Raw genomic sequence first — 72,089 nt, forward strand, 5'->3', positions numbered from 1 at the left:
AAAAGCAGAAGTAGGGGAGAGGAGGGGCAGCCTCGAAATTCTGTCCTACGCCTGGGGGCATGCAAACTTTTGGAATGTAAGCAAGGGACGACTATTTATTTTTTTAAATTTTTAGGTCCTCCCTTTAAACCCGTAGGTCTAACCCTTTAAACTCGTAGGATTAGCCGTTTCCGACCTTACATGAAGAAAGCCTGTGGGGCAAAGGTAAAAACTTGCCAAAATTGGAGCATAGCTTCGTGAGATAAAGCTCCTTAAAAAATAGCTATCTCACAGGAGGCGTTCTTTTTATGACTGGTATATCGAGCAGTTTTAGCACATAGTTCATGCTCGTTAAAAAATAAACGCAAGATCCGAGCAGTTTTTAGCACATAGTTCATGCTCGTTAAAAAATAAACATAAGTTTATGAGCAGGCTTTCCTTCAGAGTTCAAGCTCATTCAGAAAAAACGAACCGGTAAATAACCTTTTGAGATCGTAAATTCATCAGCCATAAAAGCCTTGGTCGTGTTTGTGCACCGTCACCTCCACTGTTCATTTGGCCGATCGTTCACCTCCATTTGTGTGTTTACCTCTTTTGAGAAACAGCTGCGAAGAGTGATTTCACCTAGCCATCCTTGTGACACTGCCGTGATTGGAAAATTCCAACCTGTACCTGGAATCTGCTGCTATCCCTGTTTATCACTCGTTCCTCAAAAGACGAGTCTTCTTTGAGCTCTTTTCACTGACTCGTAAAATATGAAAAGTTTGCCGAGTTTTGGCCTTCCAGCTCGTTAAAACGACCGGAACGCTATCCCTCCTCTAGATTTTAATCTTTTTGGACCTGAGGGATTATTGCACAAAAAGATCGAGCGCTTGTTTTGTTCGGCTCGTTAAAGCAATCGAAAACTCATCCCTTCTGTATTGTTTTATACTTTTTCGGACTTAAGGGATTAGATGACGAAAAAGGAATTATGGAGTTAACTTTCTGTACCTTTTCAGACTCTCTAAAAATGAAAAGGACCGAGTTTTCATTGTCGTTAGACTCGTTAAAATGATTAAATAGCGACAAACTTGTCTTTAGACGAGAACGAGTTTCCCTATCGCTAAGCTCGTTAAATCATAGCGATGGGCTTGCCCGAAGGGCAGGTTATAGAACAAGCATATGTTATCCTCCTCAAGCTTGACAAAAATAAAGAGGTACTGGTCAGAAATGACTGGGGAAAAATTGGGAGAACATCAAAGCTTAATGGTAGCAAGTCACTCTTGAACATGACACTTTTCCTCCGTTCCACATCGGGTTGGGTTGTTTCATTCACCGGTCTCATCACCATGGTCTTCGCCAAACCATCCACATTTGGGGTAATGCTACCGATCCATCGCATCAGTGTCGTTATATGTTCAAGAGGGGTCATTCTAAAAGTGTCAACCGTGTCCCATCCACTGCCATACATTATCCTTCATCCATTCATGATCGCCACCCTGAATCATATATCACAGTTTGTTTTCACCTCCACTAAAATCATTAGCTCCGTTCCGTGTCATTGATGTGGGATTCATTAAGGCCCTCCTTTGACGGATCGCTTCTTGTCGACTTCAGCTCATTATCCAAGAAGTTGATCTAGGAACACCCCCATCAGTACTTTGAAGCTTGCATGCCTCAATGGCAAGTTTCTCACTTCCGGCGACAGGTATACATCAATGACCTTCGACCAGAAGATTTTGCGTGGCGTTCGACGCCAAGTCCTTTATTCACGCCACGTGAATTGTACTGCAGTACCTTGAGGGTCATTATCATTATCGGTGATTCCTCTCGCGCTTGTTAACGGTTTTCATCATTGACCGGTAATCAAGCGATGTCTTTCCATGTTCGACTTCAGCGAAATTCTCACATGGATCGACTTGTACTTAGAGTGAAGATCGAACGAGTTTGAAGACCCCGGATCTAGTTTCATCCATCCGGGCTGCGATACATATTTAGGAAATATAAAAGCATTTGTCATGTACATCATTGCAGCAGATGATCATCCTACTCAAAGGATGATAATTTCAGCAGAAAATTATCAGTCTACCACCAGACGATCGTCTGTTCTATGTACCAAAATGTATTTATAAAGCTGAGCATGGGAATGCCCACCTCAGCTAGATCATGAAAACAGAATGAAAAATAATGTATTGTATTGTATTGTATTACAGGGCACCTCTCAGCACTTGAATGAACTTCGGACCCTCTAGATAAAGCATTTCACCCGATAAACGGCCTCATACTTTAGGGGGCAACTGTTATAGACATTTTTGTGCCTCGTAACATGGAGCATGAAATGTCGATAATTACAGGGATCCTCAGTCCCTAAACATGTTGTTCTTACCCCTAGAAGAACAAGGTCAGCAAACCACAGCACTTCCCATCAGTTCTCCACCTGAAAACACTCAAAAACAGGCTATTTTTGGATCATGTCAGCTGCTCCACTGAGCATCTACGCTGGAATGCAACTGCTCCTCCTTGTACCTGCGCTGAAAGTCAAATCTAATGAAGGCTACCTGCGTTGGGCGAGATTGGCCAAGTGGCACAGTCATTCTGCAAGGTGTCAATTGCCCAGGAAGCTTCCAAACTGACACTTGGTTCATGGGATTCGCCCTGTGATGAGTAAGAGGTACTTGATCTCCATGTGTAAGCAAGGATCTCCAAGTGGACTCAAGAACTGAAGTTTAACTGAAGAGGGAGAGGACACAAGGCAGCTTTATGTCAGTCTCAAGCTGACTCATCCTTTCTTCTTCTGTCCTATATATAGAGCTCTTCTATGAGGTCTAAGGAGTCTGGAATTTTGTGCAAAGTAAGGAAGTGCTGTTGGTTTACAGTTAGAGCTATTGGGTGATTGTTTTTCCAGAGGTGAAGAGGAGACTTCTTGCTGCTGGGGAGGTGCTGCTGGATTGGAGCCATTGATGATTGTAACCTTCTCAGAACCCTGTTACTTTTATCAATAAAGCTTTGAATGTTCTCCTATATACTTGTATTGCATTGATGTATTGTATTTACTTGTATATTTGATTCACTCTAATCCATGCATCAGTTATGAGTACATGTATCTTGTAGTTTTCTTCTCTCTGTTGTGCAGGATCTGTGTGTAGCTGGACCGGCAAAGGGAGCAAGGAGCTGGGAACAAGAGACAAAGAGAGAGGATAAGGATCGATAAAAGCGAAAGACACTGGTTGGTTAATCTTTTCTTCCTTCTCTCTGTACTTTCATAAAGGAAAACATTAAAGCTTTACTTTCAGTTGTTGCTAAAGACTGTCACCTTTAGAGTAGGGATAGGGTCATCCGAGTCGGATACTTTTCCCCACAACACCAGTGGAGTCGCCAATTTGTGGTGAAGTAAAACTATAAGTGTGGACAAGAACGAATTCCTCTAGCCTGATAATGGGTCTAACCACAACAGATACTTTCTATGGAAGAATTCCTTAGGTTAGAATCAATCAAGAGGTCCTACCTCTTGGTCACTTATCCTACTTGATGATGTCCTTGCTTGCTCACTCCAGCAATCTCTTGCTTCCTTCTTCAAGCTCCTAAAATAAGTAAACCACAAGAACACACAAACATAATAATAGACAAATTGCAATTCAACCTACTTAACAAGTCAAGAAGCACTAAGACATGGATATGTAATATTACAAAACATGTAGGAAATCAATCGATAGTTCCATATATTAATATCAAAGAGAGATTACAACCATTCATCTTGATGTTGCAGTCTTCCTCTGACAAGCCCAGGTTCCCACACACTTTTGCTAGCATTCCATGATGGCTTCAAACAACAATAGTTTAAAGGTTCTTCCTTTTAGGCTTCACTCCAAACCCAAAAAAACTTCTCCCTCACACAACTAGATGGCTACAACTAGTAATAGCTTGCTTTTCTACTCCAAAATAGTATCAACACTTTGCAACTATAGCACCCACACTCAGCCAAAACCGTAACTACGACTATAACATTCACACTAGTTTGTGCTTGGGAAGAAGAGAGGTTTATATAGGAAAAATGGATGGGAGATGGATCCTCTTCTCATGGGAGAAGTACTTATCCCTTGAGGTAGTTCCATCATTATAGGGGAAAGGAGCCCAAACTAACATCGTCGACCCCATCCAGCCAAACCATTTACCAGACTTCCATTACGGAGCTTCTAGAGTTGGAAGCTTTGGTTCTAATTTAAAAAACTTTCCATAACAGGACTAGTGCAACTGAGACACAACCCAGTCACTCCAGTCAGTGCGAGGAGTAGTGCTAATCTCTGCACATCGGCACGGGGGAGACAAAGGCCATTAGCGTCAGTCTTGTAAACTGGGAAAAATAGAAGTTTCAGGGGAATTGGTGCAAAAGGGAATTGATCTGCTCATGAAGAGGGACACAATGGTAGTTTCTTCATGAAGGAAAAGCATGTGGGGTTCACTGTAGAGGTCCTCTAGGATCAAGGAACGGGGAGTACAGGGATAGTGACAAAATTCTGTGTAAAACTCATCCTCAGGGGTCGAATCCATGAGGTGAGGAAGATATACACAAAAATATGAACTGATAGATAAATTGTAGGATGGTCCAAGTGACTCATTCCTATCTTAAGTGAATGGATTCATTATACCTCATATGCTTGATTTACCTAACGCATTTACCCTGGGTAATAGTAAAAACATGATAATTACATCCAATTTGATCATTTACATAAGTAAAATCATCATTTTCCAAGGTGAAAATCAAAACAGGAGAGAAACTCATAAAATTGGAGAAGACTATCAAACACGCCCTCTCTTTGTCAAACACACCCTCCCAGTTCAGGATTACTTTTGGGTGCCTTCCCAGTGTCAAAATTTTCTCCAAGATGGATTGTTTGAAATCCCTTCAAGTCTACTTTCTAGACATGTCTTCATTTTTCAAATTGGAGCTCATTTTCCCTGTCAAAAACTCAATCTCCCAAGACTGGTAAACGCACAGCGCCCAAGCCAGAAATGAGGTAGAAAGATGGTTTTTTGGTGGTTTTTGACCTTTTTGACTAACCCGTTTGTCTCCAAATGCCTAGAAAATGCACAAGGTTCATGTCCTCATCACTTTGAATCTAATTATGTTGACCTTTTTCTCATCATATGCCCCAAAAAGGAGCGCATCACCCTAGGTGTTGTGCGTTTGACCTTTTTACTGTGCTAAAAATGCCTCAAAAAATGCAGAAATTCACAACTTGCAAAATTTGCTCAAAACTTGTCAAAATTGGTAGGATGATGGTTGATCATATGTTTGAGGCATGGGGTGATGCCTTGGTAAGAATGTCTAGCCTCCTTTTCTCCTCTTGCTTGGTCAAGGCTTCAATCTTCTCCTTTGGAGCTTTGAGTTTTGCTCTGGAAATCCTTTCTCTATAGGTGTAATGTTTATCCATCTTCTTCTGAATTTCATTATCCCTTTTGGCCTTGACTGGGAGTTTCTAAAGATGATCGTTTACCCTCTTGAGCCAATACTCCCGATTCTCATTCATCATTTTGGAAAACTGTTCATTTAGGGTGAGTTGATTAGCTAGTTTAGCCTCTTTCTGTTCCTCTAAATTCAATGCTCTTTTTAGGCCTCTAGTCTGTGGCCTTTTTCTTGGCACCTGTTCATCAAGTTGTTCACCATATTCTCCATATGCTTCATCAAGTAAAATCTTATTCTTTTTGACCTCCCTCTTTTCCTTGATGAGCTGAATCTTCATGAGCTCTTGTTTGGTCTCAAACTACTTATTTTCCTGCTTATAGTATGAAATGATATATTTTTCCCTCTGCAAGTTGACCTGGAGCTCCCCTATGAGTGCATCCTTTTCTTTGATGACAATTCTTGTGCTTTCACTGTCATCATGCTCACTTAGGTCAACTAAGTCAAAATCCTGCTTTGTTTCATGGAGGTCTTCCTCCTGCTACTGGATCTTTGTCTCTGTCATCTTCTCCTTGCCCTTTTGTACCTACTTTGTTGATGAAGAAGGCAAGGCCCCTCCCACAATCTGTGGGGAAAACACCTGCCTATGGCCTCTATGATAAGTATGTGCCATTATGCCCAAATCAGCCCTCTTAGGCTTACTAATTTCACCCCTGCTAGGTGACCCAGTCTCAGTGTGAAATGGAGATGATGGTGGTGAGTTGGGTGAAAGAGACTGATTTGGTGATGATGTAGGAACTGCAGGCTGAGGTGGAGGAATGGATGTGGAAGGATGAGATGATGAAGGTGCTTCTTGGCCATGTTGAATAGGTGGGACGGTGAAAATCTCACTGGATAAAAAGGTTTCCCATGCAATGTTAAGCTGATCAAGGTAATGGAGGACTATCATCTTGATGAAGGAGTGGTGAAAGATACTTTTCATTTTATGATCATAATATTTCTTTTGGGCAATGAATGACATCTTTTCAATGCTGCGGTAAAGATAGTAGGGTATATTGAGCATTTTGACTCTTGTGAAATGCATGAGCAGTCAAATATGATAGGAATAAAGCCTAGAAAACCTACCCTCACAAGTGAAGTACTTCATGATGATTTTCATCATGCGAACATATCTGTCTAGGGGGTAAGAGAAAGGAAAAATACTCTTTCTCTCATTCTTGTACCTTGGTTTTAAGATATGGCTCATAATAGAAATGATCCAATTCTCCTTGTTTAAACCATTTTTCCCCAACATTTTGGATCCTAGAGGCAACTGATATGGTAGCAGTAGATACAATGAAGGTGATGCCAGCAAGGCTTACCTGGTTGTCATGGAGGCTGGTGATGAATAATCTGGTCAACACAGGATAATGTTGTATCCTTTATACTTTCTCACAAAACTCAAAACAACTCACATTCTTAAAGCTTGTCACAATGATGGGAGATGCCATGAGTTCTCTGGTATTGGTTGGCTCGTGTCTAATGATTCTACCTCCTCTCTTAGATAGCCTCCTCTCCTATCTTTCTTCCTCACTATGACTTTTGTTCTCTTCTTCTACCATGAGTTTTTGGATTCAAACCCTAGGGAGATGATGAAATGGAATGTAGGTGTAGAGAGTATGGAATTGTGTGAGGAAATTGAGGAGATGAAAATGGTGATGTGTGATATGAGGGAGGTGACAGGGGGTAGTTTAGAAATGTAGGAATGGTAGTGGGATGCTAGAAAATGAAATTTAGAAATGGGATTATGTTACTAGGGTTTTGAATTTAGTAGGACACCAAAACACAATGAAACACCATATAATTCAACTATGGAGGAGAGGAGTGATATGATTTCAACCTACTTGTTTGCTGGAGCATGTTGGTGACACATTTTGAAGCTTGGAGATGTTGTAGTGCTCTTTGGGCAATCTCTGGATGTTTTTGGGAAAACGCAAAGCAATCTGGTCAAACGCACAACACTCCTAAAAGATGCGCAGCAGCCTTAGGAAACGTGCAGCATTTTAAGGTAAACACGTAGCACCAGTTCAAAACACGCCCTTTGCCCCCGTTTTTCACAATTTCATTTAAAACTCGAAAATTCCCTTTTGCTAAGAATGCTTTGAGAGTGTAGGAGCGAAAATGAATGTTGGATTTATGTCTTTGAGGGATTTTATACTTCAATGGGTTTGATTTATGCTTTGAAAACCCATTTTCTAATGTTTCATGTCACTTTTCAAATTTTCACACTAATTCTCTTTGACTTCTGAATTTTTCCTTTGCAGGTGGATGATGTTGGCAATAGAGTTTGAGTGAACAGTTTAGGAAAAGTAACTTATTACATATAATGAACATAAAATTACATAAATAAATAAAAATATTACATTTCTTTCTTTGAAATAAAATTACAATCTGAAACCAAACCCATACTTTGGAATGAAAATTAGAGCTCAGGCAACCATAGTTACATGTTTGCAAATCCTGCTTGAATGAAAAAGGGATATTATTTCTTTCACTCGCATGATTTCGCTAGGCTTATGCAGTGAATGGTGTTTTATTAGACCTTAGAGGAATGAAACCCAGTGACCTAATGGGACCTTAAACAAGCAGACTTCAGGTGAACTTGACTGACATAAGACATGACGACATGAGCCTTTAAAATGAATGTATGCTCAGCAAGACACATGAAGGTGAGCCAGAAAATATTGATTTTTTGAGAGGGGCTTTGAAGTTTGAACTTGGGCTACCATCAGTGAGTAAATTTTTACATGATGAGCTAGGTGGAATGATAAAAATTTCAACATGGGACACTAATATGATGTAAAATAGGAATTTTGATCACTAATAGAAGTATGCAAATACTGACTCTAATACCACGGGTCCTAAGTTGTTTTGGTCCAAGGCATTGAGAAAGGCCTAAAACTATATAAGGAGGAGAAGATCATAAGGCCAAGGTGATACTTCTATCTGAGGTATATTTTATGTTGCAGGAGCTATGTTGGTGATTTGATCTAAAATATTTTATGCACCTTGAATTCAATGTTGGATCAGGATCATGAGACCTGAAATGACTTATCATTGAATGATCTGATATTGGTTGGGCCAGATATAATTGTGTACACCTGTTTTATTCTTTAAATGTCATGATTTGGGTTTGTCTGAAGTCCGAAATAGCAGTGGAGTTATGAGTTAATATTTGCATATCTATACGTTGGTTTGATTTGGTGAAGTTGTGTATACATGCCGGTTCATCTCTTCCAAGTAGCGTATGCAAAAGAAAAGTATGTTGTTCAGAGATGACAGATCTATTTGATCAATACTGTTGTTTTATTGTTGTCTGTCAATGAAGTCTTCTTAGATCTGAATGTAAAACAGAATGCATAAGGAGTTTGATATCTAATTGATTGATTGTATAGGTGAGAAGGATGATCTCTGCTATTGCTTGTGTAAGGCTCTATAAATTGACAGTAGATGTTCAGTATCTTGTTGGTTAATGCAGACTTGATTCAGAAGTTTTATGTTTCAGTAGTTTTGAAGGTATACACATGTTTGATTAAAGGAAGTAGCATATACACGCAGGTTGGGTTCAGTAAAGTAGCGTATACATTCTGATGCATGATTTTTGAGGTTGCAGCTGGTTCTGAATGATGATGCAGGTTTCTGGGTTCAGCACAGTGTTCTGGTGACAGTGATCTGATTGTTTAGATTAACTGATTGTTGGTTGATGCAGTTTTAGTTTCAAAGTTTCTGATGGGTCCAATATGAAAATTTGATGAAACAAGGCCTTCATGTGTATTGTTGTGTACCAGGAGCATCCAATCTGAAAATTTATGAAACGTGGTCCCTGGAGGAAGAGAGAAGGTCATAGCCTTCTATAGGTCGGCACCTACGTACTAGTAAACACATTGGCTAGTACAAGAGCTAGGGGATTGTAGCTCCCTTCCAATAGAAGATGGAAAACGAGAGAAGGTTGTAGCCTTCTGCAGGTGGGTGCCTGTGTACTGGTATGAGTCTACACCAGTACAAGATTGTAAACTTATTCTCTTATTATTAAAGAAGACAGAGACTCCAGCAGCAGGTGGTTTTCACCCATATTGGGTTTCCACCTTAAATATTGGTGTTCATGTGTGTTGCTTATGGGTGATGGTTTATTCTATTTTTACTGCACTGTTTAATAAGTTATTGATGCACTGGTTATATATCAACACATGATAAATTAACTAAATCACAAGTTCTCTGGGTATACAATGGTTTCACTAATCACAGTAGCGTGTACATGCTAGTTCACTTCACAGAAGTAGCGTATATAAATCTGTTTGGGAAATGAAAAATTATTGATCTGATAATACTGATTCACCCCCCCCCCCCCCCCCCTCTCTGTATTATTTCCAAAACACAGTGCAAACTCCTACCATGCAGGAGAAGACAACCAAGAGAAGTAGAGAGGAAGAGTCACCTTTAGGGATAGACATTTTCAGTGAGGGATTCAAGATAATGTACAAAAATAAGGCCAAGCTTAGTTCCAGACTAAGCCTTAGCAAGGACTTAGAGCAACAGACCATTATCACCACTAATGAGCCACTTGTTTCCTCATTAGTGGGTGAACAAACAACACATTCTCTCACCACCTCTACAAATTCACAAAAGAAGCCACAAATTATGCAGAGAGGTACATCTACTTTAGGGGAAACAGAGAAGATTATAATGGACATCTTCAAGGAGATAAAACTCAGAAATGAAGCCTTGAAGATTAACACCTACAACCAGTTTTGGAAGCAGACTTCTAGTGCTCAAAACAGGTTGTTGTCAGCCTTTGATTCAGAAAAAGGAAAGATACAAATGGCATTCCTCCAAGCACAAGTTCCCCAGCCCAAGGCAGCATTAGACTACAAGAAGACAACCTTTGATTTTAAAGTAAAGGATATACATCCCAATGACCAAATGGAGATGCATAAGCAGACTGGAGAAATGATATTTTCAACTGTCACTAACACTGCCATGACTTTGTCAAAAATGCAGGCTACCTTAGTAAATGTCCAATCACAGGTGAAGATGAAGAATTTCTCTGCTCTTTCCAAAGACACCGAGATTAAAAACCTGGAGGACATGGTAATCAAAATTTGTTATGATCCATCAAACATCAATGTTGCAGAGGAACTTGCGAAGTAAAATAATTTGTACATAGCAGCATTGAGGAAGCAGTTAAAACTGCTAGCTATAGAAGATCCTCTAGTCAAGGATATTGAAGAGACAAAGACTCAAAAGGCAGATATGATGAAGCTCATCATTGAGCAGACTGCATAGCTCAAGTAAATGGAGACAGAGATGGAGAAACTTATTAAAGAAAAGCTGCTAAAAAGACTGCCCCTTTGGAATCACTCCCTATCACAGTCATTCCTACAACCATATATGCTACAACAAGTACAAGAGATGCTGCAGACTAGTTGACCAATGCAGTGCAAAACATGTCTCTCCAGACAGGAGAAATCAAGAAGTTGTAGGATCAAGTGAAACTTTTAGAGGATCATCACCAGAAATCTGAGATTTTTCATGCAACAAAGCTTCAGAGAGCTCAAAATTAGATAGAAGTATGGAAGAAGTCGGCAATTGAGTCTTCTATTGGCCACACTCTAGGTCATGTTAAGGAAATCATATGGAACAACATCATTGAAGAGATAGATGAAATCTGGCCATGTATCCAGATTATTTTTTAGCAGAAGGAGTTGATGGAAAAGGAAAAGTAGACCATTGCCAATATAAATGCTCAATTGGGAGAGATGCCTGCTACAGCCAATAGCATTATAAAGTTCCTCAACTCCAAAAATAGATATGAGCTGGATGATCTAGGAGTGGATGACAAAATAGAAACCATCTTGGAGGTGAAGAAATTTCTGACCAAAAAGAACTTAGTTGTACAACTGACAGAGAAGTGTCACACTCTAGAGGTAGCAGTCAACAGGTTTTTCACAAGGATTGATGCATTGAACAAGAAGGGTTTGCCTTCACTATTTGTAATCAATGATAAATTAATGACCAGGGAAGACTATATGAAGAAGCTTTAGGACATTGCTAGGGATATAGCCATGTCCTCCAACATCAAAGGTTCCATGACTGGCAAAGCATTTTACGAAGCTATCAACAACATATGTTTTTTTCAACATGAGATAAAACATATTTTCAATATAAAACCCACTTTTGGTCGGTATACCCAGGTAGATGAAATCTACCGTAAGGTAACCAAGATAGCTATTTTAGATGAAGAATGGTGGGAAAATTTGTGCGAATTTCAATATTAAAGGATAGGTCAGCTTCACCAGCGCAACACCCAAATAGTGGCCAATCAGCAACAACTCTCCTTCATAACAGGGCTAGATGTTTACATTCATTCCTTTTGATCGAATTACTTCTATTTCTGTTAGTTTTAAGTAATAATAGAATGTCGTGTCACTCAGGCATTTATTGTAATATTTTGTAATTTTGTTTAAATACTTCGGTCTGTTGAAGTATTCGAGTTGAACCCTTAAACCAGTTATCACACAGATTTGTACTAAGCTGGAGCATTTTTTAGACAATAAAAGATTCTAGATTTGTCTCATATGGTCTATCTCTCAGTGAGTTGTTTTCATTTTAGTTTTTCATTATGTCTTCTTCATATAAACTAATTCTTTTACAGTCATCCAATTTAAAATTTAATTGAATATCAATTTCATTTTGAATCCGTTGTGAAGTTGTAATTTGAATAGGAGATTAATTTACAAAACTATATGTTATTGTAAATTCCTCTTTGAACTTAAATTGCACTAGATTTCTGTAATACTTTAATTATATTTTGTTGATCAAGGAAACACTGTTTTCTTGGTTTCTGCTTGTAAATGATTAAATACTCAGTTTGAATATTAAATCACTTATACATCTACACATTCTTCTCATTCATCCACCTAAAATCAAAATAACCATGTGTATGTACCTAAAATCAAAATAAACATGTGTATGTAAAGAAGACCTTTTGTTTTATTAAGAATCTTTCTAAGTTTTAAGAACTTCTTTATAAACAGTTCACTAGTCATCCAACCATTAAAATCAGCAAAACATTTTAGATGCTTTGGCATAGCCAATTAACCTTACGTTATCTCAAAGGACAACAATCTTCAAGCCCAGTTGTTCCATCACTGCTAATGGCATGAGGTTGTGTGAGGCTCCAGAATCCAACATGCAATTATGTAGTAAGAGGTCATGGATTTCCAGGGTCATGTAGAAGGGTCAAGTTCTTCCATATGTGGCCCAAAAAAAACCATTGGCCACTCCTCTTGGAGGTTTAAACTGTCATGGGTTGGTGAAGAGGTGGATGGATGCATGAATTCAGAGACTTGAGCTTTATAAGTAGGCTTCTTTAGAAGCTCAATTAGAGGAACACGAATTTTTACCTTTTCAAGCTCATTCTAAAGATTGAATGTGGGTTGGACTTTTTCTATAGCTCCTGGCTCTGCTCCTTCTTCCTTACCGCTGGCAATTTTTAGTAGAATAGGTGCCTCCTTTTCTGTGTGTCCCTCGGAACTATTGCTTTCCTTATTAGAGGAGACCTTTATCTTGGAAGGGTCGGGATTTATCTTCCCTTTCCCTTTATCTAGCACTGGGGGAACAACTTGGGGAGAAGTTCCCTCTTGTTGTTTTGGTTCTCTTGACCTCTTCTTTGAATATCTTAGATCATACTTACGATGTGGTTGTTCTTGCATGAAATCTTCAAACTGTTTACAATAATAATCTATATCCTCCCCATTTTTTGTTTCCTATCTATCATGACTGGTCTCCTGGTGAGCCATATTATCATGTTCTTCTTCAGAGAAAGCAAAATACAATTTTCCCTGCATCTATGTGTATCTAACAGTTGTTCATCAGGATCATATTCTAAATATAGAGAATGAGGGATCTGAACGAATTGTTCCTTTCTTTCCCTTGGAAGTATTTGTAATGTAGGCCTTCTATAATGTGGGTTATAACCTCGATTGTTGACTTGAGCATTCTCTTTGGAGAGATTCTTGTTCTCAAGCTCAAGCTTTCCAACCTTATGCGATATACTCCTGATGAGTTTATTCAATTCATCCCACTTCAGTTCTGGTGATTCTTTAGCTTGACTTGAGAAGGATGCTTCTTCTTTCCATCTTTTATTCTTAGTAGGTTCTTTCTTTCATCTTGACTTCCCTGCTGAGGTGAAATTGTCTTCCACCTCAAGTGCATCGATTTGGAGTTGATCTAGAGTGAGAGACTTCCTTTCCCTTAGAGTAAAGCCAAAGTCAGATTCAAAGGCTCCCAAAAACTCTACTCAAGCAGCAGTTGGAGGAGGATTTATTTCACCTGGTAGGTTATTATACTGTTTGTTGAACCTTTCTATAAATTCTGACATATATTCTTTTGGATTTTTCCTTATAGAGTTAAACTCTGTGAAGAGGTACTCATGGATTCTCTTTTCACCCCATTTTTGTGTGAAAGAGTTTTCAAGTTCCTCCTAGGTAGTGATGGAGGCATTGGGTAGGGCTTTAAACCATTTTCTGGCTTCTCCATCAAGGGATTGTACAAAAAGTCTCATGATCACATCTAGTTGTTCCACGTTTAGATTCTCAGCAAAGGCACAAAAGGTTTCAATGTTTCTATGTTTCGTGTTATCATCTTCCCCATTGAACCTAGGCAAAAGCTTAAGGTAGTCCTGGGGCATAGCACTTAGGGGCTGAGGCAAATTAAAAGGGGCATATTTATTTAGCAGAAAAACCAAAAGAACCATCTAGATTAATGTATGGGGATTGAGACTTGCCTAAGGAACTTGGGCCAAAAACCCAGTGGTAGGAGTGGCTACACTGAAAGAAGGGTATGTAAGGGTTTTAGGAGTAATTCTTGAGTAGTGAGTAACAACAAATTGAGAGTTGGATGAGGAGGCTTCAAATACTAATGAGACGGTAGTGCAGGCAGTAGGATTTTTCCACTTCCAGACTTTCCTGAAAATTATTTTCTCTGGGTCATATACAAATGGGGCTTTCTGCTGAGAGGTATCTAAGCGAGTGTGAGGCTTTTTAAAAGCGAGGATGGTAAATGATGGGGTGTGTGTGGAGTTTCCAAGGTGATGTGGATGCAATCAGAATGTCTTTGCTCACCTACACAAAGAGTGCTCAATTTGTCATATCCCAGGGGAAAAGTCCTTCAATATGTTCCCCAAAAATGGCACCACAAAATGTTGTCGCTCCAAGAGACAACCTTGGATTGCTTACAAGACCAGTGCCTGGGCACATCTAGATTTTGAGTGTCTCCAATGATTCTTAGTAGAATGGAGACCTCACATATATTCTATATGTATGTATAAAATGGAATGGGTTGCTTCATTCATTTAAAGAAGTAAGAAATGAATTTCTAGTATATCTTCACATGTACAAATTGCATAAATATATGCATAAAACAGTGGAGGCTGAGTAGTTCAAGGACTTTAGTTTAATAAGATTTTATAGAGAAATGAGAGAGGATAAGAAGAAAGAGAAACTAATCACATAGAGCTTAAAGCATCAAGAATTCTACCTTCAACACATAGATCTTGAAGCATTAAGGATTTCTACACTTATTTGAGTTACAGGTAGAAATAATGGATAAAAGAGGGACTAAATGCTATGATTCATGTAGCGCAGTTTTAAAGATATACTTTTAGCAATTCATACAGACACATGCATTAACAAATCAATACAAGTGAATCTATAAGGAAGTATGAAATATTTCTAGCAGCTATGATTGCATGAATTCAGAGAAGAAACAGGAACATAATGGGTTCTAACAGAGGGATAAAATATTGTAATACTTGAAGGGGGAATCACCACCATTTACTTGATATTTTTGGAATATCTGTAATATAAAGTTATACAGTCTAAAAATAACATGTAGATTTTTCTTTAGAGTTTATGAACCATTGTGAAGTTTTGTTTCCCCCTATTTATCTGGAAAGGGGAAGCATTGAACATTCATTACATCAAAATATCTTCGGCTGAGCCTCAACTATCAGGTTGACTAGTTGTCTCGGCCAGGGATGGCTCTATGGCCCAAAAGCATTACAAAATATTAATTGCCTCATTAAAGGGAAACACCTTACAGGATAACAAATCAATCAATCAATCATATGAACAATATTAACAAAATATCTTCATGCCCATCCTTATGATTACTTCTGCTTCAGGTTGTATTTTTCTCACGGTATGGCCTCCCGTGTTGCTCAGTCGACTCCCGTCATTTCTGCCTTTACTGCTTCAACCATTCCTCCTTTAAAGCTGGGAGTGGGAACTATCAGTTTCATGTTGTAGTACTAGAGCAGAGGACCCTTGGGTGGTACTTCACATTCTCTCTGTATGGGACACCATGCTGAGTAATCAACTCTTCCCGAGCTACTAAGTCCTTGTTTTCCTCTGTCAGCGTCGACCCTGGTTCCGTGTCACAAAGGGCCTTTCTGGATCAGCCCATGTCAAGCTTGAATGCTCCATCTCCCTTCTTAAATTCCATAGCTGTCGACCCACAACACCTTTAAAGTTCTGCAAAACACTATCGGCACCCTGATACGCCCAGTGATGCACTTATGGTGTAATATGGAGGAATTTCTGGTGCTGACCCTTATCACTAAAGCATTACGAAACATGCGAGTTCTGATCCCCTATAAGCCCATTTGCTTCAGCCCCCTTTTTTAATTCTCTTCATATGACCAGGGTCTAAAACCAAGTGCTTAGCCCTCAGACGCTAGGGCCTTTAGATTCTTGTATAGGCTCTTTTTCCTTTGTTACTTGGAATCCCTCATACCGACAATTTATAACACTTTACCTTTGGCATTTCCCCTGGACACTTGCGATTGCCAATCTGTGGGATCGAGCCCACCTAGGATATTGCAATCGCATTGCAGGAGAGAGTGTTGAGGACGAGTGGTTTTCGGAGGGGGCATGAGTGGTAAGTGAGGGGGTGTGCAAAATTATATGAGAGGTATATGTAGCATAGGGGCCCGATGGCGAAACCAATTTTTGGACACCGCCCACCCCCTCATTGATAAAGGAAAACATGGTGGGGAAGGCTCAAAAGGCCCAGGAGGCATTGATCTAGGTGGAGCCAATTTGGGTCATCCAGAGATGAGGGGGTGTTGAATTAGGATGCGGCCTTTGAAAGGGATGGACTCAACAACCCTTTAATTCCATTGTATAAAATATTGCGTCCGGGGAGTTCCCACATATCGCAACCACTAGCTGGGAAGGACTTCAGTGGAGGAGGATCCTTTGCTTTGTGTGATTGCCAATTGTGGGATTGATGACATCATCAATGCCACGTGGAACTTCCTGAGTGGTGATACATGTCACTCGAATATTCCCCCATAGGACCCCTAAAAATGCTATATTAGCATGCCATGTGCCCTTTGTACTACCACGTCATGTTGACGTCAGTTTTCCCGTGGATTCTTAGGACCGATAGGATTCTGCCATGTGGTCCCCCTATAGGAGAGAGAAAATGGCCCATCTGCCCTTAGTTTTTCATTGAATTCCTTTGTTAAATAAAATCGGCCCTTCCTATCGCTTTTAACGCTAAAGCCCAATTTTCGGCAATTTTCATGACCAAGTGCTTGCGTGCACCCCTCTGCACCTATGATCGTCGATATGCGATATTAGCACTCTACACCATGAACCACCACTATGCTATGTACCATGGACCTTGATCGCCAACTTGAAATTTGTGATATACCTAACCCTTAGCCATTTTTCTTTTTTTCTGGCTTTGAAAGGGTATCTTCAATCTGCTCTAACTTCTGATCCAAAAGTCTGTTTTTGGACTTCCACCTACCGTTAGAAAGCTCATCCCTAGAACTATGTAATGGAGAGGATATTATTTGGCTTTGAGTGCTCCTGTGGCCTAGAATATTACTTCAAACTTCACTTCTCTTCGGCATCTTTGATCAATTGAAGGCTCATAATGCAGTGAGTGACAACAGGTTCAGTCTAATTTGAGTTACTATGACTCCAATAACAAAGTTTCCAAGTTAAAAAAGTAAGGGTTATCAACAAAAAGTTATAACATATTTCTTAATTTAAAGTAGTGAGGCGTTAATAAACATTAGGTTTTCATTTGTAATAGTAGTGGTGATTGAAGAGGGTGGTTGACAGGCATGAGTAAACCATACAGGCTTTCTAAACCCTCCTTGAATATAACACATGCTGAAAAATGTTTGGCATCATAGAATGACAAGGGTTTCTTGCTCAATTTAAGGGTATGATGATGAAGTATGCCTTCAATTTTCAAAATTCGTCGATGGTCGTATCACTCGCATTAGTTGTCTAGTGATGAGGCTATCAGAGGAGATGGTGGAACATATCACTAGTTGTCGGGCGGATAAATCGTTCTTGCGGACAAGACCGATCTCCCTAGTATCTATGGATATCTAGTGACAAGCAAACCAAACAAATTCTATCTTTCTCTAAATATGCAATTTATAAATAAAAGCCAAGAGATGTTTCAGACCCTACCTCAAGTCTAGTGCTAGTTTGTAGAAGCCACGCTCTGTTCGTCCAAATGAGCTCCCTTTTAAAGAATCTGCAAACACAAACAAACACACATCAAATAACACCTGCATAGCCAATATAATAAACCATATTTGTCATGATGATCAAGGAATTCATGAAATAAACCATAGAAGACAATTTATTGAGAAAAATGAATCAGACTGTATTAACTTTAAACAAAGAATAACTTTACAACCTTGGTGCCTTGATGCTATACAAGCTCCTCCCAGGGTCCAGCAAGAATCTCCTCTACTTTGACAAGTTTCACTCTCTTCCCAATGAAGCCAAAAGGTATGTAATCTCTCCTCTCAAGCTCAACTAGGAAGTCTCAATTCCAACGACATTTACCCTCAAAAATATTCAGCTTTCAACCTCCCTAGCAACCAGCCCAATGCCTCAATTTATAGTGCAGAGGAAGGAAGTTACCAGGTCCACCTTCAAAGCAATAGAGTCCTCCTTCAAATGGATAAGCTCCTCTCATCAAGGGGTTAGCTCCTTTAGTTATGGGATGCATGAACCACCTGGGAGCGAACTTGCCACCGCAAGATTCCTTCTAGAAGCATCCAGAATTAATCCAAAGTGAGTTTTTAATAATAAACTTACGCCTTTTTTACTTTTACAAGGGTCCACACCCACTCCTTTAGAGACAGAGCGGGCAGGTCCGCAGGTAACATGACCAAGGGGTGCGGGACCGCAGGTAATGGTAAGAGAAAGTGCGGAACCAGAGTTTTAGAGCTTTTCAAGGACGTTCTCTCATTTTTAAGGCTTGACATGAAGAGCTGAGGTTTGAGACTTGCAAAGGAGGACAGTATGAGTGGTGATAGACTCACACTGACTGCAGAAAGTCATGGTGACAATATTTTGTGTAACACTAGTCTTCTGAGGATGGGAGAAAAGTGGTTCAAAAAAAACCTTTGGATCAAAGCACCTGTAATCTATTAATGAATCTGGTGACACCAAAATGTGGATTGGGAAAAGGGAGTACCTGGATCATGGCTCAAAGAGAATTGATAAAACCCCTACTAATATTGAAAAAGTTTATAACTTGTGAAGGATGGTATGCCCTCACCATTCAATTTCACATTCAAATTCTATTACATTTTCAATTAGGACATAAATTAAATTTTCCATATTATCTATGGAAGAGCTTAAGGAAGATGGGAAGTAAGGTTAAAAGGAATAAGAAAACCCATCTTAAAAGTTTGCATCACCATGGCCTTATAAAAATTCTAATCATGGAAGAATTGAAGAATAGAAAAGACACCTACGAAAATTTCATAATCCAAAATAAGTTTACAATGCAGCCAGAGGAGGACTTGGAAAAAGAATGCCTAGAACAAGGGCATGATAATGATAATCATGATGAAAAACTTGCTTGAACAAAGGCCAAGTATCCTAGCCCTACTTAGTGTAAACTAAAGAAAAGAAAATGTAATTTTTCAAAGAATAATATTATTATGGCTAAGCCACGCACTTAGCAAGTCAGTAGGAACATGTCAAAGGAACAAAATATTCAGAATCCTATAGTTCCACCACCTGTACATACATCATAGGAAACGAGGCACACTCCTATCTATATTGGTCGTGATAGTGATGATATACAAACCCTAGGGGACCTATTCAAAGTTAAGAAAAATCAAAAGTCTCACCAAAGAGGGTCTCCCCTGAGCCAACCATCAAAGAAGGAATTAAGCATGGTAAACCCTCTCAATCAATTGTTAGCGAGCATGTTGGAAAATTTGATATTGGTCTTTCTCCCTATGAATCAATGTTTTAGCATATGCTAATTGATCCATTTCTTGACAAATTAAAGAGGATAAATAAGAAGATTAAAGGCCTAAAATAAGAAATTATAGAACTTACAATATTAAATAGATATCTGCAAAAGGAAATTGAGAATTTGAGGGCTCAAAGCTAGTGGTTCCAGGAGGAGATCAAAGAATTACATCTAGAAAATAAAAGACTTCAAGATATACTTTTGGACTCTGTTCAATCATCATCCAAAGGAGGAAAACATAGAAGGTGACTAGAACTGAGTGAGGCCTCGACATTCTCATCAACACTACAAGACTTTCCTAAATGGATTGTGGGATGGTGACAATCTTTTCAAAGCTTAATTTTGTATTTCTTGCATGAGGAAATGCAAGAAAATCAACATGAGGGAGATGTTGCCCTTTAAAAACGATATCAGCGACCATCCTTTTCTACACTATTTTCTTACCTTTTATGTCCATTTTTCCCTAAAACCATATAACTGTGAACCTAAGTACCCATAACAAGTATAATGAGGTAATGGTTTCTTATTTTGTTGAATTCTTAAGTTTTTATTAGATTTAGGTGGGTTTTGAGGCAATATTACTAACGATGGAATTTCATTTTGCTTCTAGTACGTGTAGAAGGATTCTAGTACTAAGATTTATTATTCAACATGCAAGAAGCCATTCAAATGAAAACCATCACATGGGTTTCAAACGAACAACTGGAAACATAATGTACCTCCCTTAGAGTGCGTCAAAACTTCTTCAAGCAAGTGTAGGGTTGAGTTAAACCATGGCTAGTTTCCTTGTATGAAAACCAACCATGGTTAGTTTCCTTATACGCAGATCGGTGGCAGAGATCACTTTTTCGACCAATCATGTTACTCTAGTAGCTCAATGACAAAATCCAACCATGGTTCAAGATTCCTCTTTTCAAGAGGACCAATTTTGACTATTGAAGCGCTCAATTTGGACAAGGGAAAGTGTATTTTTGAATTAAGCCCCACATATGCATATTTAATTAGGTCAGCCCAAAATATAAATGGGAGACCCATGGATGGTTATAAATAAAATTCAAGTGACCCTCATTTGGAAAACATCATGAAGCATAATTCTATTCTTCTTTCTTTGATTTAGCTCGCACAGGTCTACAATAGTTCATGGAAGTTTTCTCGCACAGGTCCGAGATTGCAAGGTCTGAAACTCGCACGTGTCTAGGGTTTTGGGTCACAACCAGAGGCTTGTAAGAGGAAATTTTTGGCTATAACCATAGGTACATAGGCTCATGCATGTGGTTGGAGAGTTTCATCTACATGCACATCAAATCATTTGTGTGATTGGGACCTAGGGTTTGGTTTTATTAGTTGACCACAGATTTTTCTCGTTGACCGCAGGGTTCGACAATTGACCATAGACAATGATAGTTAATCGTATACTTCTAAATTAGGGTTTTGATTATTGGAATTGTTGGGAATATATCATGGATATCGTTTAGATGATTTTGTTGGGTAGGTTTATGGTTGTTGATATGGACCATTGTAATCTCTTTTGCTAAATCATTTAATGACAATCTAATAAGAAGAAGAATTTGAAAGGGTTCTCCCCATAGTGAGTTTTTCCCTAGTCTCTGACCAATCTTGTTGTCTCTATGTGTGAATTATTTTCTTCTATTTTTCCTTTATGTTTTGTTGCATTAATGACGACGTTTTTCTTTCTATATAATTGCATATGTTGTTGAATAATGTTGTAAATATGAATAATGTTATGATGTTATGGGGTGAATTCTATATGTAAATGATAAAATGAAATTATCAAAGAAAATAACAATGTAATCCTAAGAAAACTTAACATGGTTTCAGAGTTGGGCCGAAGAAATTTCATTGAAGATCACCCCTATGAAGACACCTTCGATGGAAGCACAAGAAGATGGAGGAGACCTGAAAGAATATTAGGGTTTGAAGGAAACCCTAGGGAATCTAGTTATTAGGGTTTGATGTATATTATGAGGTTAGGGTTTGGAAGAAACCCGGGATTATGACAAATATTTGAGATATGTAACCTAGAAACAATAGCATGATCAGTGTGAAGATGTTCTAGCACTTATGGCAGCGTTGATGTAGCCCTTGATGAGATAATCTCAATTAGGCCTGGTTGTTGATGAAGTTGGTTGAAATATATTGAAGGCAACAAGTGTTATATAGACAATGGATAGTCATGGCTCTTAAAGGTTGGTTCAAGAGGGATATGATCACCTCTCATTAAAGATAAGTACTCTTTTGAGTTATGTTACTCATTTATGTCTTTACTTTTGTTCAAGATTTATTGATTTGATCATTACTTATACTTCCAACATGTATATGTGAGTATTTGGATACTTCTAACCCCTTGATGAGATGTGATAAGTGGATCCTCCTTGAGGATCATCTGAGGTGTAGGAAGAGAAGAGATACAACTTCCAATGTCAAATAAGAAGGTGCACAGGTATCTGAACATTGCAAGGTATGTATGGTGTATTATTTCAATGTTATGTTTCAGTTGCAAATATTGGATGGCAAGGTAAGCCCTAAGGTATGATGGAAATATCACCTTGATGAATGAATCATAATGCATATGAAAGTAAGTTTATTCATGGTACTTATGATGAGATGGTACACTTGGTATTGGACAAGTATCTTACATTCTATTAAGTCATGGTAAAGCCACTTATAAACATTGATTTTTGATATATTGGTATACTTCCTTAAGCAAGCTAGATACATTGGTTCTTATATATGGTAGCTTGACACTACTTATGATAAGAATGGAAACCTTGATGATATAAGAGTAACAATAAGATTGATATTTAAGATCTTCTTGTTGACCGTGGTTAGGTTTTGATAAGCTTAGTAATTATGACATATGGTAAAATTGGATGCCTTGTCTTGATGATTGGATAATATAATAAAGAAGTGATGAAGTGATTATGATCCTTGAAGTATGATGATACACTTGTCAGCTTCCCTAATCATATGACTCTAACCTTTAATGAAATTTTGATTTCATGCTCATGTGTAGTGATGAAGTAGTTGATGCTAACATGCTATGAATATGATGGATATATGTTTTAGAAGCTGATATAGTTTGATTTCATGATATACTAGTTTTTTTTATGCATGACAAGTATTATGATAGAAAGGTTGATGTTTTGAATGATGATGATTGAAGTGGATTCCCATTTAGAGGGATAAACTCTCCATAAGATCTCTACACCTATTATCATTTGCATTAAATCTATAAAATATTCCTTACTGTTGAAGTAATTTTTTTTGGACATAAATAGACTAATATTTGATGTTCTTAGTCAGCAACAAGTTCTGATCTGAAAAGAGAGGGTTTCTCTTAGTCTAAGACCCAACTACATGGAAGAAGCCTTAATAATGCGGTTATATACTCCCAACTGCATGGAAGAAGGAATATGGGTACGATTATGCTTGCAGGTCACAAAAATTGAATCTTTATACATAAAATCAAGAGTGTACCTGGAGTATGACAGTCCTTCATATATGGATCAAAAAATTGAAAGTTCTATGAGAAGGGAAGTTTGAATGTTTGACTTACTATAGAGAATGTGAATTGTTGACTAAACTTGTGTTTACAGGGGACCAAAATATGCATATCAATATGTCATTTTGATTTGATCATTTAAGCAAGTATATGACAACAATTGATAAAAGTTGCAAGGGTTTGACAAGATTTGGCTGATTGATATAGATGAGTAGTATTGGAGTTTTGACATGATAGCTCATAGATATGTTTTGAGTTATGGATTGATTCAATTCATAGTGATAACAAATTAAGGTTTTTGATAACTAATGATTTTCCTTAATGACAGTGCTATGTGGGCATAGTGACTTTCAGAGACTAATATTGGTATTCAATAATGATTTTCTATTGGCTTCATTGGCTTTGGAACATTGATTTAAGTATGAATAGTTGTGATTCATTATGCTAATATCATAATGAATGCATGGAACTTATATGAATTATTCTTGGTGTATTCATTTACATCTAGTAGCCATAAAAATAATTCGTATTATGATTATGTGGATGGTTTGATGGAGTTTGAAAATGCTTAATAACAATTTGTTGACATTACAATAGATGAAGTCATTATTTGATATTTGGATGTGAGATCTATCTGTCACCCGGTCCAAAGAATTTATGAAAATGATATTGGCAGAAACTTTTATGATATTAGCTTTGGTTTGGCATCTAAAGCTTGATAAGATAACCTAGTTGATTCAATTGCATAGTATTGATTTGTGTGAGGATGAACATATTGGTCTGGTTAGTATAAGTTTTGAAAATAGCATTGTAGGGTTTGAAGCAAGCTTCCCGAGCTTGGTATGTCTGCATTGATAGTTACTCGGTGAAGCCAAGAAGATGTGTCGATCCAAACCTCCACTTCAACAGAGGTCCAAGTTATGACTTTGATTTTGGTTTTATATGTTGATGGTCTATTCTTGACAGGTAATGAGCCTTTGATGATCAAACTAAGGGGGAGTTCACCTCTGAAGCTTGAAATGATGAATCATGGTACGATGAATTAATTTCTAGAGTTTGGAAAAGAAAATATATATCATGAAGCTATTGAAGAGTTTTTGGAAAGTGAAAATGCAAATCCTTAGACACTCTGATTGAATTTCAATAAGTTATGAAGAGATATTGTTGAACCTGACTTGGCGATCGATAGTTGATTAAAGCATTGATGTTCTGTGTGAACACCCATCTGTATATATGTGTGTGTGTGTGTGTGCTTCATATAACTTGAGTGAATTCATGATTGAGCCGCTTCATACACATTGAGTTTCCACCTGGAACCCTTAGAGATATTTGAATGGGACGATCAATTTTTGGTCTGAGATATTCTTCTTATGATATGTGACTGCATGGATGTACTAATATTGTTTCGGATTGTTATTGATGAAATGAGCACATCTGGGTGCTGCTTTAGTATGAGATCTGCCATGATATCTTGATGAAAAGTCTGTATCATTAATCATGATCGAGGTTGAGTACGATGTTATTGGCATGGCTAACTGTGAGGCAAGTTGAAGAAGCTCTTTGGAGAGTTGTTTGAGCAGGTTCTGGTTATGACAGGGATACATTGCAATAATAATGAGTGTGATCTGATTGGCAGAAAATCTTTTATATAGTTGGGACTAAGATATCCTCTGTTAGTGTTGTTGTATGAAACAAGCTTACGATTGTGGTTGCTACCTTCATGAGAGGGAGGATGAATAAGGTATTATTTTTGTGATATATATTTGTTCTAATATAATATTTGATTTGATATCCCATATGAACACAAGATTTTTTCTATTGATACATGATGATTGAACTCTTCAGTGAGTTATTCAAGCTGATACTAGATATGAGCACGATGATATGTTTCTAATCTACAAAGGGAGGGATTGATCAAGGACATTGGGACAACTCTTCCCCATTGTCTAATCTCCTAGGGTGAGGAATTGAGATGGAGGGATATTAGGGTTGAGGGATCTTAGGACAATAGGGTTGTATATTTTGCTCCCCTATCTGTCACCCATAGGGTCGGAGATGTTAGCTCCCCTATCTTGGTCTATGCAGAGCATACCCTAGTAGGCAGCATACCCATAAGCTGGACTTGTTGGGAATATTGCTCCCCGTCTGGCCAACGTGTTACATTTATTTATTTGAATTTTTTAAATTAATATTTTTATTTTCAGTTTTTGAACTAGTGAGATGTTATAATTATCTTTTTAAAGGTGTTTTATTTTCAACTCCTCATATAAAATTTGAACTTATGATTTGGTAGAGACTAAATCCACATAAACTACTTAATCTACACATTATAAGTTAATTTATGAACTCAATATATTTATTTATGTTGATATCAACATTCTATAAATAAAAAATAATACTCATGTTTGTTTGGATATGAAGAAGTTGCAACTGTTGAAAATAATACTGAGAGGGGGGCTGAATCAGTATTATCAAATTCTTTTCAACTTATAAAGATTAGCAGATCTAACTAATGAAACTTGTGTATACCTTCCTGACTTATAATTTAATTTATTCTTTAGATATTGATCATTAATCTGTGTGTCAGAACCATATAACAGTAAGCAGGAATAGAAAAGGAGAGCAGACAATCACACAAAGGAACACAAGATATAAGGTGGAAACCCAATGTGAGCGAAAACCACCTGCTGCAATATGTCTCTATATTCTTTCAATTAGAAACTTCCTTTTACAATGATTCTGTAGTGGTGCAGTATTATACCAGCACGCAGGCTTCAACCTGCAGAAGGCTACAACCTTCTCTCGTTCTCTAGACTCTTCTGGAAGGGAACTACAACCCCCTTAGCTCTTGCACTAGTTGAGGTACTTGTACGTAGGTGGTGACCTACAGAGGACTTCTCTTCTCTTCCAGGGACCACATTTCATAAATTTTCAAACTGGATCCATGAATATCAATCAAACATCAAATAGATCTGCAATCAACCAACTTCCTTGTACAAATACTGACTCAATAACTTCTCAGAACACAGTACCAGTAACCAGACAGCAAGTCAGACGCCTGAACGCTGCAGAAATAGATAAAAGCAGCTAAAATATATTTCAAGGAAAAAGTATGCAACTTCACCAATAGAAACCTGTGTATGTCCACAGTATTCCCTTCTTTACCCTGCAGGTATCCACACCTCCTCTCTGTCAAACCTGCGGTATCCACACCTGCGCTCTGCCGAGGCTGCGGGTATCCGCACCTCTTCTGTGTTGAACCTGTGGGTACCTGCACCTGCGCTGTGCCGAGCCTGCGAGTATCCGTGCCTGCGATGTGTCGAGCCTGCGGGTATCCGCGCCTGCACTGAGTTGGGCCTGCGGGTATAGAAATTTATCAGACTTCGATTATACCCCAGATTATTAGATTTACAGATCTGATCACGTGCCAAAGAGATCTCGACCCCTCAGTAGATTCGTCTTGTAATGCTCAGGTTTCTCCTTGATTCAGGTCCAGCTCACCAACCAATCACAAATATTTTAGATCTTGCTCATCTCAAGATATTCAACACATTAGTTGCCCAAGCCAAATGATCTCCTTTCCTTTTTATAGTCTAGGCCTTACTCAAAACCATGGTCCAAAACCATAGAGATCCAATACTAGGGACCCAAAACCTGGGTTCAATACTTTAGATGCAAAACCACGGACCAAAACCATAGGATCAAAAATGTCGGACTAAATACCATGGACCAACCATAAGATTTCCCACATGCACGCTTTTCTCTACATGAAAGTGCGTGTACTTTACATTCGCACTTTTTTATCGGAGAACCTATGTACATGTCCGCAACTTTTGTTCGACACACCTGCGTACATCTGCGGCTTCGTGAACAAGAACCTGTGGGTATCTCATTTTCTACTATTTTGAGAGCGTGAACTTGTGATTTGCTATTTGAGCGAGTTGCCATCAAGGAAAATACTTATGCCATCAAGCCAAACCTGTGTCATAATGCCAACAGAAACCTACATAACCCCTAACATAGCAAACAATTTTTTGTTGTCTATAATATGCTTCGGCATACATCTACTCAACAACAATATTAATATTAAAATATTAAAATATTGTAATATTGACTTTATTCACACAAAGTGATTTAATTGATGTGGAGTATGTGTGTGTCTATATATATATATATATATATATATATATATACACACACACTAATACTTAATACTTATGAATTGTAGATCAGTTGGTTTATTTAAGTGATTCAAATTTCATAGGACACATTGAGAATGGGAGCTAACTGTGGGGGTAAACACAATACGTACTATGTATATATTTTTTCCATACAACTTTGAGGTTGGGCTCAGTCTAGGATCAAATTAGTTGAAAATATATATAAAGAGAAAATTGTTGATTTTTGTAGTTGGGAGGTACTCCAAGCCTTGAGGATTGAGGGGTTGGAGGAAGGAGATTCACAAGTGGCCTTGTGGGTTTGAAACCCAAGCTTGGGGTTTTGCATCCATCGATGTTTGGGACAAAACCGTGATGAGATTGCGACATGTGATGGATGAGGATGATAGTAGATGGCGAGATGAGTCGAACACATTGAGAATCATCTAATTCCGAGTTTTCCTTGAGAGATATTAATTTTTGAATGTTGGATATGGGCATGCTGACACAAGGTCAAGGTTGACTTGATGTTAATAAGCCTTGTGACAATTTGTCAAACCCTCAAATGGCAGTTCAATGGAGCCCTTAGAAAAAGTATAAAAGGAGGTCATATGAGAGTCTTATGATGATCATCCAAGTGTGAAATGTCACAAGATTACCTCTTATCTAATTTCATACTTGAAGCAGCCTCAGCGAAGGAGAAAAAAGGAGTTCAATTGGACCTTTTCAAGATTGTTTTGAGGACCGAATGCATCAAGAGTAGGGCCGAGGTCAAGGAGGGAAGATCTGGAAGGTTTGTGCATAGATTAGGGTTATTTCTTATCTCTGTTTGGGCCTCAAGTCTCCGGGTATGATGTTAGAAGGATGACAAGTTTCTTTATGGGAGTCGTGAGGCCTAGAGAGTCTTAAAATCTAGGCCACAATCTCAGGAAGGTACAACGAAGTTGTGGAGGCCTAAACAGAGGAAGAACGCAAGATTTTAGGGAATACTTTAGGGTTGGTGTCATGCCCTAACCAGAGTTTAGTTTGCACAATAGTCGTTGACAAGAAGGCCAATGGTGAGTTGAGAACCAAGAGTTGTTTAGCCTTCTTGTTGTGATGTTTCACTAGGGATGTAGATGTCCATATTGGGCAACAATCTAGGGACATCATAAGAGCATTCATCATCAACAGTAGGATTTGTGACATGAGGAGCATTGGGAGGTTGCAGGAAAGATGTGTCATCTCTTGGGTTGATGTTGATGCTAGTTGGATGTTAGTCCTAGAAAATGACAATTTGATGAGGTCCTAGAATAGGACAATTCTTGGTGGTGTGTGCAATTTATGGTGTGGTATTGTCTCAATATTGTAGGCAACAGATCCTTGGTATTATTGTAGAGAGGGGAGAAGTTGTGGTGCTTAGTTGGAGGAGCCAAAACCACCTCAGACTTTTCCTTAGGTTGCAACAAAAGGAGTAGCTTACAGTGAGAAGGAAACCGCAACAGAAGAGGAGGTCTAGAGGCAAGGATCTAGGGTTGATGTGGACTGATATTAGCCCTAACTAGATTGCATAATTCGCAGCAATGACACATCAGCTTATGAGATGGATATAATGTCCTAGAAGAGGCATATTTGATGGAGCTTGTTAGCAACCATGTGGAAGGGTATCCATAGGTGTTGGATGCCCTGACTAGAAGAAGATGCTACAATGAGTATTGGTCACTCATGGACTGTTGGAGGGAAGCGTGAGAGTGGACCAATTGTGAACATGGATTGGGCATTTATTTTCTGTTGAAGCACAACGTGCTAGTGTCCAAGTTGGAGCCTAGCATGCTCCATCTTCATGGACCTAGGTGATTTCTAGAGTTGCAGTTGTTGAGCTCAAGGGTTGACGAGCTAGAGGAGCAGTTAAGAAACCCTAAACTTGTGTGTGGAGAAGGACTTCTATAGCAGATGATGGGTATTCCTCCTAGCCCATGTTCATTGTGGGAGATGGACATCTTGCAGTGATAGGTGTCAGCCCTCTGTGCCCTATGTTGGTCTTCATTGGAGCAACACAGGAAGACCATAGTGGGTTGAAGTCCCTGAGTAGATGAGGAACATTAGTGGACAGATTGAGAGTTGTTCACAAACGGAGTTGTGAACAAATTGACATGAGTCTCGATGTGTTGTTCTATTGATGGACTAAGGCACAACTACTGAGAAGATTTTTAGTCGAGGTAGTGGCCAAATGGACTTGGAACATTGATAGAGGCAGGAGATGCAGATCAGGAGCCACAGGACTAGGCAAGTATAGGGTACGACCAAGAGGAGCTGAGAGAGCACGCTACATTAGCCAGATGGTCAGTGTATCTTATATGGGTAGATTGGTTGACGAAGGACTAACACCAAGACTTAGTTTTGTGTCTTGTATCAGTGGATGTATGATGGTCATTATCCCTAGTACGGGAGCCATAGAGTGGTGTATTATACGTTGATTAATATAACGAAGTTGGGTTGAAAATTGTAAACAGTTGTCCATATTTTATGCTCTAGTAGATTTACTATTGTTTATACTTCATTGTGAAAAGTAGTATCGTTGTGATTCATTGTTTGGTAGCATCAGAGATTCTAATATTCTATCCTAGACCCAAGATTGTGGAAAAACAACATTGTATCAGAGCGTATATGAGCTACTTTGAGGGACAATGAATCAAAGTGTGCACAACGAAGGAACTCAGAGGGAGTTGTAGGTGTCTAGATCACGGAGCAGAGGGGTCAGCTAAAGATGTTGAGATGTGGTCTCGATAGACTACATGGTGAGATGGGCTGGGAGTTCTGGTGGATTGGTGGTGAGCCTGGTGAATAATAGTTTGTTGTAGGGTAGATTGTTGATCATGGACTTCCGTTGATTTTCCATGGATGGTTGAGACAACTTGAGGATTGATTTGGCATGGATGAGATCAGGTTGATCAAGATGGATTCATGTGATGGACTACAGGTTGGCAGGCCAAAGTCTTCATTGGATCATAATGTTGCATATCCGAGATTGGAGGGATTTGCACGAGTGGTATTTGATCCAAGAGGATGAGTTCTTGCAAGACCGAGTCAATGGAGATCATGTAGGCTCAGAGGGAGTCTAGACTCAGAGGGAGAAACCCTATGGTGTTCTGGGATCTTCAGGGTTTAGATGTGATGAGGCAAAAGCACTACCAAGATTACATGGTTCATTCTATAGAGTATGCTCCAATGATGGACTCCAGATGGGCTAGTGTCACTGGATGATGATGATTACTTCATAGTCATAGAAGTACCTCCCTCGCTAAGAGGGAATGCTAACTTTTGTAGCTTGGGAGGTAATCCAAGTCTTGAGGATTGAGGGTTTGGAGGAAGGAGCTTCACAAGTGACCTTGTGGGCTTGAAACCCAAGCTTAGAGTTTTGCACCCATCGATGTTTGGCCCAAAAACGTGATGAGATTGTGACATGTGATGGATTAGGATGATAGTAGATGGTGAGACGAATCCAATGCATTGAGAATCATCTGATTCCAAGTTTTCATTGAAGAGATAATAATTTTTTGAATGTTGGATGTGGGCATGGTAGCACAAGGTCAAGGTCGGGATGATGTTAATAAGCCTTGTGACAGGTTTTCAAGCCCTCAAAGGGCAGTTCGATGGAGCCCTTAGAAAAAGTTTAAAAGGAGGTCATATGAGAGGCTTATGATGATCATCCAAGTGTGAAATGTCACAAGATTAACTCTGATCTAGCCGTAGACCTGAAGCAACCTCAGTGAAGGAGAAAAAATGAGTTCGGTTGGACTTTTTCAAGACTGTTTTGAGGACCGAATGCATCAGGAGTAGGGTTGAGGTCAAGGAGGGAAGATCTTACAGGTTTGTGCATAGATTAAGGTTGTTTCTTATCTTTTTTTGGGCACAAGTCTCTAGGTATGATTGCAGAACGATGGAAGATCTAGAGTCATGAGGCCTAGAGAGCCTTAAAATCTAGGCTGCAATCTTAGGAAGGTACAACACAATTGTGGAGGCCTAAATAGAGGAAGAATGCAAGATTTTAGGACAGAATTTAGGGTTGGTATCATGCCCTAACCATATCTCAGTTTGCACAATAGTCGTGGACAAGAAAGACAACAGTGAGTTGAGAATGAAGAGTTATTTAAATTTCTTGTTGTGATGTTTCACTAGGGATGTAGATGTCTAGATTGGGAAATAATCCGAGGACATCCTAAGATTAGTCATCATCAACAGTAGGATTTGTGACAAGAGGAGCATCAAGAGGTTGTAGGTCAAGTGTGTCATCTCTTGGGTTGATGTTGATGCTAGTTGGATGTTAGTCCTAGAAAAGGACAATTTGATGAGATCCTAGAAAAGGAAAATTATGGGTGGTGTGTGCAAGTTATGGTGTGGTATTGTCTCAATATTGTAGGAAACAGATCCTTGGTATTATTGTAGAGAGGGAAAAAGTTGTGGTGGTTAGTTGGGGGAGCCAAAACCACCTCAAAATTGTCCCTAAGTTGCAGCAAAAGGAGAAACTTACAATGAGAAGAAAATTGCAACTGAAGATGAGGTTTAGAGGCAAGGTTCTAGGGATGATGTGGACTGATATTAGCACTAACCAGATTGCAAACTTTGCAGCAGTGAAACATCAACTCATGAGATGGATATAGTGTCCTAGAAGAGGTAGATTTGATGGAGCCTTATCAACCATGTTGAAGGGTCTCCATATGTGTTGGATGTGAGGACTAGGAGTAGATGCTACAATGAATATTGGTAATTCGCGAACTGTTGGATGGAAGCGTGAGAGTGGACCATGGATTGGGAATTTCTGTTCTATTGAAGGACAACGTGATAATGTCCAAGTTGGAGCTCGGTGTGCACCATATTCATGGACCTAGGTGGTTGCTAGAGTGGCAGTTGTTGAGCTCAAGGGTTAATGAGCCAAAGGAGCAGTTAAGCAACCCTAGACTTGTGTGTGGAGAAGGACTTCTACAACAGATGATGGGAAGTAATCCTAGCCCATGTTCATTGTGGGAGATGGACATCTTGCAGTGATAGGTGGCAGCCCTCCGTGCCCTATGTTGTTTTTCATTGGAGCAAAGCAGGAAGACCATAGTGGAATGAAGTCCCTGAGTAGCTGAGGAACAACAGTGAACAGATTGAGAGTAATCACAAATAGAGTTGTGAACAACTCGACTGGAGTCTCGATGTGTTGTGCCTTTGATGGACTAATGCACAATTAGTGAATAGATTAATAGTCGAGATTCAATTGCCAGATAGACTTGGAGCATTGATAGAGGTAGGAGTTGTAGATCGGGAGCCACAGGACCAGGAAGGTACAAGGTACGACCGAGAGGAGTTGAGAGCGCGCGCCACATCAGCCAGATGGTCAAGGTATCTTGTATGAGCAGATTGGTTGTCGATCGACTAACACCAAGCCCTAGTTTTGTGTCTTGTACCAGTGGATGTATGAGGGCCATTTTCACTAGTACGGTTGCTTTAGACAGTTGTATTATATGTTGATTAATATAACGAAGTTGGGTTGAAAACTGTAAAAAGTTGTCCATATTTTGTGCACTAGTAGATTTATTATTGTTTATATTCCATTGTGCAAAGTAGTATCATTGTGATTCTTGGTTTGGTAGCGTCAGAAATTCTAAGATTCTATCCTAGACCCAAGATCGTGGAAAAACAACAAAAACCATAAACATCAATTCTTTTGAGATGATTTTCTTTTTAATTTAGAAATTAAAAAACAATTATAATCTCAAATAAATTAATATTTTAACACATAATATATTTAAAATTAAAATAAATTTATTTAAAATGTATAACCATTGATCAATGGGAAAGAATATACTGATAATATAAAGTATTTTTTCTTATAAAAATAAACATCTAAAAAATGTTTAAAGAAGTTTTTTGTTGATTTCAGAAAAGTCTTTGACACGGTTACTAGGGATAAGCTTTGGCATAGAATGGAGGAACTTCGGGTTCCTAGGCATTTGAGAGCAATTGTGCATTAGGTTGTATGAAGAGGTGAAAGTCAAAATTAAAACTTTAGTAGACATTTCTGAAAGTTTTAGAAGTGATATCGGCATCAAGCAAGGTTTTGCATTGTCTCCTACCCTTTTTGGTTTATATATCGACAAGCTCGAAGAGTGGCTAAATTCGCAAGGGGGGTGACCATGTCCATTTGGGCAAGTTTGTTATAAGGCTCTTTTTATATGTCAGTGACCTTATTCTAATTTCTGATTGTTAAATCTTCTCTTGGTTTGCAAGAGCACTTGTTTTCCCTTGAGCATTTTTGTAGAAGGGTGGGGCTGCAAATCAATATTAGCAAAACGAAAATAGTGGTTTTCTCTAACAAAAGAAAACAAAACCAACATCGATTCTACTTTGAAGGCAACACTCTGGAAGAAGTTGTGGATTACAAATAACTCGAAATTGACTTCAACATAAATCTAAGTTGGGGTGGTTGTAGAAAGAAAATAACTCTGGGGGATAGGAAAGCACTTTATGTTTTTCAAAATAGGTGTAGAGAGATAGAGTTATGGGACTGGAAAACCACTCAAACTCATTTTGGGCTTTTAGTGATTCCGTTTTTTCTCTAGGGTTGTGAACTGTGAACCAAAAATACATCCGACATACAGTGGAAACAAATTGAGAAAATTTAGAAGCGCTTGATTACAAACAAATTCAAAATTAAAAGTGCAATTTTTTTACGCTATCTTGCTAAGTGAAACAAACGTTGCTCCTATTGAAGCAATTGCTATGGTGCAAGTCATAAGGTATTTAAAAACAATTGAGCAAATGGAAGAGGGCATATGGCCTAAGGTTGTCTTTAATGACACATTGTGCAAAAGAAAGAAGACTTGGATGTGGCAAAATGCCAATGGTTTAGTAAATGTTGTATTTGGTTGAACATGTGTCCCACAAGCAATAAAGAGAAAAAAAACTTTTGTTGTGGATAAGTTCCACAAGCGTACTTGGGATAAGGAGATATAGAGAAAAAAAATACTATATTGAAGAGTTTGATCCCACTCATAATCATCAACAAAAAGCATACATAAGGGCCAATATTTATTGGAGAGCCAAAATTCTTATTACTCAGTGAAAGGCTAATTCTCTCAGTGAACTTCATTGTGAAATAGGGTGCTGGAAAAGGCCAAAAGAAATATGGAAAGAAATAGTATGCACTTTTTTCTCTTTGTGAAAAGTGAAAAAGGCCAAAAGAAATATGGAAAGAAATAGTATGCACTTTTTTCTCTTTGAGAAAAGTGGAAACAGAAAAACATTCGACAGCACAGAAAATTAAACAGATATTATGGGAACTAGCTTTAGCCTCTTGGATATTAAGATAATTTATTTTTTCTTCTCCTTAAATCACCCGAAAATGTTTAACATGCGGTAATAAAAAGTAGAATCAGTTAGGTAAAGAATGACGTACACTATGCATTCTCATATCAAGGATAAATAGGTTAGCTGAAAAATTATATATATTTAACAACTTGAGGATCGAAGAGCACAGAGAGCACACGCAAATCTCATAACAAGGATAAATAGGTTAGGTGAACAATTATATATATCTAACAACTTGAGGATCGAAAAACACAGATAGCACAGGCAAGACAATGGAGGAATAAAACCATGAAAATAAGGCAGGTTGGAATGTTTATGCGTGAGATATCCATATCTTTCCTTTAGCTCATGACGCATAAATCTCATGCATTAAGTGCAATTCTAAATGTGGATTTGGCAAAAATGTCAAATGTTATGCGGACTTTAAAAAATAGCCATGAGAAGCATTTGGCTCATCCTGTACACAAGTTCTTTCCAGTTATGGTTAGGAGGAGATTGAAATAAAATTTAAACATCAAACTAGAGCTCAGAAAGAAGATATGGTCTTTCCTCCGATTCTCAAATACGACGGAGTAAATGACTTGTTTCTGGCACTATTTTGATTAAGCTTGCCTGTTAATGAACTTAAATGAGGTAAAATAAGATTGGGGAGAAATTTGGTGCTACACAGGTTGGGAGTGTCAAAGGATTGGATAAGGAATGCCCATGGAAGGCACCACCTTTTGCTGGTAGTAAATCGTCATTATATGCAATATGGACATCAAAAAACTTGGGCTACTTCGAAGGGAAAGAAGAAATTGTCAAGAGGGCAAAAATGAAGGATCCAAGAGAAGATTAGTGGGGTAATTGCAGACGGGGAAAGTAAAAGAATACTCTCACAATGCCTGCAGACAAATTTCCTAGAATCCTCTGCCACCTAGTTCAGGTTGTTGCTGCTGAAATTTCAATTGTTGATCTCAATTAGCCTCACTTTGATCCTGATGAGTTAGCCATGATTGCTATAGATTGAAGTTGTTTCAAGGTGTATCCTGTAAAGAAGAAAGAAGTGGTCCAGTGAAGGCTCTCAGTACTATACATCCAATGTGCAACAGATGAGAAGTTCTGCTCCAAGAGTTATCGGTTGCAAGATTGTTTTAATGACTTCCGACAGCATAAATCCAAATAATTTTCAAATAAAGGATACTACTCTATAGTAGATGGCACGATGCAAACTGTCTCCCAGGAGTCCAGCAATTGAACCAGATTATATTAGACTGCAGAATAGTTAAAGTCTTATGCAAACAAACTTCAAGCTTTGCCGGGGGAGACACTTTGCGTACAACGCTGACCCGGCCAGAGACTTACCCAGACAAGTGTGTAAAAATAACATAAATTTCAAAAATATATCCTTTATGACTGGTTTGAATTCAATATATAGTCTCCGGGCCTTTTAACCAAGTGATTCGGCAGCTGTGCTTTAGAATTGTGGTCTTTAATTTTGTGTTATTTTGGCATATTCAAGGACCTTTGGTATCTCAAGTATTTCTGTTTTGTTGCTAGAACTTTTAACCAGCCCAGGCTCACGCCAATGGCAGCTGTGTTTTGGGCCTTGGGGGTCTCTGTACTTCCAGATTATTAGTACTCTGTTGTTATTAGTTCTCTGTGCCTTGCTTCCATATGTCAGGGTAGACTTTGTACTTCAAAATTATATATTATTAGCTTAGTTTAACCATAGATGAAATGGTCCTAGGCATTTTTGTGATCAATTTTGTCCGAAATCAATAAAAAAATTTAAGGATCATAAAATTAAAATTATTTAGTCTGCAAAGTGTTCCATGGATTTTTCACAAAAATAATCCCAACAAAAGTGACAATTATCTTTGGTTCATAGAGAGAGAACATCTGTTTTTGACATGGACAGTCACTGGTCCACTGGATAAAGAAAATGGCAAGCCATAAAGACTGACTGCGTATGATTGCATTAGAATACTATACTGTAGCGTTCCTGTCCTTCCAACTTTGTACCACGCCTTCTATGGATCCAATCGCAGCCATTAGTGAAACCAGGAAACAGACAAAGCTTAATGTCTGCAAAAAGATCCACCTCCTTGTCCACCCTTGGATTTTTGAATGTGCAATATACATTTCTACAGGAAAATACACTGTCAATGGCCAGAAATTCATGGCACCTAAAATTCCCAGCACATCATTGAAGAATGGAAATAAGATGGCTAATGAAGTGGTTGAAAGAACAAATGCAGTCCTCCAAACCAGCCGAAAGAAATTAATGTTGTACAAGCCATAGAACGGAATGAGCATTCCGTACTGATCATTGATAAATCTGCTATTTGGACACCTGTCAGAGAACCATTGTTCAATAAAAGCGAACACTGGTTGACTATAAACCTGCAAAAAGGATTAAAATCATTTCTTCTGCACTCGAAGGATTTGTCTTAAAAAAGGGCAGCTGAACAGCAGTATTTCTATCATTACAACATACTGAGAAACAAAAATTAGAAATGGGGATTCATACTTGATATGCTCCAAGTAGGTGGAAAGCAACGCATGCGTTACCAAAGTCAACTAGCCAATAAGGCTCATAGAATCCAAAGCTTGTTAAAAGATTACTAGGTGCATTGTTACCAAAGGCTGCATAGCCAAAGCAGGCGCACAGGACATAGAAGACAGTTGTTATCGAGATACCAAATAGAGATGCCCTCTTCATGGTTATGTTCTCTGCAGGAGGTGATTTCAGAGTATCCTGCAACAGAAAATTTCAAGAGGAGCTGCAATTAGTTAAGCATTTTCATAACAAACAATGTCTTTTGCTGTGCAAGTGACAAGTTCAAGTGAATGAGTTGTACCTGTATCTCAATGAGAACCACCGAAAATGAATAGGCAAATGCAATGTCACCAAGAGCTTGGAAGACAACCCAAACTTTTTCAGCTTCTCCGATTGCACTACTACTCACTCCGTCAAGAGTTCCCTTGATTTCTCTATTCGCTGCAAATGTCAGAGATTACCCTCATATGTTGATTCTTGTCACAATAAAAGATGCAGATAAATGCTTTAATGTAATAAACCCTTTTCATATTTCTTAAATAAAGATAAGGGTATACTAAACAAGCATACCAATCACTTGGGCAACCGCAAGACCCAATCCTATTGTTGCATATGAGAAAGACATAATAGCAGCAGCAATCGAAAGCCACCAAGCTTGATCAAAATTTGGTATTTGAGATAAAATGATTTGTACCAATCCAAAGAGGATCGTAAAATTGCCACCAGAGGACCGACACAAGGAGTCATGTCCATTCTTGTGGAAACAATTTGATCGTCCAATCGCTCTGCCATGTTTTGAATATCAGTTATAATTATACAGTATTAGGCTTGAGCATGGTTAAATTATACATTTCACAATATCTCATAAATTTGATGGACTTGAGCAAAGTCCAACACAAAAATGTTTTTATATCTCTTAAATTTCTGAAATATAATTATTCCAAAATATACCATATAATTAAAAATAACCCTTTTCAATTAATTTAGATAAAAAAGAGAAAAACCCTTTTCAATTAATGTAGACAAGAAAGAGAATATGGACTTTCTCCAGAATTGCTAATAGAATTGGACTAAATAAACCCAATACCACTCCTGGACAATTTTAACAGCCTGAAAGTCATTGTGGCTGTGAATTGTGGACTTATGAACAATACAACTTACACCATACTGAGCGAAGCAGTGATTGTGTATCCAATAGCAGCTCCGTACAAACTCAAATACTGCACAAGCCCGCAGAACCATATTTGTGTTTTACCTGAGAAATATCAGTTATTAGTATATTCCTAATCACACTAGTCAGAACCTCGACAAAAGAGGAGAGTACCAATAATACCTAAATTTGCTCTCACAGCATCAATATATGTGGGATTGCGTTTTCCTTTGGTTGGATGTCCCGATCTATAGCAATCAGCTAGCAAACAGGAGGTATAATAAGTTATGGTTGAGAAAATTAGCATGGTTGCAATTCCAGCAATCCATCCCAGTTGTGCCATACACCAGGCCAATGACAGTATCCCTGACCCTATTACTGTTGTGATGATGTGTGCACCTGCAGTCCATACATTACCTGCCCCAGTACATGGCATTAGAAAGAACCCAACTTGAAGTTTGAATGATATGCACAGTTACAAACCAGAAATGATCTTTGCAGCCAAGAAACTCCATGTCTATTAAAAATTTATGGAAGCTGAAGTGGCTTTGCCTTTTGAATTGGGAGGATTGGACTGCTAATCAGCCTGAAACCACTTAAAATTAGTTTATGATCTCAATTGCTACGCAGGCCTGATTTAAACGTGAACATTGCAGCACCCAAATTAGAGTTTATAGATATTAGAGCCATGATAACGATTTAATAGGCATGATTATCCATTTCATCAGTTAAGGTTTCATTGGGTAGATGCAGGCAGACTCAAAACTTTGTTTAGTCATTGCAATACATTTTATAGGCTGGATGTTTTTTTCAGTAGTCCTTAGTTTTAATGTTGGATGGAAGAATGATCTGTCTTCCACACCAGGCGGCTTAGACAGCTTAATTCCACAATAGTAATTCCCATTATCAACCCCTCATGAAATTTAAACCTATAACTGAATGAAAACTAAACCCCATAAACCAATTAATCTACACCTCATCAAAATTGCTTATAGAGCTTAGACATCTCATATACTTTTCCATTATTGTGATACAATCAAGGCAAGGCATATAATAGTAGATAGAGAGTGAAACCAAAACTGCAGATCAGGGAGTTAGCATCATCGGTTGTTGTCAATGTTATTGCAGGCATCTGGCATTGGATTTGAGTCCCCGGAGACATTAGTCCACTCCCACAAAAGCATCTGTGGGGATTTCCTTGAAGAAAAATAAGTAATCCTAGAAGTCTGCAGGCAAAAGAGCTAGTTCTACCTGTCCGTTCAAAGTGCCCATCATCATACACAGACCTATCTGCATCTGTGAAAAATTCAAGGTCCCTGTGCTTTCCTTCAACAATATTCTCTGAAAGCAAAGGTAACTTCATGTCCGCCATTTATGATCTGCTATCTATTAATTTAGATTGATAGATTTTGGAAAGTCCAGTGTCTTGGCGAGAAGACTGGTATGCCAACTTCAACTGGTTCTTGCGTGGCTGCGTTGCCTGTACTGCGTTACTCTAAACGCAAATGGAGGTACAGCTCTCCCCCATCCATCATCCGTGCTCAACAGAGCATTGACTCGTTCGCCAAACACAAACAAATGGTATTCCTCACGGCACCGGTTAATACCACATTGAACCGAACTAAAGGGTTTATTCCCCTACACATCTAAACTTTATTGACTTGTCTGGGCCCTCTCATATTATCTGAGTTGTGCAGTAATGGCGACCTGCACGCCTCAACCTCGCCTGTCCAGTGGTACTGCCCTATCTCTGGACACCCTTGCGGGAATGTGGAAAACACAAAACTCTCAATTATGATCACTTTGTGATTCGGTTGCATTCTGAAATTAATGGTTCGATTTAAACAGCTGAAAACCAGATTGAGACCTTCGGATTCCAGCCAAAATAATGCTGGAAAAAACAGAAGCATAAGGTTCTTCTCTATCACAGTCAACATGTTAATAAAAATTACAAGCCAGCTAAGTGTTTTGTTTTATTGATGCTCTTATTATACCGAGATACCTGTGGGCACTCGTGTGTACTAATTTTAACTGTGGACTCTATCCTATGATTGAAAATCTGGACTGCAAATTATAATCTATGATTGAAAACTGATGCATTGCATTTAGTCATTTTCTAAAAGATACATTGCATTTGGCTCATTTTTTGTTTTTAACCCTATGCTGATACATTGAATTCGTTACTTTAAAATACGATCCATTCAGTTTTTTAGATCATTCTATCTGTGATGGTTTTTTATAATTTTTTTCAAATGATGCCTTCTTATTATTTTTAAAATGCTATTAAAAACAAAACGAGAGAAACAATGATCACGTTTTTAGGGACCCCGTTCTGACTTAGAGAATTTGGAGATGGATCTCGAAAATTGGTGGAGATTGAGTTGTAATGGTGTGGAGATTTTCAGTTCAACTTTATGGGTTTTGAATTGAAATTTAATGCATGCATTGTTTTCAATTATTTGATTTTGTGGGGTTTTATTTTATATTAATTTATTTAGAAATGTTAAACTAAAAAAAACAATTTATTTATTTTTATATAGTTAAGTGAAGAAAAAAATAATTTATTTCTATATATTTAAGTGAAGAATAGAGTTTTATGGTATTTCATTAGTATTTTTTAGCCACATCTCATAAACCTATGTAAGAAAAGAGTATGTCTACCAAGATTTGAACCTAAATTATTATCACACTAAGTTTTGCAAGTTTTTAATAAATCACAATAGACAAAAACATATTAAGGATGCTACACATATGTTAAAGAAAAGAGAACCATTAGTCTTTTAAGAAATTTGACTTTCTTTAGGGAAGAATAGTCATATTTCTCTCATAATGAGACTTGAAGTGATTTGAATCATTATACAAACTTGCTCACTTAAATTCTTCTCCTTGGTTCACTTGGTAACCAACCATAAGGGGGAATTTAGTTGAATTTACACTAAGGCAATGTGGTTATGCCTATTAAAATTTAGGAAAATAGTTATCTACACCATTACAAACCACCTTGTGTAATACAAAAGGTCCAAGGAGAATGAAAGTAGCCTAGGAGTTGTTGGGAAAAAATATATATATGAAATTTTATGCTTTGTAGGAATATTTTAGGCATGGATTGTGAGAAAGTTATTTTATTCTTATTATCTTTTATGAAATTTTATTTTGATTTTTATGTATTGTTTTAGGTCATGTAATAAATATTCTAGTTTATTTGATCATTGTTAAGAAACATAATACACATATCTATGCTAAAAAGGAAGTAAAATCTAAGAGGTTCTAAACATAGTTATTAACAAGGGGACCTTTTATTGGGTTATTTTATTGTCACAAATAAACCCTTCACATGTCAATTTGGGATGCAATCTTGCGAGTTTTAAGAACAATATATGCAATAAATGATATTAAAAGGATTCTACTTAGCAATCATCTTGCAGTCTATTTTGAGAAAGAAATTCGATCTCGTTATAAAACTAGTGTTACCAGTGCAAAACTTCCTATGAATGTAATTAAATAAGCCACATTGAAACTAAAGATTATCTGCTAGTCCTTATCTTAAATCCCCTAGCAAAGTCCCACGGTGTAATCTTTCACTCTGTGAGATAGTGTTCATGCACTTAATAGTAGGTTAGATTTGAAGAGTCACGAGATTCTAGCTTTGGATTTTACCCTCTCTCAACCAAACGTTGAAAGCAAAACATCAAAATATGGAACAAAGCATTAAATAAAGAAAAGCATATATGCCAAGACTACCAACTAATGTTCGAGCAAAATATCTAACCCGAGTGTGAAATCTGCAACAGTTTGCTACCAATAAAATACTTGTTAGACGAAGTATGGGAGGTAAGAAATAGAGTATATAAAACAGAGCAACTTATACTTCAAAGGACAATAAAACAAACTTAGATAGACTAACCATAAACAAACCAATATTACCCAGGTATCATGGAAACATAGTATTGCAAATACTACATTGTGTAGTCGTGCTCAAATATTTCAAACCCTAATATAAAAATGAAATTGTTGTACTATCCAAACATGAAATCAAACTCAGATATAAAGGTCATGAATCAGATTGATGGTACTAAAATATTGTTCAAGTAATAGTTAATCTCAAATATAAAATTATGAGTGAAGTGATACATATCAATTATGAAAACAAAGTATCATAACCTCAATATGAAAATAAAAAAACAATATTGTTTCTCCTTCGTAAAACTCAGAGGATACTCGTTATTTCTACATTGTTGCACCTGTAACTAAGTGATCAACAAAGTTCCAAAGGTTAATTGTATTGTACAAGTTTCATGATAAACCAAATGATATAAATCAAATAGAATAAAAGCACAAAAGGTCAATGCAAAATAGAATTGATTTCAAAGGTTAATGCTTTGTTTATATCTCGTAGTATCGAAGTGATTTTAAATGAAGTGAAAAGGGGTAGAGCGTCATACAACACAAGGTTTGACATGATGTCAAATAAGCTTCTAGTTTGTGTCTTATGCATCAATTTTGCTCACAAATAAGAGTACATGGCTCCACTTTGTTAAACACTTACATGAATAGTCATAAACACAATATATATTATTATACAAATCGACATAATGCAACACTATAGGAAATAACACAAATATTATTTAATGAAACCTCCAAACCATAAGCTATGTTGATATAATGTACATGATAGCTACACAGCTGAGTGAGGGGCCCTTCCCACTGGTGGTGTGCTAGTTAACCTATAATCGCAAAAAGAAAATCACAACAAAACCATAAAACCAAGCTGAATTTATATTAATAGAAGCTTGTTATAGCAAGCATGTCAATACATTATATAGAGAGATGTAACTTCATAGAGTTTTCAAGGGGATCAAAACATTATTTTATCATAGAGTGCACTTGGGGGTGTACAACCCAAGCTAATTATGATGTAGGTGTTCTACCACATGACTCTTAAGGGTCACTGTTGAGAAGATAAGTGGTAAATATGATGGGTTGAGATGTGATCCCCTATATCACCTATTGATCAATATGGGGTTGAAGATGTTTTTCTCCCCCATGAGATTATGGGTTGAGATGTGCTCCTCGATGTGATTTTGGGTTGATGTGCTCCCCTATGTGGTTCTAAGTTTAGACTAAACTCCTCGATGTGGTTTCAGGTTGAGATGTGTTCCCTGATATTGTTTCAGATTGAGATGTGCTCTCCGACATGATAGAGGATGGTAGCTTAGGCTCCCCTCTAATGTCAAATTATTCTTCTTTTATATTTGAGAATGTTTAGCATATAAGCATAGACAATCAAGATATAAGCAGAGATGAATAGTGATGACATTTGATGATGAGTTACTAGATTGGATATGATTTGATGACAAGATTCTTGCCATGATTACATGATGTAGTTGGAATTTCCCCCTAGCTGAGAGGGAGTGTTAATTTTGTAACTCAATGACAAATTCCAAGCATGGGTCAAGATTCCTCTTTTTGAGAGGACCAATTTTGACTATTGAAGTGCTCAATTTGGACAAGGGAAAATGTATTTTTGAATTAAGCCCCACATGTGCATATTTGATTAGGTCCAACCAAAAGATAAATTAGAAACCCATGGATGGTTATAAATACAAGTCAAGTGACCCTCATTTGGACATTATCATGAAGAATTATTTTATTCTTCTTTGTTTGATTCTCTTGCACAAATCTAAGATAGTTCATGGAAGTTCGCTCGCATAGGTTTGAGATTGCAAGGTCCAAAACTTGCATGTGTGTAGGGTTTTGGATCACAACCACAGACTCGTAATAGGAAATTTTCAGTTATAACTGCAGGAACGCGATCTCATGCATGTAGTTGGAGGGTTTTAGTCCCACCCACATCGCATCATCCGTGCAATTGGGACCTAGGGTTTGGTTATATCAATTGACCGCAGATTTTTCTCGTTGACCACAAGGTTCGATAGTTGACCGCAAATTTTGCTCGTTGACCACAGAGTTCAACAGTTGACCGCGAATAGGGACAGTTGGTCGCAGACTTCTGAATCAGGGTTTTGATTATTGGCATTGTTGGGTTCATCTCATGGATATTATTTAGTTGATTTTGCTGGATAAGTTTATGGTTGTTGATATGGAACATTGTACTCCCTTTTGTTGAATCATTAAATTACAATCTGATAAGAAGAAGAATTTGAAAGGGTTTTCCCCATAATGGGTTATTCCTTGGTCTCTGACCAATCCTGGTGGCTTTATGTGTGAATGCTTTTCTTCTATTGTTCCTTTATGTTTCATTGCATTGATGATGATGTTGCTATTTCTATATGATGACATGTGTCATTGAATAATGTTGTAAATATGAATAATGTTATGATCATATGAGGTGAATTCTATGTGCAAATGATAAAATGCAATTATCAAAGCAAAGAACAATGTAACCCTAAGAAAATTTAACAAGACAAATCCTATTCTAGTTATGTGAACAACACATATGGTGAGACATGGTTGATTCACACATCCCCATGTTTGCCTTGGTGATGGTCCCAGAGCTCAAGAAAATTTGTCTTCTGATATCTTGGTTATTTCGAGGGGCTCTATTTCCTTAGAAAAAGGAGCCACACTTGTTTATGTAATTGGCATATTGAAGGAAAAAACCTATTGTATCATGTATAAATAATGCCATACAATATTATGAGAGGATAGCTAATTTTTCTCTAACCGCATTCAACCACACTCACTCTCACAGGTATTACGAGTCAAGCAACCACCCAGACCATTCCAAGCTGCGAGGAAAAACATTCAACCACACTCACTCTCACGGGTATTACGAGTCAAGCAACCACCCAGACCATTCCAAGCTGCGAGGAAAAATAACACAAGTACCTATCAAAGTACAATTAAATGTTGTCAATTTATTATCACAATGATATTAATGGCCCATAAAAACCTTCCCCTCTTAAGAATTCATGAACTCCTCCCCCATGAGATACCGTCCATTCTGTCTTGGTTTTATTTTACGCATAGTACTCATCTCTTCTCTATTTTGTTTTCTTCTTTCCTGGTCTCTCTCTTCGTTTTGAGTAATGATTGGATTGTTATTTGAACGATGTGTTGTCATTTGGGTTGACTTTAATTACCTGAGTGAGTAAAGGTCATATAAGTTTGATTTTATTTTTTATTATATGATTGACTTAATTGCATAAGTATCGTTATTAGTGGAAAGTTCATTATTTGTTTAAATGTTTCTACTAATATGGAAATTAAATATTTTTATTTTACGAGAATTATACATGGGCATGTTTATGGAAATTAAATATTTTTATTTTATGATATATTATAGGGTTAAAATTAACACATGAAAAATTTACAAAATATTAATTAAATTATAATTTTATTTTAAATTATTATTATTAAAATGATTAATATATATTTATTTAAAAATATATATAACAATATTTTTGATCATTTTCACATGGAGATTCTTAACATGTAAATAGACTTTGTTACAATACTTCAAGCAAACAATACGAATTACTAATATTACATGCCCAAAAATCACAACGCATGTTCACATGATATTTTTTAAAAATTAATCAATTTAATTAAAAAGGCAGAAAAAGCGTAAGTACTTTTGAAATAACTTTAAACCTTTTGATTTGTGACTACTACTAAAAATATTTTAAAATATTCAGTGGAGGTTAAATCTCTACTATCCACCAATTAATTATTGATAGATAAATTAAAATACTCGAAACCTTGTTTGAAATACACAAATACCTAAAAATATCATTAGAATGTACATATCACTTTAAATTAATTCTTGTAATTAATATTGAACTCTTTTTATTTTACTTTTGGATAAGAGGTTTTATAATTTTTGGAGAGAAGTCAAAGATGAGAATTTTTGAAATCAAATGGAGTTTTTAAAATATAAAATCTAGTTTAAAAAATGTCAATATCAAATTCTAAAATTCTAAAAATGTTTTTGAAAATTGTAAAATCGAATACATAAAAAAAAAACTAAAATTAAATTTAGAAAATGAATATATAATTTCTTTCTGTAACGGTATGTCTAACAACAAAGCACAACTCATTTAACCTATGATGAAAATAATAAATGTATAAGATACATAATTATTGGAAAACATTCATCATGTGCAAATCAATACTTTTTAATCTTTTATCTTTTTTGGTTCAATAAATTATTGCTGAGAAAAATGTTTTTATAGTTCACTTTGAGGGAGATGTGTAATTATTTTCATGTTCAATATAAAGTTAACACATGACATAATTTTAAAAATAGATTAATAACAAACAAAAAAAAATCAGTTACAACAATAAATAAATAAGATATTTCAATAAACATCTTAAATAGTTATATAATTGTATAAGTCAAATGGGGTTATCTTTGGTGGTTTAGTTGAATGATTGCCATCTTCACCACTCAAGGTCAAATATTTGCCAATAAAACTCTCTCTCTCTCTCTCTCTCTCTCTCTCTCTCTCTCTCTATCTATATCTATATATATATATATATATATATTTATATATATATATATATCGAATTTAAATTGGTATTACTTAAAAATATCAAAATATATCTCTCACAATGGAAACCAAGTATTTTGACTGCTTACGGAAGAGAAAATTTGAACAAACTAATATTACTTGCTAGATACAAACAAGCCCATCAACTATTGAACTACAAATAAAAGAAAAACAACTACTACAATCCATAACATAAGGTCAGGAGTCTAAGGAGGTCACTGCAGCTAGATCTTGGGTGTTGATCCTTGGAGGAGTTGAAGGCTTAAGTTCACACTAGAGGTGGCTCTCCAAGTTGGCTAGTTGTGCATCCAAGCTCACTAGGAACTAACGTTGGTGACATTGGACTCTCTTGATATCATTCAAAGTAGATATAATGTCATTCAACTCCCCATGTTTCTCTTTCAAGACCTTCCTTATAAGGGTTTCATCTTCTAATGAAGGGTTATGGAGTTCAACTAATGGCTTTGTCTTCCCCTGGTGTGAGTAGGGATGTGAACCTAGTGGGATACCTCCTCCAAGATTTTGGAATTTGAGAAAGCTTGACGGTCTTTGGTTGCGAGGGTCTCGAGTTGGTGAATTTTCTCGCGAATAGTGAGAGGGGTAGTTGAATAGAAGATGGGTGCAACCTCCTCTGCCTGGGATTGGGCTTGTGGTCTTCCTTGGGGGCCATTCCCACCCCTCACCTAGTGACTGTGAATGCATTTCCAGGGCATGACGCACTCGAAAGGGTAGAACCAATCACAAAAACTAAGACATAACTATCTACGAGAGAAGGTACAAAGGTCGAAGGTGCCAAAAGGAATACTGAGACGAGAACTATTGGGAGGCCTGATAAGGTTATGCTGACACAAGATGATAGTACAAAGAAGTGGGGTAGTAGATATAAATGTTCGGATGGGGTCAAGGTTCAACTAGTGGTCAACACACAATAGGCCATAACACTGAAAACCAAAAGCATTATGCAACAAACTAAATTGAAACAAATAAATTTCGAACCAAGAAATGTGAATGAAAACGAGAGTTTAAATAATACCAAAATGGTAGCTTCCCACATTGCGTAAGCTGTTAGTTGTGATTGTATTGAAGAGGGAGTGGCAATTGTCGTAGAAATAACCGATAACTTCATAGAAAACCACATAATCCAATGCTAAGTTCATTCAACATAGCTAGAATTGACCATTAATCTATCATTCTACTTTCCCCATGAGCACGAGGTCATTATGTGTAACAACCCCTGGTTGATTTCATTTGTAAATAAAATAAGACCAAGGTCATGGGACACGCATTCCAAGTTGAATGTTTGGAAAAATACTATAGCGGGAATCTTTTGTGGATTAATAATGGTTATGGAAATTGGAAAAGGCATTGGCAAAGACAAAGAGACAATAAATGATATTTAATTATGAAAATAAAGGAAAATAGGAGAAAAGGAAGGCGAAGAGACACAACTTTGCATTCAAGGGAAATTAGAGGAAAAAAGAAGGAAAATGAAGAAAATAAAGACATCAACGATAAAAGAAGCTCCAGAGAAACAATTGCTAGCTTTTTGGTCAATTTGAGCCTTTTGACAGTTTTAGGATGGAGCTCTAGTTCATTCTCTCACACTCTTACCCTCTCATACACTCTTGCACACTTAGAGAATTTTAAGACCATTCTAGTAATCACTTGGATTGGAGAAAGAAAGGAAAGGAAAGTTGCGAAGCACAAGGAGACAATGGATCAATAACTACATCTGGATTGTTTTGCAGGTAACAGGTTGCACATGTGATTTCCTTGTTGGTTTATGGATGCATGGTACATGAATGTGATTCCTTGGTTATGTGTTGTCATTGGCATGGATATTTTCCTATATTGACAGTGGTTTCAACCTTGTCTTGCCATTTCCTAGATAGCCATGGTGTTATGGGTTTCCCACTTGTTTTTCTGATTGGTTCTCAGGTTCCCTATGGTCATGGGTTGGAACAAATGCTTTGGAGCCCCGAAACAACTTGGGTTGAGTTACCAATTCCTAGAGCCTACAGGTTGGGACAAATTCTCTGAAGCCTTGTTGAGTTACTAGTTCTTAGAGTCATGGGTTGGAATAAATCCTCTGGAGCCCTGATTTAGCTATGGGTTGAGTTACCAGTTCTTGGAGCCCTGGATAACTTGGGTAGAGAATGATCTGGTTGATGTTAGTGATTTTTGGACCATATAGGTGAGATCAATCTGGTTGAGTGTTGAGGTGGTTTTGCCTCTGTGAACCCTTATTGGTTTTGTTTTGGTTTAACCCTTATGATCTTAGATTCATGCTTGGAATATGGCGCGGGGGTGATTGGATGAAAGAGAGACTTGTTTTAGCCCAATCTATGATCATATGGTACGTGGAAGTCCCTTACTTGGTTGGAATTTTCATATGTTAATAGGAGTTATTTTGCTATTGTGATCTATGAGCACTTGTACTGGTTATCATGTTTACATTATGGTTGATTTCTTATGGTCTTTATTCGGGTTACATCTTGGTTATATGATGTGCTCTAGCTATGGCTATTATTCATGATTAAGTTATTGGATGGTTGATGAATGCATGGACTAACAAGTGTTGTTGCAACTAGTAGAGAGGGCTTGTATCCTTGTTGGTGATTCTCAGATGAAATTGAGAAGTTTATAATCATATATTCATTCATGACCTATAGCTTACATGTATACCATTTGTTTGAAAAAATGTCTATCATGGTTTAGGCATGTCTAGGTCAAGTTCTTTCTTGAGTTTTTAATGATTAGCATTGTCGTCACCTTTGAATGCATTCTAGAAGTTACAGGTAGTTATGGGTATTAGTCTGGAGGCTGGCTTGGAAAAGTGGCTTAGATCCCGGAACCACTGACACAGAACTAGAGTTTTTGGGTCATAACCACATGGAGGTAGTCCTGTGGGTGCGGTTATAGCCTCCCAACTGCATGCATGCATGATTATGGGTGCGGTTGAGGGGAAAACCTAGTGAAAATAAGTTCTAGCTCAAGGATTGACCATCTGGGGTGGTTTGTGGGCTCCTGAGTGGTTTGTAGTGCCTGAGGGATGTCTGAAAGTTGTCGATGTGTCGACCCCACTTCCATAACTGGAACTTGGAGGTTGGGTCATATCATAGTGATACTTGTCTCATGTTTACCATGGCGAGCTTGTAGAAATGGGTAAATGTGGGAGGAGGTGTTACATGGTGGTATCAGAGAAGTGTTTCATTTCCTTTGGGTAATATCTGATACCACAGGGTGGTATCAAAGAAGTGTTTCATTTCCCTTGGGAAGTATTTGATACTACAAGGTGGTATTAGAGCTTCTAGGTTGAAACACTTATAATGGATGGGATAGATGTGATTGTTATGGATGCATGCTAGTTGTATATGTATCCATTATGCATGCATTGTAGTGGTTATGGTTATCATGCATGTGGTTGTTATTGTATTCTTGTGTCATCATGCATGGTGTTGATATGTTGATGTCATTGTACATATATATCATACTAATCTAGACTGAGTTGTGCAAATGAGATAGCCTCCCTTGAGATACACTGAGGTATGATTTGATTATGTTTATATTTGGTTTATCTGACATGACATGTTTACATGAAAGAGAAGATAAGATTTGATGAATATAATGGTGGATTACAGTTCATGTAACTCTCCTTACATATCAGTGGAGCAACAAGGAGATGAGTATTCTCTTGATATAACAGATACATTGAGAAGTTTGAAGGCGAAAATGAGAAGTTGCAAGGTAGATAATAACAAGATGATTAAGACACATGAAAGACTTTCCAAAACTCACGAAAAGCAAGCATAAGTTAATGCAATCATCCTTTAGAGTCTTTTATATTTGTATAAGGAGGGACAGATGGGGAACAATAATGGATAGGAGGAAAGGACTAATGGGGAATATGGAAGTAGGTCTCGATCATGGAACATGTTGGATAGAGATGATATAGTCAAAGCTGGTAGATGGTTGGATACACTTGATAAGAGGAGTAGTGGTTATGGGTTCTATTATAGTTCTGGTATAGAGAGACATCATCGCCATCACCACCATCATCCTTATAGGAGTGAGAAGCAATATTTTCCAAAGGAGTTCAAGAAATCCAAGCATCATATATTTGCTGGAGAAATGAATAAATAAGAGGATGTAGAATCATGATTGCTTGGGATGTGGAAGTTCTTCATATTGCATGACTGTTCAGAAAATATGAAAGCTAAGATAGCCATTTTCAATCTCAAAGGGAAAGCAAATATTTGGTGGGAATATGTGAAGAATGTCAGAAGCATTAGAGAAGAGGAGCTTACTTGGTATGATTTTGAGCAAGGAAAATTTCAAGGATGGAAATTTTTCTTGAAGTTTAAAAACATTGGCGAGTCTCACTAATCCCTCATATGAAAACTATAAAATGTTTATTGATATATTTGTAAAATTATTCAAATTTATAATGATTTTATATATAGTCTCTATTTAATGTTGGCAATTTTTAAGGTAAAATAATTTTATATTCTAAAATTTGGGTGAATCATCTTTTATAAAAATCGGAAATTGGCGAATCTTTTTTGTGGAAAAATCATGGAAAATTAGCCCCTAAAATTTTCCATGATTTTGAGAGACTCTTGAAGAATAAATACCTATCCAAAAGATACTATGATGAGAGGGAAAAATAATTCTATGAGTTGAATAAAGGATCCATGATAGATGATGAATATACTAGAAGCTTCTCAGAGTTGTTGAGGTATGTGCCTTACCTCAAGGAAGAGAAAGAAAAGATTCAAAGGTTCATTAGTGGGTTGTCAATAACATTCAAAGACTAAAATTGAGTTTGATGATCCTAGATCATTGGAGGAATCCATCAGAAAGTTGAAGCATTGTTATGAATAGTCAAAGCGCAAATCTGAGTCTAAGAAGGATTGGAAATGTAATGAGAAGACTAAAGGAAAGTGGGCTCATAAGAAAGGAATACCTCGGAATATAGGTGACAAGGAAACTGTAGTGCCATATAAGATGTTAAATGCAGTTGACAGAGGACATGGGTCTCACCCTAAGGAGCAAGACAAGCATGATGGTAGGTAGCCTTTTAGATGTTGGACTTGTGGCAGAGAGCATCACAAGAGAGATTCTCCACAAAATCATGGTGGAAGGCCTCATATTTGCAATGCCTAGGAGGCGCAGATAGTTGGAGATGTTGGGCAGAGTATTCCTCATATCTATGCAACAATGGATAATAGGCAAGTAGATCATCAGGTATCTATTATTGAGATGGAAGGTAAGATTTGTGTTTAAGTTGTTTCTATTTTGATTGATCCTAGATCTAACTATAGTTATTATATCAATCCTGGCCTGGTGGATAAGTGTGGCTTTAAAAAAGAAGTGCATGCAAAATCTTGGTTGGTGAAGTTAGCTACAGGGACCAAGAAAAGAGTTCATCATTAGGTGAGATCTTGTGCATTTGAGCTAAATGGTATGCATACATCAACACATCTAAATGTGCTTCCTTTGGGATCATATAATATGCTTTTGGGCATGGACTGGTTGTTTATTCACAAGACTAAGGTGAATTTCTACGGAAAGGCTATTGCGTGTCTGGATGATTATGGGGAAAGGAGAATCTTGTAGGGAAAGAAGAAGCCTACATCAGTGAAAATGGTTACAGTTATGTAAGCAAAGCATAGTCATAGGAAATGATGTTTGTTATTTATAGTTCATATTTCTAGTGATAAAGAGAAGGATGTTGAGGATGATAAAGTTATGAAGAAGTATCTAGTTTTGTCGTAGTTTCAGGATGTGTTTCCTGCATAGATTCCAAAGTTATCACCTCATAGGGAAGTGGACTTATTTATTGAGTTGATGTGATATAGGAGGATCTTGTCAGATCAGTTTCACAGGTCATCATTAGTATTCAGTGTCGTCATCAGCATTCAATTCAGTTTCGACAGTTCCAACAGTGTTGGCTATGGATCAGGTTGTTCAGGTAATGTTTATGGTTTTCATGGCATTCAGTGAGATGGTTTTGTATCTGGTTTTCGACAAGTGTTCATCGACAGTTCCACCAGGATTTGGTCGTCGAAGTGTTTTTCTTCCGCCTTCTTAGTATTTTGGTGTCAACAAAGGGTTGTCGTCACAAATGTAGCTGGTGTTGACAATATGCATATGGTTTTACGTCACATTGTGACAAATGTGTTGTAAAAGGGTTTTTAATCCAAGGTGTGTAAAAGTATATAAGACCTAACACATAAATCTAAGTCCTAAAACCTTTTAGCCTAAACCCTATGTTCTAACCTATCAATACCATGTATCAAAACCTATGCTAGAACCATTACCTAAGTTCTAAACCTATTAAAAACATTACAAAACCAAATTACGTATTAAAAAATGCATTAAAAGGTCCTAACCCTAGCTCTATACCAACTCTCGGCCTTTATATATATTTAAATACATATAAAACATTACAAGACTATATATCAGTCCTAAACTACCAACTCTAACTGCATCAGAGGTCTGAGACATGTGAACAGAACCTTAACCATTGGGTTAGCAGTGACCATCAATTTTTCATTAACCGCCATATGTATAAACCACAACAGAATAACATGTGACAGACCTAGATTGACCGTCAGGGTCTACGTAACCATCAGGCCTCACCACGCGTGGTATAAACTGGGCATGTGATCAAATTCAGTTCACCGTAGAGGTTAGTGTAACCACAAGGCAGAGGTGGACACATGTCAAACCATTGGAGTAACGGTAGCCATAACTGTCAAGATAAGCCGTTAGGTGGCAGGTAGACAGTCAACCGTCAGAGAGCCCGCTATTCACATGGGAGTTGTCAGCACCTCCGCCTAGTCAACTAACCGGCCGCGATTATGTGTTTATTACAATGTATTTTTGGGTATTTTTGTTAAATTTTGTTTACAAACTAATGCAAAGACCTAGAAACCTAATCCTAAGTGTCACTTTGTGACTAGATCGAGGCCCAAAACATCCAGAAGGCAACCATTTCATCTCAAATTCATCCAAGGAGGTTTTGATGTACTTGTAGGCATATAAGAGGTGGTTTTTCTTCATTGAAGGAGAGAGAGTGGTTTTGGTTTTTGTATGCAGATTCTGGAGGTCATAGGCAGTTTTGTTTTCAGTGTAACAGGAGCATCCGAAGTTGGAATTGGGAACCATGACAGGCATTGGAAAGCTGGTTCAGAGAGCTTCCTTTTGACAGTGATTAGAAGTGCCTGCGTGCACATTCAGTCTGGTCTATTCTTTGTGTAATCGAACTCCTTGGTTTCAATCCTAATAAAGTGGTCGCCCATCTTGAAAGTGGACCTAGAGACATAGTCCATTAGGGACGAACTCCGTAATCAATTTTTCTGTCTAGTATCACTGTGCTTTTACTGTTTTCACTTCTGTTATGCATCTTTCTTATGTTTAATCAACTATCGTAAAGTCTTCTTCTCAAGCAATTTTCCTCGATTTCCGTACTTTCAGTTAACATTCAAATCATAAATGGGTAATCACTCCTACACCAGTTTTAGTTTATGATCATTTCAAATCATATAATTTGGTATCAGAGTAGGTTGCATTTGTAAAATTTGCCATTAAATGTTAACCAGGTCAAAGTCGTAATGAGGAGAAGGAATCCTTGAGTAGATTGATCCAGAAATTGGAAAGTGGCAAGTCATTCATAAATTGACTATGACATGATCTAATGCAGGTGAAAAAACTGAAACTAAGATGAGTGATGAATAGTTTCAGCAAGCATTCTTGGCTATGCAGCAGATGTTGGGAGAACTTTACGAAGACAAGAAGGTGAGAGATGCAACTTCTTCTTCAAAGACATCGAAGAAGGACAAAGGTAAAGGCAAGGCTGATAAACCACCTTCACCTCCATCATCTCCATCTTATTCTTCTTCTTCTTCTTCTCCCAGTGCAAAATCTGAAACAGATAAGAAACATAAGAAAACATCTCTTTTGAAATTTGATGTGAAATTTGAGTTACCTATTTATGAAGACGAAATGAATCCTGAAAACTTAGATAAGTGGATTAAGTAGTTAGAAGTGTATTTTTGTATTCAGAACATTTCTAATGATAAAAAAAAATTTCAGTTAGCTACACTTAGAATGGGGGGAACAACTTTAATCTGGTGGGAAAGTAAAACTCAGATAGACGTAAAGCATAAAGTAAAATTCATCTCTTCATGGTCTAAGTTCTTAAAAGCTCTTAGGAAACAATTCTATCCTTTAGGATACATGCAATAAGATATTATTGATTGGCAGCATCTGAGGCAAGGTAAAGGGTAGAGTGTTTAGGAGTTTACTCAGGGGTTCAGAAAGAAAGCATTGGTGCTTGGTATTTCATTGGATACACATGAAACTTTATTAAAATACATCGGCAGTTTACATTCACATTTGTAACATACATTATTGATGTTTAATCCTGATGATTTTGATGAAGTTTGTGTTGAGGCCATACATATTGAATCAAGTGGTAGACCATTCAAGTTTTCATCGCAGTCATCCAAAGAGTTGGAAATCAAATATTCCAATGATAGTAAGGGGAAGAATAATTCGAAGAGAAAGAAATCAGTGATAGCTCAGAAGGAAAGACCTACTTGTTCTCATTGCCAGAGAATTGATCATGATGAATCTAAGTGTTGGAAACTTCATCCAGAACTTAAGCCCAAAAATTTCCTTAAGGGGAAGGATGAAAAGAAGGCAATTGCAACAGTCTAGAAAGATCTAGGTTCAAATTCAGGTGATGAAAGGAGGATAACTGCTATGGTTACGATAGGTAAAAATTCTGACACTGGTTCAAGTTCGAATATTATTGCATCTTCATTAAACATAAATCCTTCAAATAAGGATAAAAGAGTTGAATTGTTTAACATAAGGATAACTTCTAAGCATACAAAGATAGATACAATGTTTGACAGTGCATCACATGCCAATATAATATCTGAATATTTAGTTAAAAGTTTTGGTTTGGAAACATGGAATCATCCAAGACCTTACCCATTAGGATGGCTAAATAAATCAACTCAAATAAAAGTCACCAAATAGTGTCGATTAAGATTTTCCATTACAGCTAATTACATTGATGAAGTGGAATTAGATGTGGTTCCAGTAGACATATGTGGAGTTGTCTTAGAAAGTCCTTATATTTATGATCGTGATGCAGTATAGTATATGAGAGAACATAAATATTACCTTAAGAAAGATGGGGTTGAATTTATTGTCAAGGCACATCAAAACAAAAATCATTTGAATATTAATGCTAATTAGATGAAGCGATTAATAAGTTCAAATAAAATATTTGTAATCATGTGTGTAAAGGAACAACATAATAATCAACATGATGTTTGTTCAGATTATGAGACTCAACTTAAAGGTAGTTTGATTAAAGAGATAGAAAATATTCCAGTTCTATGTAAAACCAAACATCTTACTCATAAGCAGGGAATACAACATGAATTACAGTTTGTGCATAAAGCTCCTCTTCCTAATGTCAGAATGAATCAATTCAATCCAAGTTTTGAAATTAACAGATACAGGGATACAGGTTAGTATTGGGGAAATTCAGTGTTCAATTTCTCTTATATTGTGTCACCAATTCATGTTTTGAATAGTTTGGAAACCTCTTTTCAAGTGGAGAGGAAACCTATTTTTTTCATATCAAAGCCTTTTCTAAAGCAGTGTCAAAGTGTCTAAGAGAAAATTATGCATTAGGGGAAAGTGCTAATCAATGGAAACATCATTTAATGAATGAAGAAAAAGTGATTCAAAAAAATCAACAGCTAATTCAATACTTTCAAAGACAAAATAAGTTGCAACAATTTTCACCTTACAGTTTGATGGATTTATGGCAGCAAGTTCACTTAGTAATCAGGAAGCAGGAAAGTATGTTAAATCAAGTAGCTGGTTTGATGTCAAGAATCTTTGATTGTCTCTGTCATTCCACAAAATAGATTGTTAATACATGTTGATGGTATTGAACAATATCCAATAGAGACTATTTTCAAAGATGATTATGAATCACTAACTCATGGTTCTTCATGGAAAGAAATCAATTGCCATGTTCATAACAGGTTGTTTTACCATCGTCGCAAGTTGTTCATATTGCAGATGGATGGAATAGGTCACCGAATCAAAATGTGCCATGGTCAACATCATCAGGGTCATCACTTACAGGTGATTGATCGAATGTATTGGTACATCATCAGGTCAAGGTGGAAAGAGAGGGAGATCTACCCTCATTGACTATTTGTTTAGTCAAACTTTTGTGGTCCAAAAGCTTTCAAGTGGAGAGGATTGATCCAGGAGGATCTCATCAGATCAGTTGCACAGTTCATCATCAGTATTCAGTGTCGTCGTCAATGTTCAATGTCTTCATCAGCATTCAGTTCAGTTTCGACAGTTTCAATATTGTTGGTTATGGATTAGGTTGTTTAGGTAATGTTTATGGTTTTCATGGTGTTCAGTGAGATGGTTTTGTATTTGGTTGTTGACAAGTGTTCATCGATAGTTTTTCCAAGATTCAGTTGTCGATGTGTTTATCTTCCGCCTTTTCAGGATTTGGGTGTCGACAAAGGGTTGTCGTCACAAATGTAGCTAGTGTCGACGATATGCATATGGTTTTATGTCACATAGTGACAAATGTGTTGCAAAAGGGTTTTTAATCCAAGGTGTGTAAAAGTCTATAAGATCTAACACATAAATTTAAGTCATAAAACCTTTTAGCCTAAACTCTATGTTCTAACCTATTAAAACCATGTATCAAAACCTATGCTAGAACCATTACCTAAGTTCTAGACCTCTTAAAAACATTACAAAACCAAACTATGTATTAAAAAATGCATTAAAAGTTCCTAACCCTAGCTCTATACCAACTCTAGGCCTTTATATATATTGAAATACATATAAAACATTAGAAAACTATATATCAGTCCTAAACTGCCAACTCTAACCGCATAGGAGGTCTTAGACATGTGAATAGAACCTTAGCCGTTGGGTTAGCATTGACTGTCGGGTTTTCATTAACCGCCAGATATATAAACCGTAGTGGAATAACATGTGACAGGCCTGGATTTACCATTGGGGTCTATGTAACCATCAGGCCTGACCATGCGGGGTATAAACCAAGCATGTGAGCAAAGTCAGTTCAACGCAGAAGTTAGTGTAACCGCAACGACGGAGGTGGACACATGCCAAACCGTCAGAGTAACGGTAGCCGTAACTGTCGGGATAAGCCGCTAGGTGGCAGGTAGATAGTCGATCATTAGAGAGAGAACTGTTCACATGGGAGCTGTCAGCACCTCTACCTGGTCAACTAATTGCCTGCGGTTATGTGTTTATTACAATGTATTCTTGGGTTCTTTTGTTAAGTTTTGGTTACAAACTAATGTGAAGACCTAGAAACCTAATCCTAAGTGTCACTTTGTGACTATACCGAGGCCCAAACCCATCCAGAAGGCAACCAATTCATCTCGAATTCATCCAAGGAGGTTTTGATGTACCTGCAGGCGTATAAGAGGTAGTTTTTCTTCATTGAATGAGAGGGAGTGGTTTTGGCTTTTGTATGCAGATTTTGGAGGTCATAGGAAGTTTTGTTTTCAGTGTAACAGGAGCATTCAGATTTAGAATTGGGAACTGTGATAGGCGTTGCAAAGCTAGTTAAGAGAGCATCCTTTTGACAGTGATCAGAAGTGCCTGTGTGCACATTCAGTCTAGTCTATTCTCTGTGTAATCGAACTCCTTGGTTTCAATCCTAATAAAGCGGTAGCCCATCTTGAAAGCAAACTCGGAGACGTAGTCCATCAGGGACGAACTCTCTAATCAACTTTGCTATCTTTTATCGCTATTTTTTTACTGCTTTCACTTCTGTTATGTATCTTTCTTATGTTTAATCAGTTATCATAAAGTCTTCTTCTTAAGTAGTTTTCCTCGATTTCCGCACTTTTAGTTAACATTCAAATCATATATGGCTAATCACTTCTACATCAGTTTTAGTTTATGATCATTTCAGATCATTTAGGAGCAACACCAACATCTAAGGCACCTTACAGGATGAGAAATCCATAATTAGTGGAACTAAAGTTGCATCTTAAGGAAATGCTTGGCAAGGGATACATAAGTCCAAGTGTATTGCCTTTGAGTGCATGAGTGTTTTTTGTGGGGAAGAAGGATGGTACTCTCAGATTCTGCATTGGTTATAAGAAGTTGAACAATGTAACTATTAAGAATGAGTATCATTTGCCACAGATTGATGATTTGTTTGATCATCTAAAGGGAGCAACATTATTCTCAAAGATTGGTTTGAGATTAGGACATCATCAAGTGCACATCAAAAAAGAATATATCTATAAGACTGCATTCTGTACGAGGTACGAGCATTATGAGTTTGTGGTGGTTCCTTTTGGTCTTACTAATGCTCCAACCACTTTCATGTGTTTAATGAATAACGTGTTACATCCTTATATGGACAAGTTTTTGATAGAGTTATTGATGATATATTGATATACTCCAAGAATGAGGAAGAGCATGCAGAGCACCTGGAAACAATGTTGATATTATTGTGAGAGCATCAGTTGTATGCCAAGCTCAACAAGTGCAGTTTCTTTCAGACTAAAGTTCATTACTCGGGACATATTTTTTCCAAGGATGGGATAATTATAGATCTAGAAAAGATTAAATCTATCATGGAGTGGCCAAATCCTAGGAATCTGGATGAGTTCAAATTATTCATGGGAATAGCATGTTACTACAGGAGGTTCATCGGGATATTCTCAAGTATTGGTTATCCTATCGTATCCTTGCAAAGAAAAGGGAAGAAGTTTGAATGGACTGAGGAGTGTGTAACTATTTTTGAGCGATTGAAGCATTTACTTACAAATTATTCAATTTTGAAGATTGCAGATCTCGATAAAGAATTTGTGGTTTGTACAAATGATTGCAAGGAAGGACTTGGTGGAGTCATGATGCAGGAAGGACAGGTGGTATGCTATGATTCAAGGAACCTGAATGAGAATGAGTGGAACTATGTGACTCATGATCTTGAGTTGACAACTAGCAATCATGCATTGAATATATGGAGACATTATTTTCTTGGTAGGAGGTTTTCTTTCATGAGTGAGCATTGTGGGTTGATGTACTTGTTTAACTAACCCAATCTTAATGTCAAGCAAGCTAGATGGTTGGATACCCTCAGTGAGTTTGACTTTGAGATTAGATACATCAAAGGAAAGGATAATAGGGTTGCATATGCTCTCAATGGGATAGTAAAGATGAATCACGTTTCAGCGGTGAGCTCATATGAGACATATTTGCAAGTTATCAAAAGGAATATAAAGGTAACACAAGACAGGAAGAAGAGTTATGCATATAAACACAAGGCATTCAAGGAGTTTTAGGTTGGGGAGCATGTGTACTTATGCATCAAGCCCAAGAGGATCTCCTTGAGGATTGGGTCATGTTCCAAGAAGGAACCTCAATATTGTGGGCCCTTTGAAATCCTTGAGAGGATTGGACCTGTGGCCTACAAACTTGCACTGTCGCCAATAATGAAATTCCATGATGTTTTCCATGTTTCATTACTTAAGATATATGTACAGGATGTTGATCATGTGATTGATTGGTCTGCATTGTAGGTGGAACTAGAGGGAGAGTTCTATCCAAAACCTCATTGCATTTTGCAGTGAAAACAAGTCATGCTCCGGAATCGAGTAATCGAGCAGGTTAAAGTGCAATGGAAGCACTTTGGGCCCAATGAAGCTACATGGGAGATGGTTGATTAGATGCAGGGTTTGTATCCTTCCTTATTTGCTGGTTGAGCATATGTGTTTGGTATATGTGTTTTGGTTTTGGTTTATGTTTATATATGCATATGTGTATTGTAAATACTACATTTAGATGTGTTACTCCAATAAGTAGTATGTTGTAAATATTACATCGAGCTATGTTATAAAGCTCTAATAAGCAATATGGTGTTCATATTTTCATCAATTTGGTATGATGTAAATGTTGTATCAATCAGTGTTATAAAGTTCCATGGGCATCATGTTTCACTGGTTATAATCGTCATTGAACAGTAAGGACCATGTTCCCCCAAGTGGGAGGGGTTTATAACAACCCCTGGTTGATTCCATGTAAATAAAATAGTACCAAGGTCATGGGACATGTATTCCAAGACGAATGTTGGGAAAAACACTATAGTGGGTATCACTTGTGGATTAATAATGGCTATGGAAATTGGCAAAGGCATCGACAAAGGAAAAGAGGCAACCAATGACAGTTTAATTATGAAAATAAAGGAAAATGGGAGAAAAGGAAGGTGAAGAGACACAAATTTGCATGCAAGGGAAATTAGAGGAAAATGAAGAAAATAGAGACATTAATGAAAAAAAGGCTTCAGAGAAACAATTGTTAACTTTTTGTTCAGTTTGAGCCTTTTAACAGTTTTGTAATGGAGATCTAGTTCATTCTCTCACACTCTTACTCTCTCATACACTCTTGTACACTTAGAGCATTTTGGTAGCACTCTATAAATCACTTGGATTGGAGAAAGAAAGAAAAGGAAAGCTAGGAAGCATAAGGAGACAATGGATCAACAAATACAGTTGGATTGTTTTGCAGGTAATAGGTTGCATGTGTGATTTCCTTACTAGTTTATGGATGCATGGTATATGCATGTGATTCCTTGGTTATGTGTTTTCATTGACATGGAGATTTTCCTGGATTGATAGTGGTTTCAACCTTTCCTTGAATTTCTTGGATAGCCATGGTGTTTTGGGTTTCTCACTTGTTTTTCTGATTGGTTCTCAAGTTCCCTATAGTTGTGGGTTGGAACAAATGATTTGGAGCCCTAAAACAAATTGGGTTGAATTACTAGTTCTTGGAGGCTGCAGGTTGGTACAAATGATCTAGAGCATTGTGGGTTGAGTTACTAGTCTCTGGAGTTACGGGTTGGAACAAATTCTCTGTAGCCTTGATTTAGTTGTGGGTTGAGATACTAGTACTTGGATCCTTGAACAACTTGAGTAGAGACCGATCTGGTTGATGTTAGTAATTTTTGGACCATATAGGTGAGATCATTGTGGTTGATGGTTGAGGTGGTTTGGCCTTTGCAAGCCTTGGTTGGTTTTGTTTTGGTTTAACCCTTACGATCCCACATTCATACTTGGATATGGCTCAGGGGTGATTGCCTGAAAGAGAGATTTGGTTCAGCCAAATATATGGTCTGATGGTACGTGGAAGTCCCTGACTTGGTTGGCATTTTCATATGTTAATAAGAGTTATTTTACTATTGTGATATATGTTCACTCGTACTGGTTATCATGTTGACATTATGGCTAATTTTTTATGGTATCTATTCTGGTTATATGTTGGTTATATGATGTGCTCTAGTTATGGCTCTTGTTAATGATTTGTTAAGTTATTGGATGGTTGATGAATGCACATACTAACAAGTGTTGTTGTAGCTAGTAGAGAAGACTTGGAGCCTTCTTGGTGATTCTTAGAGGAAATTCAGAAGTTTATGATCATATATGCTTTCATGACCTATATCTTACATGTATACCATATGTTTGATGACATGTCTATTATGGTTTAGGCATGTCTAGGTCAAGTTCTTGCTTGAGTTTTTATTGACTATAATTTTCATCACCTTTGAATGCATTCTGGAAAGTTACAGGCAGTTCTAGGTAGTGGTCTGGAGGCTAGCCTAAAAACGTGGCTCAAATCTCGGAATCGATAGAACAAAACTAGATTTTTTACATCATAACCGCATGCATGCAATATTATGGGTGCATTTATAGCGTCCCAACCACATGCATGTAGGCTTATGGGTGTAGTTGAGGGGAAAACTTAGTGAAAATGAGTTCCAACTCAGGGATTAACCATCTGGGGTGGTTTGCAGGCTCCTGAGTGGTTTGTAGTCCCTGAGGGATGTTTGTAAGTTGTTGATGTGTCGGTCCCACTTCCATAACTGGATCTTGGAGATCGGTTCATATCATAGTGACACTTGTCTCATGTTTACCCCGACGAGCTTGTAGAAATGGGTAAATGTGGGAGGAGGTGTTACATATGAATCCATGAACTAATATGAGGCACATGTAGACCAAAACCACCATGTCTCCACTATCTAGAATATATAACCTCACTTTAGGAAGAGGAAGAAAGGAATTCCATGTGTTAAAAAATCATTCCTCATACTATGACCCCTCATTTTTGGAATACTAAAGAAGTAATCCCACTTGTAGTGGGGAAGGGACCATAACATACCATAAAAGTCACAGAGGAAAGGCTTTGTTTATGGAGCTAAGAAATTAGTGGATACTTGCCATATAATTGAATTTATAAAGGAACGCTTGCATGCTTTTTGCATGGGGTGGGCTAGCCATGCCACCCCACCTCTTAAATGCAGTGGGAGGTAGTGGGGTGGTGGGATCGCCCCCCAACCTCTTGTGTATTCTTGATATCCAATTTGATTGAGGGGTATATTTCCTTTCAAGCTCAGCGTCAAATTGATACATGTTGTTTTAAAAAATATATTAATAACAATATTTTTTTAATGTTGGCCCTAAATAAAATATTTCAATATACACCTCAAGTAAAATACTTTATATCACTTTATATATATAGAGAGAGAAAGTAATTGAAAGTAAAAAAATACCTTATTGTGGAAATAGGAACTTTCGATTCTTGGTATGGGGGGATGTGTAACTCATTGGATTCTTAATATGATGTTGACATGTGATATTTAACTACATATTATTAACTAAAAAATATCTCAATGTCGGACAAAATGAAATATTGACAAGGGCCTATCATTTATTAAAGGGATCAAAATTTGAGGAAACATATTCACCTCAAGGGATTTGATCCCTCTCAATTCACATTGGTTAAAAAAATTCAATGTTATGTTGCTTAGTATGAAGGAGGTGTGTAATTCATGTTTTGTTCAACACATAGATAAAACATGGCATTTTTCAATGTCTAGAGGAATCAACAACTAGGTTGGGTTTATACTCACATGGAATGGGGTCAATTCTAACTGCTACCACTATAACCTTGAGGTGCATTGCATAGCCCCCAAGCATCAAACATGGATTACGTGAGGTTTTAACCAAAGATGTCACAATGAGTACCTTATCAATATAATATATTTCCAACTAATCACCGATAGAGACTTTGTTTTAATATAGAAGGACATGGGGGTGGAGGTGGGATTTGATCCACTTATGTGTGAAAATATAATGAGACCATTTTTTCTATAGTCTCTATGGGTACAACCACATGTTTGACCGCTACCTCAAAGTGCCCCCATGGCTTAAGGGCTTGGCCCTCATGGGAATTGAACCTTGCACAATGGTGAAAAACTTCTTAATTCCCACCATTGGATCCAACCCTTTTAGGATGAAATGATAATGAGAACATGGGGTGGAATTTGATCCACTTAGGCATGCATAGGTCACAAGATCATTTAATATAATCTCTTTGGGTGCAACCACACATTTGATCTCTAGTCTAGGTCTTCATGGAAGTTGAATTTTTCCAAAGGTAAAAAAACACCTTGCATTTAACTACTGGATTCAACCCTTTGGGTGACACGTGGCATATTAAAAATCAACATAAATTCATATGAACTCCACATCTATCATACTTCAAAAGGGATCAAAATTTAAAGATCTCGAAACATTATAAATGCAAAATTAAATTGAATCGAAACTTACGTCAACATAAAATATACCAAACACATCAATATTGAAAATAACAAATACTTTCAATAATTATATAAATTTCATATATTAATAATACAAAAACTTTTTAAAAAGTAGTAAAAGTGTGAGTTACCTTTATTCTATCTTTAATTTTTTTTAAAAGAAATTATACATTATTTACCAATAGTAATTATTCAGATCATAATTATGGCTATTTGCGATAATATATAAATTTTTATCATTGCATAAATTAGTTTTCTTGATTCATTCATAAAAATTGTAGTTCTACAATTATAATTATAAATATCACTAGTATAATATTTCAAAATATTTACTCAAACTAGCATAATTCCATAACTAAATTTATTTCTTCAACACAGTATAAAATAACATATACATAACCCTTATATATTGGAATTTTATAATTAGATTTTCGAATAGATATGATTTTTTTATTAATTAATGTTGGTTTAGATAGAGATATTATAAAAAAATATTAAAAATACGAGTACATTTATCAAACACATTTGAAGTTTGAAAAATTTAAAAGGTTTTATTAACCATATGAAATATAGTCACTCATAGTATATTAAAGTAAATTGAATTAACTACATTATTAGTCCTTGCCATCTGGCTATGGCGAGGGACTATGGTAATCAAAATCGATGCAATTAGCATTACTTGAGCTGTTTTGACTTGTTTCTTAGTCCCGGATCTTGATTCATAATCAAAGTTTAGTCCCTGCCATCTAGCCATGGCCAGGGACTATAGTAATCGAAAACGATGCAATTAGCATTACTTGAGCTGTTTTGACCTGTTTCTTAGTCCCGGATCTTGATTTATAATCAAAGTTTTTTAACATGGATGGATTTACCATCTTATTTGGCCTCTTCCCGAGGTGGGGAGGCAAAAAGCATAGATTATAATCTATTTGTTTGTTCATATTTTCAAAGCCGTAAATGCTACTAAACTAATGCTAGCATTAATAGAGGGCATTAAATAACATGCTCTCCCATCTCTGATAAGAAGAACACAAATATGCTTGTATATATTATATTATATCTCCCATATCTGATATGTTCTTTTTTGGTTACATGGTTGCCAAACACATGGCCACATGGCTTATAGATGGCTCTTAGATGCATGGGAGGAACATCTAGAACATCTAGCTATCGGTTCACACCTTAGAATATATAATATTGCTACAACTTGCTGTGCCCTTGCTTCAGCAAGGCAACCACAATAGCCTGGAACAACCCATTTCACGCCCCAGGAACAGAGAAAAACGAGAGTTTTTTGCGGCAATATCTTCACCTGAGATGATATAGTAGTCTTGGATAAGGACATGTGAGCAGGAATCTGCATCACCTGAGACGATATAGCAGTCCTGGAGAAGGACATGTGAGCAGGAATCTGCATATGAAAGGGAAAACATATCATTTACCTAAGCAACAACAAGTATGGAATCTTTCGATGCTCAATATGTCATAAAAAGTCTTGAAAAGGAGCCATTCTTCTGATACTAAATATGTAAAATTCAACTGAACTCTTCTTGTTGCTTGCAACCATTAAAATTGTTATCGTTTTACCTGTGAAAGTAAGAAGTAATTGTTCTGTAGTATTTTTTCTCTGTGAAAGTAAGAACAAGGACAGACTGATAAGTAATGTTTATTTCACTATATATCTTTGAAGGTTCTTTCTTTAGACAACTTATTAACGTAGAAAGCATGAGATTGCATATACTTTGTATGAATCTGAAACTCTTATTCAAAAGAACAAGGATTTGGATTTTAACAACAATAGCATAATTGTGAACAAGGATTTGGATTTTAACAATGGTAGCATAATTGTTTTGCTACAGAATTAAACATAATAACTTTAAACTAGGACTAGGTTTCTTCTCTATTTCGTTGATGCTACTTACGATTTCTATAGACTATGCAAGGCCAAACCGGATGCCTCCCGTAAGAACCAAGCAGTTCCAATCAGCCTCTTGGAGTTTGATCTGAAAGGGCGCCTTGAACTGAGATCTTTACATGAAGATCACTACTCTCCAAGCATTCACTCGCTACCCGAAAGTGGTCAATGGGTCATTGCTGCCAATATGAAGCTCTTCTATAACTCAAGTCACTGCTACTGCATTGTGTCCATCAATATGCTAAGGATCTATTCCTACATTACATCAATATATTACTAGCACTTAAACTTGATAATTCACAGAAGAATAATTTAAAGACTAAAATTAGAGAACCTGTGACACAACTTAGTAGTGTTGCTTGGATTTCCTCGGTCAAATTTCTATCCTTTCTGATTATCTAATTTGGAAACTTCTCAAGGTTATTCTTGAAAAGACCCACCAGTTTCAACATTTTTTCTCTGTATGCGGCCTTGTTAAGCCACTGCAACCACACCATCATAGGCCAGGAATGGGGAATAGATAGATTGTATCTTTGATTCAAGAGAAAGGAACAAAAGCAATGTTTTTTGTTTGAACCAGCAAGCACCAAGAGAAAGCAAGCCAAATGTGTTGGTGGAAAGAAAGCCAACAAGACCTCCCTAATACTAGCCTTAGAGAAAGGCTTATAAATGTTGAGATATAGGCAGTAGGTAAGCACTTAAATAGACCCTAACACTGATAAACCTACTAAATAGAGTGGCAAACCATAGCATAAGTAATTCATTGATTTAGCTATTTCACAATTTTCTCTTCTTTGAGTGGTTAGCCCCTCCCCAATACTTGTGCTATCGCTATGTGCTTATTCATGGGGTGAGGCAGTGGACCTCACAGTGAAGACAAAGCCAGTAAGCCCAAGCAAGATAAAGCATCGGTATCGAAGTAGTAGCACCAACAAAAAGCCATACCGATCACTTTATATTGGAAAACCCTGTTGTCTAGATGAATGTTTGTGCACTCATTCCCTTAACAATTATTGTTGGCTATTGAATTAGGTACTTTTGATGGACATATAGATCTTTTGAAGGCTAAACTGCAGTTTCATACTGCCAGAATATGACCAGGTACATTCTCCATTATGGCTCTGACTCCTTTTCAAAAGCTCTGATAAAAAATGGTTGCTAAGGATGAGCGAGTAAATCTACCATCAATGTGAATAAAATGAGTGTGTCTCAAGCGTTGGCGAGTGGCTTGGTAAAAGTGGATTATAGTATGAAGAGTGAAAATAACAAACACACCAAACAACCCCAAATCAATCTCTGGGCTACTTAGGAACATAAATGGTGAGTAAGTAGCTTACCATATTTTCTGAATACATCGGCCCTGGTTCGTAAAGCCCGACTACTAGCTCTGGAATGGGCTCTACTGCCTCTAAGCCAAACAAAGAGGTAACAAAATGACTAGGAAAATTGAGACAAATGACACTTTTAGTCCATGCAATTGTTTTGTCATGTTGCGATCATGATTATATTAAGATTTATATTAACCGATTGTGAGAAAAAAGATCAAAATGGACAGATAATACCACGTAACTAATTTTGCCACCTCACATCACCTCGACAGTCACTTGGTAAGAATAAATCAGAGTAGGTTAGAATAGATTTTAGGCCATTACAACTCCTTGTTGAAAATAATCATTAGGAATATATGAATCATAACCTAAATAATTAGGGTAGTTGGTAGGACTATTTATCCGATTTGTCTCATATAACATATGATAAGAGGTTTAGTAAAAAACGTTGAATTCATGGTGCTTAACTTATATAATCAACTTTAAAAAATAGTTTATTACATAATGTTTATCATTCTAATCATTCCAATTGTAAATTTCACTGTGGATAATGAAAGATTAATTAATTAATATCAATATCCATATTACTAGGATAAATTAATTTGTCGACATAATATATTCATCATAACTAAACTTTTCATGGCGAACAGTGAGGCATTTTAAAACCAAAGACTATCTGAATCGATATTTCTGGTTCCACAAACTTCCTGAGTCACACATTCTTCCAATTGGGTTTGCAGGCACTCTTCTTCTGCTTGGAGCTCATTTGTGTGCCGCCCCCCCCCAAATGGCTTCTTGCTCCAGAGCGTCCATTTGGACTTCAAGGTGGGTAGAGGACCAACAGCGTAGAGACCTCTTTTTTAATGAGTTATAAGCTTATCTTGGCTTAATCTAAAAGTCAAATACGAACTGTGTGCATTCCAGGATGTGACATAGACATACTATTACGTAAAGACAGGTTATAATTAATACCAGTAGTTTAAGGGTCCGAGCATAGATAGCCATAGGTGGGACCACCGGTGATGATGGTGTGTGACTTTGACCGTTGTTCCACACGATCACTGGGTCCCTGACTTTATCAAAATCACAGTTTACAATTCATCGTTAGAACAAAAATTTTTAATTTCATGTATTCGGAATTAACTTTGGTAGTTTCATATGTTTCTCAAACAAATACATTAATTCCTTTCACCGTATTCATGTTCGATATTTTTATGCATTGACTTATAGTTCTATCAGTGCTACTAATTATTGGTATTACTGTTGGCAAAAAAACTCCTCTTCGCCATTATTTTTCTTAGCCATCAATTGCAATTTTTGCTTCTAGCTTAGATGCTGTTTGTGCTACTAATCACTGATACTAATTACTGGTATTACTGCTGCCAAAAAAAACTCCTCTTCACCATTATTTTTCTTTCTAAAGCGGGAACTAGCTGCTCTGCAGCCCCCTTGTTTAACATAGTCATGAGTTTTTTTTTACAATATGTCTCACATTAATAACATCATTCATGTATGAAAAACACCACCACATTCAATTTAACAAGTATGGGTTCACCACATTCAATTTAACAAGTATGGGTTATTCACATTATGATATTATAACCTTTTATAATTATATAGTTACTTTCATCGTTACAAATATATTTTTTATTCTAATTTTAGAATCATTGTGTTTCTAATATCATAGCAACTTTAAAAATGTCAAAAGCTTTAGTTAATTAATGGTTTGAGATATACATATGGATTCTTAGATTATTACAGTAAAATGTACTAATTACATTATTTAACACAATTATATATTTCACATTACTAACATCATTTACGTGTAAAAAGCACAACAATCAATCTAACATGTATATGTCATTCACGTTATCACAATATAGTTCCATTCATCATCACAAATATGTTTTTCAATCCAATTGCTTTACCATCATTGTGTTTTTAATATCATAAGCACCTTTAAAAATGTCAAAAACATTTTAATTGTTTGAGATATACATGTGGATTCCCAACACCAACATGACTCTTTCTAGTGTCACAATCATTTTGTGTTAAGATGCTTTTAATTGAGTACTTTTCAACCATGTTCATCCAAATAAAAATACCAAAATGTCATTCACATTTTTATGTTGCATTGATGTGTATCCACTAACTTAAAAAATGCAAAGAATTCTCTAATCCATAGCTATATAAAATAAATCTATGTACTTGAATGCATATTTATATTTCTTTGCAATCACTTGTTTTGTAATGATCTTCTAAGAATTACAGGTAATAAGAATTCATTTATATTAAATACAATAAAATAGTATAGATGTATCTTAAATTTGGATCTATCTTGTATTTAGAGTGATTAAATTTTTACATGTGTAAACATTTTTTCAAATTTCAACCCTTCTTTGATAGATTTAAAGTTAACATAGATCTATTATAGTTCTTCATATGCCATATGTCAACTCTATGTCAATCATAAAAGGAATTACAAGTCTCCTTTATATTAAGCAACAAACTATTGAAATGTCTAAACCAACATTCCCTAAGAGGGATCATGTAATGTCCCTTTTATAGAACAAAAGACCAACTAGCTAGTTTCATTATTTAATGTCATCTCTAAGGTGATATTGAGTAATTAAAATAAAAGTGATTATTAAGTGATTGAAAAATTAATTAAAGAATAAAACTTATACAAAAATCACTTTATTAAAAAAAGGAAAATACCCATGGTATTTTAACAAGCCATCATAATAAAAGTAAGAGAGAGGATCACTTGAGGACATGAAGTTTTGGATTATTGCGAGTTGGATTTGGGAGCTTTAGTAGCTTACTGTGTGAGGGGATAGCCCTTGTTAAATTCCCAGTTTCAGTGTTGAGAGACACAACCTAGCTGGTGGAAATTAGTTCGATGGTGAAAGATTCCACCTGAGCTAGTCAAGGGGAAGAACCGCTTCAGGTTCTTCGATTGTGCTTAGCAAAGAAGGGAAAGATTTTGGGAGTAACAGTTAGAAGGTTGAAGCAACATACATTACAGATAAGGTAGTCCAACCAGAGAAGGATTTTGGAGAAGACCGAATTATTCCTTCTTATATATCTATTAAGTTTCCTATAAAATTTGTTATAATTCTCTTTTCAATATTTAATAAATAAAATAACTATATTTTGCAATTTATTGTCTACAAGATCAATGAATTTCTTGTTAAATTATCTCAACAAATTACGGAATGTATATTTTGAAGAAAGTCATTGTAATTTTTTTAGAAATTTTAATTAAATACAAAATGGAATATTATAGTGGTATCAGAATTGGTTATTCTACTAGTCTATGGTTTGAAGATTAATCTTATTGAAACTAGAAATTTTGGGAGGAAAGAAAAAAAGAACTAGCTAATTATTTTGCAGGTTGATTTTCTAGGTTGAAGTTATCAATTTACAAAGGTTAATCTTGTGGTTACTATTGGGCTGAGCTCACTAAATATGTGGGCTGAATCTAGTAATTGGTAGAGGTTGGGTTTATTGCATTCACAGGGGCTAAGATTGTGAGTTTTCAAAGGCCAAAATTGTGTCTCTATTTGGGGGTCGAATTCATGAATATCAGGGGCTAATCCATATCTCATAAATCTACATTCATGGGATTCAAATTCTCCACTTATGCTATGGCTAAATACTATATGTGTGTCAAGGCCAAATGGCCCAAATTTGAAGTTACTCAAAAATTGAGAAATTTGTGATTGAATATGAGGTTTACCAGGTTGGGTTGTGGGCTTGGTTGGGAGTCAATTATCCACTTATGCTAAGGCCAAATGCCATATTTGTGTTGGGGTTGATTTTCAAAAATCTAAAGCAAATCGAAAGCTAAAAAAATTGCGAGGAAATGACCCAATTTTTCCGAAGGCAGATTCAACATTTCTAGAGGGAGAACAAGTAAAAAGGAATTGATAATTGCTTGTCGAATTTCCTATTTTGGCCAAGGTTTATTTTATAAAATTATGAAGGCCAAAATTACTCTTCTCAAGGGCCGAATTATCAATGGGATAAATCTGAATTTCTAAGCCAATGGGTGAACGTGTTTATGAGGCAGAGTTGGACTAATTTCCAAACTGCATCAACTGGCAAATTTTTTGAGTTTGAGGGACATGAGATTCAATATTTTTGGTAATCAATCATCTAAGGCACATTTCTAGGGCTACATTTCCAGACATAAGGAATCGAGTTTC

The 72,089-nt window shown here is 36.9% G+C and overlaps 1 protein-coding gene across 1 annotated transcript; it reads right to left on the reverse strand.

Moving 5' to 3' along the window:
- Nucleotides 1–36,495: 36,495 nt before the first annotated feature.
- On the reverse strand, nucleotides 36,496–40,340 carry LOC149142283 (amino acid permease 3-like). Its single transcript, XM_089446423.1, has 7 exons — nucleotides 39,664–40,340; nucleotides 38,596–38,829; nucleotides 38,424–38,517; nucleotides 37,833–38,047; nucleotides 37,564–37,703; nucleotides 37,233–37,460; nucleotides 36,496–37,105 (listed from the first exon to the last, which is right to left on the reverse strand). Exons 1-7 carry the CDS (start codon nucleotides 39,782–39,784, stop codon nucleotides 36,689–36,691), a joined length of 1,449 nt encoding a protein of 482 aa, XP_089302549.1. The 5' UTR covers nucleotides 39,785–40,340; the 3' UTR covers nucleotides 36,496–36,688.
- Between the last annotated feature and the right edge of the window lie 31,749 nt (nucleotides 40,341–72,089).

The sequence above is a fragment of the Pinus tabuliformis genome, chromosome X (assembly GCF_031772625.1).
Source record: "Pinus tabuliformis cultivar Carrire ecotype Pingquan chromosome X, CPIR1, whole genome shotgun sequence".
NCBI lineage: Eukaryota > Viridiplantae > Streptophyta > Pinopsida > Pinales > Pinaceae > Pinus > Pinus tabuliformis.

Excerpts from the sequence above, each read along its gene's own strand:
- LOC149142283 (XM_089446423.1), bottom strand. The coding sequence starts at position 39,784 with ATGGCGGACATGAAGTTACCTTTGCTTTCAGAGAATATTGTTGAAGGA. Across the intron at positions 37,704-37,832 it reads TGCGGTTGCCCAAGTGATTG|CGAATAGAGAAATCAAGGGA; the intron begins GTATGCTTGTTT and ends TGACATTTGCAG. Across the intron at positions 37,461-37,563 it reads TGGTTCTCATTGAGATACAG|GATACTCTGAAATCACCTCC; the intron begins GTACAACTCATT and ends TTTCTGTTGCAG.